The following is a 72,089-nucleotide window of genomic DNA, read 5'->3' as shown; positions in this document are numbered from 1 at the left end:
AATGCCCGAGGTTTGTGCGCTGCAGACTCAGGTGCATGCGGTGGCGACTGGAGCTTGAGGCTCGCGTCACGTCTGCCAAAGCAACACAAAGCCAGCTCTGGCACAGCGATCGGAACAGAGGCCTCTTGACTCCAGGGTACGCCAAGTCCTCCGCTTTAATGCGTTTGCGTTCACACTATGACGCGTTTTCGCTATCAAAACGGTGTCTTCCATTCGGGAATATTTTTTCGCGGGGCGCGCGGCGTTATAAAGCGGTTTCTGAGCAGCCTACAACGAACTACTTTTTGTGCTGTGCAACTGAGCGGAGTGATACTGTGTGCGGAATGATACCATTTCACGGTGGTGTGTGGGTCCATCGTATCTCGCCAAACGTTATCTCGTTACATCATTTATGGGTAAACAGTTTTCTCGGAACGCGTTACTTCTCAGAACCGCATCTACCGCGTTAAACGAGCACTTACCTGTTTCCCGAGTGAGGATGAATACACACCTCACCAGGTACTCATTTGAGGCTGAGTCGACCTAGGGAAGGCCCAGGACCGGTTCAGATAATCGTCACTGGGTGTTGGCCGTGAGCGGGGATCGACCTCGGGTCGCCGGGTTCGTAGCGCAGCGCTGTGACCGCTACACCACCGCTCCACACACACAATGACACACACACAGTGACACACACAAGCACAGTGACACACACACACAGTGACACACGCAGCGACACACACAGTGACACACACACAGTGACACACACGCAGCGACACACACACACAGTGACACACACACAATGACACAACAACAACAACCGCTATTCGCCACTAAGTGGCGGTGACGTCACCACGATGCTTGTGCCAGGCCAAGTGCACCTTGAGGCCACGTGAAGTGTCGAACGCCCGCTGGCAGGAGGTCACAATTACACACACACAGTGACACACACACACAGTGACACACACACAATGACACACACACAGTGACACACACATAGTGACACACACACAGTGACACACACGCAGCGACACACACACAGTGACACACACACATAGTGACACACACACACAGTGACACACACACACAGTGACACACACACGTACACACGCGCGCGCCAGTCTATGCACGCACAGACATCGGTGCGTGTGATTGTGGATAGACATTAATTTGTTTTTTAGAAAACAAACGAACGTCCTCTCTCTCTGTGTTCGTGTGCGTGCTCACGTGGTTTTTGTTCCTCCGCACGCGGGGATAATTTGTGCCGCACGCGCTGTGAGTGCCATCGCGAGGCTGAGATGCAGATGGGGACAATCGTCTCAAAGGGCCCTCACTTGTTTCCAGCCAAAATTATTCTAATGATGATGGTGATTTGGAGACACACACGCACGCACACACGCGCGCGCGCGCACCAGGCAATGGGTCATCTTAACCTGTGAGGGAACTCAGTGCCCCCCCCCCCCCCGCTAGCAATTTTCAAATTGGAGCAAACACGTGGCCCATTGTTCGCGGCTTGTTGCTGAAGCTCCGCGGTTCGTACCCTCGGCAGGCAGTCCCGGTTAACACTGCGGTCCGTGTGTTTAATTTATTTTCCAAAAAAAACACGCGCCGGCTGCTTCTCGGATGGACGTTGAAGAGACCCACCCCCGTGACGTCGTCCGAAATGAGTAGGCCACGGTCCAAACTTGGCAACAAATTTCGAACAAAGTTAGACCGCAAATTTGACTTCGCTTGGATTACACACGGCAGCAAAAAAAGAACACCGTCACTTCATATACTGGAAGACAACTGGGGCCCCCCTTCGTCAGAGCGGTGCTGAGTCGCCTTGCGCCCACACAGGGACGCCTTGCTAGCTGGACGGGGTGGCCCTTTAAATGTGCGAGGTGAGATGTACGGCATACTCCGAGGTACTTCTGGGAGATTCGAGTGCTGGCTACAGAGTACCCCAGTCTTATTCTTAGGTGTTTTCGGTAAAGTCACGTAGGTAAAACATCAAAATTAATAAAAATAATAAAATAATTTTTATTAATTTTGATGTTTTACCTACGTGACTTTACCGAAAACACCTAAGAATATGATTCCTTGCAGTCACGAAAGCTTCAAGTCTAGAATTACCCCAGTCTTGTTGTCGTTCACAGCGCTCGCCCCAACAATCGGTGTACAAGAACCTACACGTGGGCTCTTCGTCTCTGTGGCAATTACCGTCACGTTGTTTATCGCCGAAATTAAATGATGAATGTGCACATCGATGCCATATTTGAAGGTATGGTTGTTTCACACTTTTGATCTCAATACATACATTATTCATACGCGTGTAGTAAAACACCAATAAAAAGAGGGATGAATATTGCCAGTCGCATTAAAAGTGGCTCTGAGTCAACAGTGAAAATCCCATTCTGCCGTGGCAGGGACATTATTGAGGATGTCTTGACTACATAGCAAGAGGAAGACCTCAAGCCAAGTGGTGGTGGTGGTGATGACAATAATTTTAAACTTGTAACGCGCCGCTGCACAGTAGTATTTGCTCGCACTCGTAGAGCGAGAGAGAGAGAGTGGGAAACTCAGAGGCGCCAGGAACCACAGACGAAGAGTGGGAAGGCAGCACTAGCAGCCACGCGGTGAACCGACACCAAATTATCTCTCCAAGCTCTGTGATCCTCTACATATGGAGATATTTTCATCCGATGAATTCGTATTCTTTGGGTCTTTCGGTAAAGTCACGTAGATAGGTTCAAAGAAAATTTAAAAAAACTACGACCGCTTGTGTTGCGATCGAAACGTAGTTTTTTGCTATTTTCTTTGAACGTATCTACGTGACTTTACAGAATGACCCAAAGAATATGAATTCCTGCAGTCACGAAAGCTTTAAGTCAAGATTCAATTAATTCGTGTTTAGATATGGGCAGGAAACCGCACTAAAGGCCACCAGGGACCGTTAGAGGCCTGCGGGCCTTGCAATGAAGACCCACTGCTCTGTCCCATACACGTGGAACAGACGGAGTCCAATCTTGATTTGGAGCTTTCGTGACTGCAGGAATCCATACTCTTTGGTTATTTCGGTAAAGTAACGTAGGTAGAAAATAAAATAAATCACGACGTTTCGATTGCAACACAAGCAATCATCATCAGGTGGGAAAACCACAGCAAGAATTATGTTTTTCCCCACTTAAAAAAAAGGGCACCACGGGGTGACCAGCCCCTCCCCACCCAGCCCCACCCCTCCCACCCCCCACCCAGCCCCACCCTCCCCACCCAGCCCCTCCCCACCCTCCCCACCCAGCCCCTCCCTACCCTCCCCACCCAGCCCTTCCCCACCCTCCCTACCCAGCCCTTCCCCACCCTCCCCACCCAGCCCCTCCCCACCCTCCCGTCCCCACCCAGCCCCTCCCTCCCCACTCAGCCCCTCCCTGCACGACGGACGGACGGACACAATAATCCCTTGTGGGCCGGTGTAACCAGGAGGTTCCTTCCAGTATGATGATGATGATGCAACGCGCCGTCTGCTACACAACGATCGTTAAAAATCCGCTGACGTCATTTGCAAGAGTGGGCGGAATCAATGTCCAGATTTGCCAATTCCGAAAAATTACCGGATTGCATTTTCTATTTTTGTTTGGTTTTATTTCACCAGACAAGGCCCCCTAAGCTATATAGAGTTTTTTTTTTTTTATTAGAAGCGACCTGGCCACAACAGATAGCTCAACGAAGTGGCTTATCATCGTTTGGAAATGTATAGCAGGCAAATACTCTAAACGCATTTTGGCGTCCTCTGGTCTAACACCGTTTGAGACGAGGCACAAAAGAAAGCTGTCTCTGGTGTGAACCAATCAGTTTCAATGACAATGCATATATTATCAGATTATGTTTTTGTTTGCATTCTGATCACAAGCATTGTGGTTACTGCAGACATGATTCCTTGTAAAATGTTTCAATTTGGTGTTTTAACATCTTAACACCTGTTATTTTTTTGCCAAAAAAAGGGGAAAACCCTATTATCAACGACATTGCATGTATAGCAATCATCGCCTCCTCTCCACTGGCAGACCCGTGCCCCAGGTAAGTCTTGCAAATTAGACACATTCATGGTCTCTTGGCTTCCCACTTGGTTCAACAAAATGAACTTGAAACGTTCTATCCAAGCGAGTGTGGGACGGCGCTCATCTCCCCTAGCGGCCCTGAGCCAGTGGTGGACATTGCACGTTCCTATGGCGGGAGCCAGAGTGTCCACAGGGCAACCGCTGCCTATTGATTTTCCACACAAGTGGAGTTGATTGTATCGAGCTGGCTGAGTGGCGCGCCGCGGCCTCGGCGATTGACTCACAATTGAAAGGTCACAAGTTCAATTCCCAGTCAGGGTCACAAGTTTAATTCCCAGTTAGGGTTGACCCAGACCCGTCATCATCCGGGGTCGTGAGACGAACACTGCCAGGGACAACGCTGGATTTCTTAAAGGCAGAGACCAGCATCACAATGTAGAATTTCACTCCGGGCATTGGACCAAATATATTATTTTAACAAACCGAGCTTATCTATTTAAGCAACTGATAAACGTGTAAGACAAAGACAAAGATCCCCTCCCCGTACAGCCTACACATGCTGTTGGGGCAAGTGCTGTTAGCGGGCGCCTGTGAAGGCCCGCACGGTACACGAGGGGGTGGGTGGTCAGCACCACGCCCGGCCGTCGTTGTATCCCTACCAGGTACTCATTTGAGGCTGAGTCGACGTAGGGGACCGGTTCAAATAATTGTCACTGGTGTTGGCCGTGAGCGGGAATCGAACCCGAGTCGCCGGGTTCGTAGCGCAACCAGTGCCGGATTATCCTAGTAGCAAAAGTAGTTACATATGCTATGGGCCCCGCACTTTCAAGTGCTCCACGCTAAATGCTTTCAAGCTATCAATTCCTTTTCAGTGATTCTGCACTTGCTCTATTACTATAGTATTATACCGTCTTCAACTTTTATGAACGACTGGGTGTTTAAGGTTAGCGATTTGTCGTATTATTTGGCTGTATAGCAAATGAAAAAATACAATTACTTTACTATGCAAGTTAAACATTTCGTGTGTTTTAATATTTATGTTTTTGTATATTTTATTTAGCGCCCCTTTATAACATATGCTACAGGCCCCGCACTAGCTTAATCCGGCACTGAGCGCACCGCGCGCTCTCCGCTACACCAGGGCTTGGCAACCAAAACAACAACATTCGAATTCGGAGAAAGAAGGAAAAAAAACCGCTCAATATTTAAAAAGAGGAGCCGCAATGACGCACTGTGGTGCATACGAGACGGCGGTGGTCCTTAATAAATAGCGGCGCGAAGCTGGTCCTTAAAGAGCCGATTAGCACGGTTGGCTATGCACGCTGTGGCGTCATCTGGTCCAACACCATGTGAGACTAGGCTCTAAGGAAAGCTGTCTCGGGTGTGGACCAATCAACTTCAAGGACAGTGCATATATGATCAGAGTTATGTTTTTAGTTTGCATTATGGCTGCAGGTATTGTTGTCTATGCAAACATGACTCCTTGTAAAAAATGTGTCAGTTTTGTTGCTAGATAGAAGGGTAAAAAACCAATAATAAATAAAATAATGAGAATTATTTTATTATGTTTTATTTTTATTATTTCCCTTCTACGTGACTTTACCGAAAGAACCAAGAAGATGTAGACTCTTGTTGCAGCAGCTCTTTCTCCTGTGTCAGCAGTCCTCCTGCTGTATCTGTTCCACCTGATGACGGCCGCTTGTGTTGCGATCGAAACGTCGTGATTTATTTCATTCTATACCTACGTGACTTTTCCGAAATAACCAAAAAGTATGGATTCCTGCAGTCACGAACGCTTCGAATCTAGAATCCCACATTCCTCTGGCAGGAGGCTAATATGAGATTGTTTAGCTTGTACACAGGAACTTAAGGTCCCCGCTGCCGAACTTTGGGCGACAAACACAAAAACAAAACCGCACGCGAATATCCACCAGGCCCCGTTGTGTCTGATGTGTCCTCCTGATTGATGGGGGTAGGGGGGGTGACAGACAATCCGGGATTGGTCTCATTTACATGGAAAAAATCGTGCCGGTAGAACATTCGATTGTTTTGTTACATAAGGGGGAGAGGTATGAATTTAAGTCCGGGTCGACCTAGGGGAGACCCACGCCAGACGTTGTGCATGACTGTAAATTGAACACGGGCCGCTAAGATCGCAGTGCAGTGTGCGAGCCATCACACTGCTGCATCTTACAAAAACAAAGAAAAAAGATCCCCCGTGTAGCCTGTTCAGAGTGTAGGGGCATGTGCTGTTAGCGAGCACCTATGAAGGCCGGCACGGTACGAGAGAGGGTGGATGGCCAGCACCACGCCCGACCGCCTTTGTCTCCCCAGCGGCGATGTTTACACACCGCACCAGCTACTCATGTGAGGCTAAGTCGAACCTAGGGGGAGGCCCAGGACCGGTTCAGATAATCGTCGCTGGTGTTAGCCGTGAGCGGGAATCGAACTCGGTTCGTCGGGTTCATAGCGCAGCGCGCTAACCACTACACTACCGCTCCCCACGCACGCACCCACGTGCAGAAGCAGTATATAAAGTATATCGTCGGTGTCTACGAAGCTTCATATCGTTGCACGAAGAATTATGTGGTCAGTACCACATGGTGTTTTCATCAAAATGTCTTATCTCACAACACCACTGGCTCCGCTTTAAAGGCGTATTTTACACGCTTCACGCTTTTCAATCGTCCAAAGCGGATTATAGAGAGAGAGAGAGGAGGGGAAGAGAGAGAGAGATGGACTCGGAGCTTCAGGAAGCAGATGACCAAGGAGTGAAACATCGGCTATGTGGCCGTCGGGAGGTTGTTGGGCCAGCGTCTAGTGGATATCCTGGGTTTTGATTCCTGAACTGCAGGCACCCCGAGCCCCCGGAGTCGAAAAAGCTTTCAAATAATAAGAAGAAGGAGGAAGAGGAGGAGAAGAAGAGGCAATTTTTGTTTTTCTGCCTTTGACCAAAATAGTTTTGGGAGCCGCATCGCACGGGCAGAACCACGTGTACACGAACTCAGCAGCAGCAGCAGCTATACAGCAGATGACACACAGGTTTCTGACCTAGATTAACAAAACAGGTGATGGAGATTAACTGCTTCTGTTAAGCGTATCCCTCCCCCGTCCCCCTTAGTTATTCTGTAACAATACATTGTGTTGTCGCCAAAACATTCCATTGTGAACCCTTACCCTGCCGTATTTAATACATCATCTTCACGTTAAATCACGTTTAAGATTTGTTTTATTGAAAATAAACTGCTGCCCGCAAAGGGGCAGCCAAAGAGCCAAAGAGCCGCAAGGGTGAAGCCCAAAGAGCCACCGCATGTGGCTCTGGAGCTGCGGGTTTCCGACGCCTGCCCTAGCCAAGAAGTCAAATCCAAAGTCAGAGAGCGGACCTCTCTTTCTCTCTCACCGCTCACGAGAGCACGCGGGGCCATATGCCATGGCGGGGATCCGTCTGTCATCACGACGGCCACTGCTGGACTTCCCACGACAGTGGTGGACACTCTGTGCACCCACGAGAGTGGTGGACACTCTGTGCACCCACGAGAGTGGTGGACACTCTGTGCACCTACGAGAGTGGTGGACACTCTGTGCACCCACGAGAGTGGTGGACACTCTGTGCACCCACGAGAGTGGTGGACACTCTGTGCACTCACGACAGTGGTGGACACTCTGTGCACCCACGAGAGTGGTGGACACTCTGTGCACCCACGAGAGTGGTGGACACTCTGTGCACTCACGACAGTGGTGGACACTCTGTGCACCCACGAGAGTGGTGGACACTCTGTGCATCCACGACAGTGGTGGACACTCTGTGCACCCACGAGAGTGGTGGACACTCTGTGCACCCACGAGAGTGGTGGACACTCTGTGCATCCACGACAGTGGTGGACACTCTGTGCACTCACGACAGTGGTGGACACTCTGTGCATCCACGAGAGTGGTGGACACTCTGTGCATCCACGACAGTGGTGGACACTCTGTGCACCCACGAGAGTGGTGGACACTCTGTGCATCCACGAGAGTTGGAGCCACTCTGTGCACCCACGTTGGCAACGGTGAATGTCTACGGTGAACCACTCCAATTGAGATACGAACTCGTGACCATTCTACACGATTTCGCATCATCACGTGACATCGTTGCTTTTTGGCTCCGATGTGTATTCGCTTCGTTGCTGTACTTAATTTATTTTCGTCATTTTTTTTCGTGTGACCCAGCAGATCACTCTTTTTTGTTGTTGTTGCAAACTCATCCCCCTGGTCGACTCGAGTTCTCACCTGGTTGGACAAAATAAACTGAACGCGACCCCCGTGATGGCGATGACGATGATGATGACGGTGATCTCACCCATTCTATGAACTCATGGATTCTCTGATTGCCATGGATTTTCGCGAGCCCGGACATGGTTGCAACCCAACGGGCCACGGTAATTGCCTCGCCTCGCCGCGCGCTCGAGTCAAGCGTCGCCTGAGCTAAGGTTAAGGAAATTGCGCGAAGAACAAATAACAGAAAATAATAAGACAAAGCCCGTCCTTTGCCAATTCTCACGGGGGCAGGCGAGAGGGACCGGAGATGTAATTAATTTCCTCTCGCCCTCTCGGTTTAAGGCTGAGCTGCTCGCCTAACAGTAATAAGCGTTTGTCTGGAGATTACTCACCAACAGAGGGTAATGGTCTTGAGACGAGGTTGGGGGCGGTGGGGGTCGCGCAGGCAATCTCCGTGTAGACACGAGCCCCAATTATTCCTCTAAACGCGCGCAAAGACCCAGATAGCCACGCGAGATCCGTGGGGTAGCACGGGGCCGGTAGCAGCGGCAGTGACAGCAGCAGCCGTGGCAGCAGTGGCAGCAGCAGTGGCAGCAGTGGCAGCAGCAGCAGTGGCAGCAGCAGTGGCAGCAGCAGCAGCAGTGGCAGCAGCAGTGGCAGCAGCAGCGGTGGCAGCAGTGGCAGCAGCAGCAGCAGCGGTGGCAGCAGCAGTGGCAGCAGCAGCGGTGGCAGCAGCAGCGGTGGCAGCAGTGGCAGCAGCAGCAGCAGTGGCAGCAGCAGCGGTGGCAGCAGCAGTGGCAGCAGCAGCAGTGGCAGCAGTGGCGGTTGCAGCAGCGGCGGTGGTAGCAGCAGTGGCAGCAGCGGCGGTGGTAGCAGCGGTGGCAGCAGCAGCGGTGGTAGCAGCAGCAGTGGCAGCAGTGGCAGCAGCAGTTTCGGAAGAAGTGGCAGCAGGAAGAGTGGCATCGGTGGCAGCTCGGTGTGGGTGTTTGAAAGCTGTTGTGCTATGTCACAAAGAATAGAGGGAAATAATCATCTTGAAGTATTCGTGTATGATTCTTCCGGCTCCTCTCTAGCAAAAAGGAGAGGCCCTTTTTTGGGCCCTTCTGTCGAGAGGATTGGTCGATGTTTAGCCCCCACCCCCACCCACACGAAAAAATTGATGTTTTCGGATGAAGCACATTTTCAAAACTTGCGACTTGATAAGGAGATGGTAAGTGAGGTTCATGAACGGGTCTGTGCATCACAGTTCCATAATTTCTCTCGGGATGACGTAAACTATAAAACTAAACCAAACTATTTTTTTTATTTTCCCAGGTGAGGCCCACTAGGCTATACAGCTGTTTAAGAAGCGATCTGGTCATAAATTATAGCTCAACGAAGTGGCTTAGCATGTGGAAATGTAGAGCAGACAAATACTCTAAACGCGTGTTTCTAGATGTGAAGAGGAAAGGCGAAGGACCTTCAGGAATAAAACCCACGCCACCACGGGGAGACAGACAAGCAAACTCCAAATATACAGACTTCAGGGTCAGACTTGGATGAGACTGGCCCTCGTTAGGGGCCGTCCATAAATGACGTCACGCGATTTTGGACGATTTTTGACATCCCCACCCCCACGTCACAAGGCGTCACAAAAAGTCAGACCCCTCCTCTCAAATATGACGTCACAAAGCTCTGCCCCCACCTCATCCCAAAAATAAAACATGCTTCAAGTCGCTTTAGACTATTGTCATCGTAGTGCGTATTTAATGTGCCGCTGCACTCTGATGTTGTAGGAGAAAACATTTATTAAAAAGTAGATTTAATTAAGTAGAACGGGTTGTCTATATTTATTTAAAGTTGCGCATTTTGATGTGACGTCACACATCTTCACAAATGTCTGACCCCCCCCCCAGGTGCTTGACGTCATTTATGGACGGCCCCTTATAAGAATGTGGAATCTCCGCCACTGACATTTTTTCCGTCACCAACGTAATTGAGCGGGGGGACGCTATAGCTAATATTACTCAAACGCAAACCATGATTGCCACTTCGCATCTAACTCGGACAGTATTACTATTATCATCAGTGGGAGGTTGCTCATTCTCCTTTGCTGCCCCTACGGTCTGGAACTCCCTTCTCCCAGCAATCGGTGCTGTTGACTCCCTGCCCCCATTCTAATCCAGGCGCAACACTTTATTTGTTTCTGCTGCCTATGACCGACTTGCCTCTCTCTATTAAATGAATATCGGGTGGCGGTGGCTGCGCTACACGTGACCTGTGACCCAGAACTGTGGAGGCATCAGCGAGTCTTGGTGGATCTCACACACACACGCGCGCGCACATGTTGTGAAACGCCCTTCCCGTGGGCGTTAAGGAATAACCCGTACCCCTGGCACGCCAGGAGCAGAGCCGGCCCTAGACCTTTGGGGGCCCTAACCAAAATTTGGTTGGAGGCCCCTTTGATGTATGATTTTTTTCACCCACTCGCTAGCAGTGACTCTAGGGGGCCCTCTGCTGGCCACGGGGCCCTTTGCAATTGCAAGGGTCGCTTAGCGGCTGGGCCGGCTCTGGCCAGGAGAAAATGACTTTTACACTTATTTAAACATTTTATCTACAAAATAACACCTTGCCATATTTACAACATGTTACCCTATTTGTATTTTTGTATTTTAAGTTGTATATTACAGCTAGTTTACATTTATATTGTATACTTATTCCAAAAAATTACATACTTTAGCCCCTGAGTATTAGTTAGACTTTGTAATTTTAGTATAGTTAGACTGTATACCACTAATTTAAGTTTTAAGATTCCTACATGTTGAATGTATGCACCTTCCTGCCATAGTAAATTCCTTGTTTATGCAAACTTTCATGGCGAATAAAACCCTTTCTGATTCTGAAGGCGGTACACCAACACGGCGGACTCCACCTGTCCCGTCTGTACGGGATAGAGCGTTGCCCTCTCGTAGCGGGGGTTGGTGGGTCACCACGTCAAGAAGGAGCCGTGCCTTGGTTCGCAAGGAGAAGGCGGCCGAGAAAGCGTGTACTACAATCAGCTGTACAGGGATAGAGTGTTGCTCCCTCGCACATGCATGTGGAGTTTCTCCAAATGCTCCGGTTCCTTCCCAGATGCATGAAAGCTCATTCATTGGATAAAAACATCTTCTTCATGCAGTGTAGGACCCTCCGGTAAATGAATCCTTAGACTCAACGAGGCTTTCTCGGTAAATAAGTCATTACTATTACCATTACATCCCCACTGTTTGCACTGCATTTAGACGCCCTATACATCCAAATAATATAATGTAGCTTAGTATGCATGTATGTATGTTGAACTTTTTTCGCACCGCATGTAGCCAAACCGTGCTAATCGCAGGTGCTTCACGTGACATACGGCGGAAGAGCCATAACACTCTCCGCTGGTAAGTCCCACGTGGGCATGAGACGTCACGTGTCAGTGAGTGGACCTTGTGGATTTTATTTCTCACGACGGCATCACACTAATAGGGTTTTTCCCCTTTTTTCTGACAACAAAACTGACACCTTTTGCAAGGAATCATGTTTACATTAACCACAATACTTGCAGTCAAATGCAAACAAAATAGAATACTCTGATAATTTATGCATTGTCTTTGAAACTGATTGGTCCCCATCAGGAAAGCTGTCTCTGGTGTGGACCAATCAGTTTCAAAGACAATGCATAAATTATCAGAGTATTCTTTTTGTTTGCATTTGACTGCAAGTGTTGTGGTTAATGTAAACATGATTCCTTGCAAAAGGTGTCAGTTTTGTTGGCAGAAAAAAGGGGAAAACCCCTATTAGTATATTTTGGTACTGGCAAAGGAGGTCCCATGATGACGGCATCACACTTTCACTATATGACCATTATCGCGATAATCGTTTTTTCCATGACTTTGTCATTTTAATTCACATTTTTTAAAGTTTGCTTCGGCTGTTCTTCCGGTACGAAGGAAGATTTTATTTTAAAAGACCTTCGACTGCACTTAACTCAGCATTCGCCTGCCACGAGTGTGTCTGTTCATTAGAATCTGCCGTCAGTTACTCTGCATACCTGAATTTAATCAACTGCTACAGTGGTGACTTCATAAAAGCCATGCCAGTAGTTAATCCGTAAGACAAAATGCAAAGCCATTGCATTCATGGATAACAGCGACATATTTACACATTTATTTACTAAAAAGCACGAATTTAATTGATACAACACTATCTTAATAGCTCCGAGCACTGTTTTTTCTTAAATTGTATATATATATAGATTTGAAGTTTTCGTGACTGCAAGGATCCATACTCTTTGGTTCTTTCGGTAAAGTCACGTAGATGAAAAATTTAAATACTAATAAAAGTAATAAAATGAAAATAACTAACTTAAATCACGACGTTTCGGAGGCAACACAAGCTTCCGTCATCAGGTGGAACAGCCACAGCAAATTTACTGCCTCCGAAACGTCGTGATTTTATTTAGTTATTTTCATTTTTGTTTTCTTATCAGTATTTTTATTTTTCATCTACGTGACTTTACCGAAAGAACCAAAGAATATTATATATATTTAGGTTATTGCTTACTTCCAATATATATTTTTGTCAAGAACATTTCAGAATTATTTGTACGTTCAAAGATAATAGCGATAATGACGGCAGGTAGCAAAACGCACGATATCCCATGATAGCGGATCTTATATCGTACGATAATGATATCGCCATATCGCCGTGACCTCAGAATGCGTGCACGAGCTTCCAGCGCCCTCTGCTGGATTGGCAGCGTGGTTGATGTTGCTGATGGTAGCCAATCAGAATCAGAAACTTTATATAAATAAATACAAACTCTGTATTCATAACTGGAGAAATCCGATGAGCTATGAAGCTCTTTTTTATTGTCCAGTAGATGCCGACTGCTGAAAGGAACGTTATTTTGTGTCCCCTCCTTCTTGAACTAGCAGTTGAAGTCTTCATCTTCGTTGATAAATCTGAGCCATTGGTGTAAAATCCACACTTCCAGTGATATGGATCAGTTCAAGGGTGTATAACTCAATTGTATTGCGTGCCTATTCATGTCATTAAATTAGTGAACAAACTTCCCCTCCGCATTAAGGAAACACCCTCCCTGTCTAGTTCCATCTCTTCTCCCTGGCACATACCTCCCTCCATCTCCCTAGATACCCACCGTAATTCCCGTACCTACGAAACCTCCGATCCCCATACCCCATCCCTATTCACCGCATCACTTTTAGCTACCCTCATTGTACCACTCATAACCTTTGTAAAGCGCCTTGGATAAACGCGCTATATGAACATGAGATGAACTGTGACTAACCCCGGGATCGACAACCTGTGTCTCTTTAAGGACTCCTTGGTGACGTCATTTATTAAGGGCCTTAGTGACGTCATTTATTAACCCCACAGTGCATTGCGGCTCTTGAAACATCGAGGTGATTTTTGTTGTTTGTTTACCTTTAGCGTCGTTTCGCAAATACGTCGTCGCTCTATCATCGAAACCGCTACCCCGAGTTGCGTCGCCTCAACCCCAACGCCTACGTCGCCGACGGCATCGTCGTCCGTTCTCTCTCGTTGTCCATCGCCTCTCAGCCTTCGCCTCCACCACCACCTCCCACTACCACCACCCTGTAAAACCGATTTGATTTAACGTCGTTTCGATATGTGTCGTCACACCTTGCAGGAACAAATCCCCGACGTGAACCGGGGGTTATCGCTGTCCTACAATTGCAAATAATTATAATTGACGTTCACAGATTCTGCGCATTGATGTGTAGTGACGCATGTTGAGTCACTACAGCGTTTAGCGCCAGCTATTGACAGAAGAGTGGAAGTGTGCGTGTGAGAGCCTCTCTCTGGCACCAGAGTAGGTATGGCGTGGAAGGGGGCCCTGGCAGACGTCGCAAACGGGTTTTGATTCCTTACCCGGACCCGTACCCGGCCGCACCAGGGTCGCAAACGGGTACCCGTACCCGGGCGGGTATGGGTACCTGTACGCTACCCGTACCCGTACCCTACCCGAAATAAGTGACAAACGGTTACTCACCGGTGACTCACGGCCTACCCGTACCCGTACCCGGCTGCACCAGGGTCGCAAACGGGTTTGCGACCCTGGTGCCCGGCCGTACCCCCGTACCCGGCCGGGTACGGGGGTACGGCCGGGTACGGGTATCGGGTACCCGGTTGCGACCTCTGGGCCCTAGCGGGCGTGGTTCTGGTGACTGTCACAGAGAGGTCAAGTGAGGACGTGGCAGTCTGGGTGAATCCTAGAGGGCACGTGACCAGGACAGGATAATGAGGGGGCCCAAAAGGTGGCGAGAGGAACACGTGATGTATGGCCCAGAACCTTCTGGTAGGATCCAGAAGGGGGCGTGGCCGAGGGCGGAGCCAGGTCACGTGCTCAGGGGCATAAAAGGGAGGTCCCGAGAGCGGATCCGGGCTATCTGTTGGAATGGAACCCGTCGGTGCTACGTCTCTTCGATCCTCGGTCTTCGGTCTTTACGCTCGGCATCGTGGGTCAGGCAGTGTGTTACTGACTGACCAGGTTATGTAGTTACCCCGTTGTGGTCGAGTTAACCTGTTGTACGTTTATATAGTTACCCTGTTGGGGTGTGAGAATAAAGTGTTGCCTCCAAGTTCAAGTGTGTGCCTCAGTGGAGAACACTACAGATGCAATGGAATCCGTTTCAGATTGCAGATGTAAAGTAATCAGTCTCTCTTCATAGACGCAATCAGCTCTTGCCCCGAACTAAAAAAAAATCACATCACCACCACCACCACAGTTGGATCCTGAATTCCAGGCTGGTCCTCCTCTAGGTTAACTCAGCCTAACATGAGCGGCATCTAGTGCTGTGCTGACGATGTGGGACATCAACATCAGCAGCCAGATTGAGACAAAATTAGCCGGGTATGCGTAGCGCCCTCCTCACCAAAGACAAAGACCGCCCGTATAGCCTCAATAGACTGTTGAAGCAAGTACTCTTAGCGAATACCTACGAAGGCCGGTGCGGCCGCTTTTGTCTCCCTTGTGGCGATGTTAACCCACCGCATCATGCACTAATTTGAGGCTGAGTCGACCTATGGGAGGCCCAGGATCTGTTCAGATCATCGTCACCGGTGTTGGCCGTGAGCTTGGAATCGAACTCGGGTCGCCGAGCCCGTAGCGCTAACCGCTCACGCCACCGCTATCACATCACTCGTGCGCCGTACCGGCTTTCATATGTGCTCGTCAACACTGCAGACTATATGGCTGAATGGGGGATCTTTGGGCGGATCAATGCGTCTATCCATTGAGACGACACTCCTGACATGGCCGGTATGAATCGCGTGATAAACAAACAAACAAACGCAGTGTTGTCAACCCCGGTGCTTAGTTCCGCTGACCACCGACAGCGCGGAATATATCACGACGAAATATAAACACCACAGGGTTAGAGTTTATTGTTTTATTCCACTTGGGTTGCCCCAGCAAAGACTTCTCTTGAGCCTCAAGACTCCTTGTCAGGCGTGTCCTGCCAGGTCTTCACAATACGGGGGGCGGTGCTGCCACTTGTAATCTCGTGTAATGTTCAGAATGTGCATCTTTGGCCAATACCAGTTACCTGATATGATGATGATGTTGTTGTTGCTTTTTATGAACCTCTTCTACTTTTCGATTTAAAGCTTTCGTGACTGCAGGGATTCATATTCCTGGTTCTTTCGGTAAAGTCACGTAGAAGGGAAGTAATAACATAATAAAAATAAAACATAATAAAATAATTCTCACGACGTTTCGGCCACATCGCAAGCAGCCGTCCTCAGGTGAAGACCAGGTCTGTCGAGGCGACAGCGTCTGAATGAAACACCACCACGCTTGGAGCGTATATTTAAGCTGGGTTGGAAGGGGGGAAGGGCGCCTTGACAAAATAATTAGCATATCAAGAGGAATTTAGCATATTTATGGGAAATGCAGGTATGTGATTAGTACTACTTGTGAAATGCGTAGGAGGTTTGGCGCAACGTCGTGAGAATTATTTTATTATGTTTTATTTTTATTATTTTATTACTTCCCTTCTACGTGACTTTACCGAAAGAACCAAGAAGAAGCCTCTTCTACTGTCACTCTGGTATTGATTAAACGGCTACCACGTTGTTTGAAGGCCTAATGTAGAAACTTTAAATAGAACATAAAGCAAGTGTCATGCATTCTCATCCACGAAAGCCCGAGTCTATGAACTCCTTTTCACGAGAATCTACGAATTGGAAAGATTGGCAAATGTCAACTTCTCAGACTTGCACCACTGAAGCTGTGACCCATCCCACTACTCGCAAAGCCCATCTCTAAAGCATCGCGACTCCTAACTTACATTCACAGGGCTCTGTGCATCCACTACTGGATAGACACCTCCCCACACCACGTGATGCGGGTTGCTTGACCATACTTCACCACGCTGGTGCGTGCGGAAGATTGTGTGGTCAGGAGGGATCCGAAACTGTTTCAGAAAAAATCACTTAACTAATTTCTTTAAAAACTGCTTTTTTGCGTTTAGCTTGTTGTCTTTCCCCCGCACCTCCGATTAGCACGGTTGGCTACGTACGGTGCGAAATAAGTTCAACATACAGTACACAATATCACTCATTCATTCTAGATTTGAAGCTTTCGTGACTGCAAGGATTCATATTCTTAGGTTTTTTCGGTAAAGTCACGTAGGTAAAACATCAAAATTAATAAAAATAAAATAAAATAAAGATCACGACGTTTCGGATGTTTTACCTACGTGACTTTACCGAAAAAACCTAAGAATACAATATCACTCACCAATGATGTTCACGTGCGTCATTGTCTGTTTACATATTCGTATAACTATTGTGGATATTTACGTCTTTTTTGTCTCAATGGATAGAATTTCGATTATTTTTTTACGTTGTGTATTAACGTGATGATGGCGCTTTGAGTGGCAAATTTGTGCTGCAAATGTGCCACGTGTGTAAACAAACGTACATTTCTTGGGAATAATCATCCTATATACTGCACCGATTCTAAGTTTCTGCAACTTAATGGTAATTGTACTATGATCACTCAAAATATTACAGGGACTTCTCTCTTTATGAACGAGTTCGGTTCCAGAGGTCTGTTCGTTAGTGGATGTGTTCGTACGTCCAACTTTACTCCTGTCGATTCCAAACCCGTTGTATGGAGCGTACACACCAAACACGGGGGAATGTCTTTAAAAGTTGTATAATTTACATCATTAGTACCTCATTTGCCAGTAAAAATATGAGAATTGTTTTTTTTACCCTTATATCTGGCAACAAAACTGACACCTTTTTTACAAGGGGTCATGTTTGCATAGACCACAATACCTGCAGTCATAATGCAAACAAAAAACATAACTCTGATAATGTATGCACTGTCCTTGAAGTTGATTGGTCCACACCCGAGACAGCTTTCCTTAGAGCCTAGTCTCACATGGGTTGGACCAGATGACGCCAAAAGGTGCACAACTCAAAGACCGAGCTCTCAATACTCTGATGGTGCGTTGTCTTTGAGTTGTGCGCCTTTTGGCGTCATCTGGTCCAACCCATGTGAAACTAGGCTCTAAGGAAAGCTGTCTCGGGTGTGGACCAATCAATTTCAAGGACAGTGCATACATTATCAGAGTTATGTATTTTTTTGCATTATGACTGCAGGTATTGTGGTCTATGCAAACATGATTCCTTATAAAAAAAGGTGTCAGTTTTGTTGCCAGATTAAAGGGTAAAAAAACAATTACCAAGTTGTATAATCTCCTGTCGATGTAGATACCACCGGTTCTTCACGTTCTGCCATCTCTTGCGCGGCGGTTGAACTTACGACTCTCGGTCCAAACAGGCAACTGGACGTGCGAACATGTTTGTTCTTATATCTCTGAAAGTTCGTAAATTCAATGTTCGTAAGTAGGCGAGTCCCCGTATGATGTTTAACATCCATTTATGTTCGCGCAATATTTTTGATTACGCATTTAACGCTGTTGTCCATTTTGCTCCAATGTATATTTCCATTGCTGTAGAGTACCGCAACTTTGAATGTACTTATTTCGCTCTTACCACGTCGGTGACCCGGATAACGATTTGCAAATGAGACTCATCCCGGCCTCTTGAGTTCTCACTGCGTTACGCAGAAGCGACCTGAAGATGTCAACCTAAACCGACTTGGCTGGGGGAAAAAGGAACTCCAAGGCGCGGCGCGCTAACCCACTGCACCACCGCTCCTCCTCCGTGGGGGAGGAATAGGGGAAGAAAAACCCTGAAATAATAAAAAAAAGAAACATAATCTTGAAAGTTGAAACTTTTCTGTCGCGATGCAGGATAAAGGATGCGCATTACACAAGATGATGTATGTAGCGTGTTTCATAAATCTGTGGGACAACGCACAGCGGGACGAACATTATTCACCGTGAAATCACTCGCGGTGACAGCCACGAAGATGGGTTTTTGTAGCCGCTCCCAAAAGCGCCCCGCGGAGTGGCGGTGGCTCACGCGACATCCAGCGATCACTCCGCGGGGTTGGTGGTTCGCGCAGAGATGGCCGTGGGCCGCGAGATTCCCAACCCCTCACTGGACTTTGCGGTGGGCAGCAAGTGGAGCGCGCGGGGTTGGGGTTTTCCCGTCTGTGACGAATGTTGAGGCGCTTGATAATAATAATTCACCATTGGAACCTCATTTGCCAGTAGAAAATATGATAATTGTTTTTTTACCCTTCTATCTGGCAACAAAACTGACGCCTTTTTTTTGGCGTCATCTGGTCCAACCCATGTGAGACTAGGCTCTAAAGAAAGCTGTCTCGGGTGTGGACCAATCAACTTCAAGGACAGTGCACATTATCAGAGTTATGTTTTTTGTTTGCATTATGACTGCAGGTATTGTGGTCTATGCAAACATGACTCCTTGTAAAAAAGGTGTCAGTTTTGTTGCCAGATAGAAGGGTAAAAAACAAATTATCAATAATAATTCAATTTATAACGCGCGCAAATTTGCAGACGTAATGGCCGCAACTCAGATGCGCGGAGCCAAGCTCAGAGTTGCTCGAAAGCACGTGGCTATAGAGGCGAGTTTTTAAGTGTCTCTTGAAGGAGGCGATTGAGGTGATGCTGCGAATGTGCAGAGGGATATCGTTCCAGACTGTTGGGGCTACCACCGAGAAGCGGCGCATAGACATGACCATCCTGGATCTTGGTATCAAGAGGTCGTGAGTCGCGCTGCGCAGGCATCTGCCGTTTGCTGCGCTGCAAGTTGTCAATAATCAAGAAAGGTACGGCGGGAAGGCGGATATGAAGGCATTGTGGCAGAGGCAGGCGGTCTTGTATGTGACCCTACTGGCGATGGGTAGCCAGTTGAGGGCACGGAGACAAGCTAGTGAGTCGAGACGGGGATGAGTGTGGCCAATGACGACGCGTGCTAGGAGGTTGTTTTGTAGTCTTTGAAGTTTCTTTAGGTTGCCAGCGGAGGTCCGGACTAGGACGGAGTTGCAATAGTCAAGGCGAGACCCAACAATGCAACATGCCAATGTGTTGGCAATTTCAGTGGAGTTGAGAGGACGTAGGTGTCTGAGAGCCTTCAGGTAAAAGTTACATGAACTGATGATATGGTTGGTTTGACGGTCGAAGGATAAAGTTGATGCGGTGCGTAAGTTGGGTTTGTGCCGTGTACACCCCCCTTCCCACCCCGGTCTCCCTCTCTCACACACACACACGAAGCCAGACAGACACTCATTACAGAGGGAAACATCCTAACGTAGTGCGTGGCAGGGTGGTGGTGGTGGCACAGTGGTTTAACACCTGTGCCTTGCAGCAAGAAAGCCCTCTGTTCGATTCCCAGATTCGGCCGCCTTCCCGTGTGGAGTTTGTAATGTCCTCTCTCTCTCTCCCAGTTCTGCATGGGTTTCCTCCCATAGTTACATAACAACAACAGTTACACAATGGAGCTGGTATTGGCCAAACATATCCGAATGACGAAACTAAATTACCGGCAATTTTACTAAATTGTGATTTCACACCACAGTCGTTGCTTAACCGCTGGCAGACTATATCGGCCACCTGCTCAGTAAAAACGTTACTGAGTACGAATGAAGTTCAACGTACATATACATTGATTATGGATACATACATACGTGGAACAGGGATGACCGCCACTGGGAGTAGTAATCCCTATACAATCGCATGAGATGTGATTGTGTGTAGGGGCGCTTTGATACAATGTTGGTATTAAAGCGCCATATAAATGCAAATAATGCATTATTGTTGGCCAAATATAATCGGTGGAAAACAAACATCATCACAAACCGGCTTCCGTTCCTCCCTGACAACTATCACTTCTCCCCAAGCCCATAATCATCCTGCTGCTGATACTGCCTGTCCCATCCCCCAGCTACAACCAGGCCTACCCCAACCCCTGTCACTACCCCAACCCCTATCACTACCCCAACCCCGATCACTACCCCAACCCCTATCACTACCCCTATCACTACCCCAACCCCTATCACTACCCCAACCACTATCACTACCCCAACCCCTATCACTACCCTTATAACTACCCCCACCCCTATCACTACCCCTATCACTATCACTACCCCTATCACTACCCCAGCCCCTGTCACTACCCCAACCCCTATCACTACCCCAACCCCTATCACTACCCCAACCCCTATCACTACCCCTATCCCTACCCCTATCACTACCCCTATCATTACCCCAACCCCTGTCACTACCCCAACCCCTATCACTACCCCAACCCCTATCACTACCCCAACCCCTATCACTACCCCTATCACTACCCCAACCCCTATCACTACCCCAACCCCTATCACTACCCTATCACTACCCCAACCCCTATCACTACCCCTATAACTACTCCAACCCCTATCACTACCCCTATCACTACCCCTTTCACTACCCCTCCCCCATCACTATCCCTACCCTCTCACTACCCCAACCCCTATCACTACCCCTATCACTACCCCTATCCCTACCCTTATCACTACCCCTATCACTACCCCTATCCCTACCCTTATCACTACCCCTATCACTACCCTTATCACTACCCCTATCACTACCCCTATCACTACCCCTATCCCTACCCTTATCACTACCCCTATCACTACCCCTATCACTACCCCTATCCCTACCCTCTTACTACCCCAACCCCTATCGCTACTCCCATGGTAAACTGGACTCCCATGCTAAACCGGACTTCCATGGTAAACTGGACTCCCATGGTAAACTGGACTTCCATGGTAAACTGGACTCCCATGGTAAACTGGACTTCCATGGTAAACTGGACTCCCATGGTAAACTGGACTTCCATGGTAAACTGGACTCCCATGGTAAACCGGACTTCCATGGTAAACCGGACTCCCATGGTAAACTGGACTACCATGGTAAACCGGACTCCCATGGTAAACTGGACTACCATGGTAAACCGGACTTCCATGGTAAACCGGACTCCCATGGTAAACTGGACTACCATGGTAAACTTGACTTCCATGGTAAACTGGACTCCCATGGTAAACTGGACTCCCATGGTAAACAGGACTCCCATGGTAAACTGGACTACCATGATAAACAGGACTCCCATGGTAAACTGGACTCCCATGGTAAACTGGACTTCCATGGTAAACTGGACTACCATGGTATACTGGACTCCCATGGTAAACTGGACTCCCATGGTCATGGGTCGGCAAGAAAAACAACTAGCACCTGTGGAACGAATAACCTCCGGCGAGCACGGTTACCTACGTACGGTGCAAAACAAGTTCTACATGCACCACATACAGTACACACAAAGCTTTCTCCGTCTTGCAAGACGCACTAACCCTGTCCCTCCCACCACCTCCCTCTGTTTGGGGAGCGGTGGCGCAGTGGTTAACGAACGCATTTCGCTACGAAGCCAGGGGCCCGAGTTCAGTTCCCGCTCACGGCCAACATCAGTGGCTCTGATGACACCTCACCCCACCCCCCTAGGTCGACTCAGTCTCAAATGAGTACCTGGCACGGCGTGTAAACAGCAGTACTTGGGGAGACAAAGGCGTCCGGGCGGGGTTGCTATTCACACCATCCCTGCCAGCCTTCATAGGTGCTCGCTCACAGCACTTGCCCCAACTGTCCGTTAAAGGCTACACGGGGGCACCTTTGTCTTTGCATGCGAGACCACATTTGTGCGTTATCGATCAAACAGGGCACCGAAAGCCCCTTTGGCTTTCGTTCCGTGAAGCAGCCTATGCGATGTGTGAAATGTAAATGCGCGTGTGTCCGTGCGCGCTGGGGAATACAATGCGAGCTGGGGGGTGGTGTGGGGGGTGTGTCGGGGGCTCGGCGCTAGGACGCCTGCCATTGGCTGGCGCCGGTGAAGTTTCGGGGGGTGGTGAAAGTTGCACCACAACTCGGTCGACTACACCACGACGCCTTCTGGAAGTAATACTGAAATGTGTGCGCGCGCAACGCATTCTGTTTAAAGATGATTTTGCTGTTGTTGTTTGTAATGCTCCAAATGAGCGTTCAAGGTCGTGACCAGCTCACGTTTATAGCCCTGATAGGTAAAAATTCCACGTTTTATTTATATTATTAATTTATTATTTATTTTTATTATCTATTTTTACCTACGTGACTTTACCGAAAAAACCTAAGAGTATGAATCATTGCAGTCACGAAAGCTTCAAATCTAGAATCCCACATTCCTCTGGCAGGAGGCTAATATATTAATTGGACCATATTTAAACAACATTGAGTTTAACACGTAGGTAGAAAAATAATTTAAAAAAATATCACCTGAAGACGATTGCTTGTGTTGCGATCGAAACGTCGTGATATTTTTATTTATTATTTTTCTATCTTCGTGGTTTTAGCGAAAGACCCATAGAATATGTAACCCTGCAGTCACGAAAGCTTTAATCAAGGTTTACGCGCAATATCTTCCATAATAGAGGGTTTTTTGTGGGGTTAGATCGCGTAAATATATAAATGTGTCGTTAAACCCGCCACCACCCGACACAGCCAACTAGTAAGGGCTGTCACGTAAACAGAACGTGGCCAATTCGTCACTAGTACAGCACACCGGTGTGTTGGGAGAGCAAATCCACAACATTTACAATCTGAGAACGACGTTTCACCAGTAATTACAACTAGCTTCATCAGGTTGACAGCTATTAGACCATTACTGTTGACTCACCCACAAAGTGGTAGTCGTTTTATCGACCCCCGAAGTGCTGATGGGCTGTAAGCACGTTGAACTTCTTTCGCACCGTACGGAGCCAACCGTGCGAATCGGAGGTGCGGGGAAAGGACAACAAACTCAACACAAAACGCAGTTTTAAAAGAATGAGTTTTCAATTGAGATTTAAAAGTGCATAGCTCCAATAGCTTCCGAATAAAAATCAATCTACCACGTATCAAGGCTACTTACTCCCTAATACAGCACCTACCTTGCCTGAATTTGATCAATACCTCGGCGCTTATAAATTACATCTTTGTCGGGTGGTGGAGGGGTTAGATGATACTAATTTTGACCATTAAAGTACCACGTGGTCTAACCCACAAGTTTGGTTTATTGCACTAGCTACGAAAACGTACATTAATTGAAGTAAAAAGAATATATAAATGGTGTTGCGTGTGTGAAAAAATATCTTTACAGCCAATCCGATTCCTCCAGGATAAATAGATTCTGCTGCTGTACATTTCCAGATTTTAAGCCACTTTGGTGAACTATCATATGAGGCCAGGTCGCTTCTGAAAAACAAGTTAATAGCTCAGTCAGCTTTACCTGCTAAGAAAAACATAATTTAGCTTAATTTGTTTTTAAATTTGATCTAACCCCAAAAAACCTGATAAGCCCCCCCCCCCCTCTCCTCCCCCTTAACTTGTATTTAAGAGCTTGCATCTTGAATCCCTGCCTCACTTAATGCAGCAAATCTGGCTGTGACGGTTCCACCTGATGACGGAGACTTGTGTTGCCTCCGAAACGTCGTGATTTTTATTTCATTTTTATTAATTTTAATTTCATTTTTTACCTACGTGACTTAACCGAAAGAACTAAGAGTTTGTGGATGCTTTATTTACCTTTGCACTGCATATCGTGTGTTTTGCATCGTTTGTTCTAAGTTTCTGATACCGCCCCTTAGTGGACATGATGTGTCAAAAAGAGCTTCACCGCTCATCGGATTCCTCCGCGAGAAAGATTCCATCGGTGAGCGCGAGCACCTCTTCCAGAACGCGTGGCACGACGACCAATCAAATAAAACGCACCCACATCTACCCCGGAAGACCAAATCGATCCCAGCGGATTCGAGCCTCGTAATCGTGGATCGATCCCTCCCTCCCCTCGCTGGCGTGGCAACGAAGGAATCGACGAGAGGGGGTCATTCATAAAATCGACGCGGCAGAGGAGAGTCGCGAAACGATGGCGGCTCTGGCGCTCGCGTTGCGGTCATCGGGGAGTCTCTGCGGGGCTGCGCGCCGCGGAGCCGCCGCCGCTGCTGCCGTCTCGGCATCGTGCGGGTCGCGCAGAGGCGCCGCTCACTTCACGTTCGTGGCGGACCCTGCGCCCACGCAGTACGGTGAGCGCACGGCGGGTTCGGGGGTGTCTCGGTGCCGCGTCTCGCTGCTGCGCTGTGGAGCAAACGCGGGCTGGCCGCCTGTTGTTGCTGCACCCCCCCCACGAACCCCCCCCACGCGCACCCTCCCCCCACGCACTCCCCCCCCACGTACCCCCCCCACGCACCCCCCCCACGCACCCCCCCCCACGCACCCCCCCCCACGCACCCCCCCACGTACCCCCCACGCACCCCCTCCCACGCACCCCCCTCCCACGCACCCCCCCCTCACGCACCTCCCCCCCACGCACCCCCCCCCACGCACCCTCCCCACGCACCCTCCCCCCACGCACCCCCCCACGCACCCCCCCACGCACCCTCCCCACGCACCCTCCCCCCCACGCACCCCCCCACGCACCCCCCCCACGCACCCTCCCCACGCACCCTCCCCCCCACGCACCCCCCACCCACGCACCCCCCCCCACGCACCCCCCCACGTACCCCCCCACGCACCCCCCCACGCACCCCCCCCCCCACGCACCCTCCCCACGCACCCCCCCCACGCACCCTCCCCCCCACGCACCCCCCACCCACGCACCCCGCAACTCTCCTTCGACTCGAAAGGGGAGGGTGCGTGGGGGGGGTGCGTGGGGGGGTGCGTGGGGGGAGGGTGCGTGGGGAGGGTGCGTGGGGGGGGGTGCGTGGGGGGGAGGTGCGTGGGGGGGAGGTGCGTGAGGGGGGGTGCGTGACGTCACGGCGCGGCACGGGTTGACAGGTGCGTTGTGACGTCATCGGGATGTTTTTAATTGCGCGCGGGGGGGTGGTGGTTGGGGGCGTTTTGACGTCACGTAACCTTCGCGGCGTCAAAACGCTTCAAGTCGATAGGCGATGAGACGGATCAGAATCTGGTACCGACGCTGATGTAAGCGACACTGTCACAGACAGCAGTGCCGGATTATCCCAGTAGCAAAAGTAACAAATATGTAGCTACGGGGCCCGCACTTTCAAGGGCCCCGCGCTAAATGCCTTCAAGCTATCAATTTCGGTTCAGTGATTCTGCACTTGCTCTATTACTATAGTACTATACTGCCTTCAATTTTTATGAACGACTGGGCGTTTAAGGTTATCGATTTGTCGTATTAAATGGCTGTATAGCAAATGAATAAATACAATTATTTTACTATGCAAGTAAAATAATTGTGCTTGAATATTTATTTGTGTTTTTTTTTATTTAGGTCCCTTTTATAACATATTCTGCAGGCCCCGCACTAGCTTAATCAGGCACTGTATCCCAGTGTTCTTCACTCATTTTTCGATGGGGGGGGGGGGGGGCACACTTTCGCCAATAAGACATCATCCATATCCCTGAACTCATACACTTTATTTAACACTGGATTCTTGTACAGGGGAATTGAGTTTTCAGGTGCGTACGGCATACAGCCGTTTAAATACGTGCCAAAAAATGTCTTTGTGTTTCTCCCTTGTGATGGGACTTTATAGGATGAACGTTGAGATTTATAAGGGGCACGGGGTGACCAGTAAGGCCTGAATTGGTCTGTAATAAGGTAGGGCACTGATAAGGGGTTGACAGGATAGGCGTCGTCAGTGTGAGGGCCTGCCACAGATGTTAAACCATTAGGGGGTTTTGACAGCAGCACGATAATGGAGTGCGTCATGGGGCCGCACTAAAGGCCAACCCAGGGACCGTCAGTGGCCCGCGGGCTTTGCATTCAAGAGCACCGTTTTCGGGAGATCGGGCGAGGGGAAATGGGTGAGGTGCAGCGGAGAGAGGAATTGAGAAACGGACAGAGCGAGACATCGACATACGTTGTGTTATACGGTACAGAGAAGGCAAGAGGAAGGTGGAGAGAGACAGGGCTGTATTTTTCGATTTAAAGCTTTCGTGACTGCAGGGATTCATCTTCTTGGTTCTTTCGGTAAAGTCACGTAGAAGGGAAGTAATAAAATAATAAAAATAAAACATAATAAAACAATTCTCACGACGTTTCGGCCACAACGCAAGCAGCCGTCCTCAGGTGAAAACCAGGTCCGTCGAGGCGACAGAGTCTGAATGAAACAGCACACGAGCTTGGAGCATATATATAAGCTGGGCGCATTGACAAAGGAATTTGCATATCAACAGGAATTTAGCATATTTATGGGAAATGCAGGAATGTAATTAGTACTGCATATGCATGTGCATTATGCAGGATTAACAGCATCAAAGGGAGCTGCAGTTACTGCTGCTGCAGCAGTTGCTGCTGCTGCTGCAGTTTCTGCTGCTGCAGTTGCTGCTGCTGCTGCAGTTGCTGCTGCTGCTGCAGTTGCTGCTGCTGCTGCACTGTATTTAAGGATACAAGTTTTGCTGGCTGGCTGGGAGGAATGGATGGACGGTCACGTCACGTGCGCGTGGCTCGTGAAATGTGCCCCTCTGTCGGCATGTGCACAAGCGAGCTAACGTCACGGTCAACTACAATGAAGAAATACATCCTAAATAATACACGTGGGTGTCATTTTGAAGGTAATTATAGTTTTAGTAAACATGGCTGGTTTATGGAGTAGGCCACTGGTTTGGAAAAATAATTAAATCGTTCGCCCCATCACTGTCCCAGCATCGGTGAAAAAGTCAGTTTTGAGTACGATATTTCGCGAGCGTTTCTCCCGTATCAGAAAAGGTGAACAAAGCCAATTATAAGAATAGGTTTTACCCTTTCTGGCAATAAAACAGCTGTGTTAAGATGTTCAAACACCAAACAGAAACATTTTGCAAGGAATCATGTCTGTATTAACCAAACTTACTTTTGTGGTGAACTTGCAAACCAAAAACATGCTCTGGTAGTATATGATGGCATTGCCTTTGAAACTGATTGGTCCACACCAGAGACAGCCTTCTTTCGGGCCTAGTCTCAACCAGTGTCAGACCAGAGAACGCAAAAATGCGAACAGTTTAAAGGCGATGCACGTATCAGAGCATTATAGTCTCTGTTTCATTGGCAAAAAGGGTAAAACCTATTCGTATACGATTTGTATCTGCATCACGGCGCTAATTGGTTGCCCCAGTAAACATCCTCTTCGAGATCATGCTAACGGTTGCTGGTGTCTTTAATTTGTACGAACCGTGCAGTCCAACTATGTGAAACCGCCACCGTGGTATTTTTATTTTTCTGCTGCATTTCACGATGGGCTGCTGACCTTGACGGGACAAATTGACCGCGTGCCTTGTTTGTTTCCATCGCTGCCAGCCAAAGGTTCGCTTCTCTGTGTAAACATTTCCAGCAGCTACGGCCGCCCCTTTTTTCCTTTACCAGATGCTCTCTGCTCGATCGGAGCAGAGGGCAGGATGATGTATATACTACAAAACTAAACCAATCTATTTTTTATTTTACCAGCTAAGACCCGCTGAGCTATATAGCTCTTTTTTAGAAGTGACCTGGCGATAACAAATGATGGCTCAACGAAGTGGCTTGTCACGTGGAAGTTTATAGCAGCCAAATACTCTAAACGCACGTTTACAAATGTGGAGGAAAAACCCGGAGAACCCGGAGAAAAATCTACGCAACCATGGGGGAAGAGACATGCGAACTCCAAATATACAGGCTTCGGGGTAAGGATCTAACCCACGACCTCCTGTATACTAGGCGAGGGAGTTAACATCTCGCCACTGCGAAACCCACACGCTGGCGCGGAACAACTGTGATGTGATGGCACCATGCATTCCTTGCCACCTGTGTCTCTCACTTTATGTACCTCTCTGTTTTGCAGGAGAAACTCAGAAGATGAATCTTTTCCAATCCATAAACAGTGCCATCGATGACTCTCTTGCCAACGATGCATCTGCCGGTAAGCACTCCGCAGCGGTGCAGTGCAGCAAGTAGGTTTCAGGTGGGGTTGTGCAGCCCTGGGCTTGCTGGTGGCGCACCCCCTCGCAGCCACGAGATGCCACTGCGGCAAGTAGGTTTGCGAACCTATTTCTGTGGATTTTGGGAGTTATGTTAAACCATAAATACCATTTGCCATGCAACTTTTGTCTCATGTCGTGGGAGAACGGTGGCAGAGGGCTGCACTACGAGCCCAGCGATTCCCGCTCACGGCCAACACCAGTGGCGATTAGCTGAATTGCTCCCAAGCCCCCCTAGATCGACTCAGCCTTAAATGAGTACCTGGTGCGGTGTGTGAACATCATCACTACTCGGGAGACGAAGGCTGCCGGGCGCGGTGCTGGCCACCCACCCCCTTCGTGTGCCGTGTTGGCCTTCATAGGTGCTACTGGCCAACAGCACTTTTGCCAAGATTCTGTTCAGACGATGCGGGGGATCTTTGTCTTTGTCCGTGCTCCTAGTGGTGTTTGGAGAGGACGTCTCGTTTGGAGGAGTGTTCCGCTGCACAGTCGGGCTTCTCGACAAATACGGTGAGGGTTTGGCCCCGCCCCCAACTCCGCAGCTGCCCTCGACCCCGCCTCCAACCCTGACCCCACCCTCGACCCTGACCCTGCCCTCGACCCCGCCCTCAACCCTGACCCTGCCCTCGACCCCACCCTCGACCACACGGCCAACCCCACCCCTAACCCCGACCCCACCCTCGACCCACCCCCAACACTGACCCCGCCCTCGACCCCAACCCCGACCCCACCCTCGACTACACTCACAACCCCACCCTCGACCCCACCCTCAACCCTGACTCCGCCCTCGACCCCACCCCCAACCCCACCCTCGACCCTGACCCCGCCCTCAACCCCGCCTAAAACCCTGATCCCGCCCCACCACTCTTGGAGTCGTACGCGCGTCATCACTTAGACGCTCCCGCTCAAGAGATCCTCCAGGTGGAATATTTCGATACAGAAATACATATTCGGCGCTCCTGCGTTGGCAGTGGTGCACAAGCACAGCTAACAAGAGCACCAGCCGAGCGACAGAAATCGGCCGTGACGTGGTCCAGCCGACTGTTGAACACAACACGTTCCTCAATAACACTGTGTGGCCTTAAATGATGAAAACGATATATAAATAGATGACGTTTCGGCCAATGGCCCTTCTTCATAACACATAGAAACAAAATCACGTGCTCCGAAATAGGGCCATTGCCCGAAACGTCGCCTCTTATATGAAGATTTCTTCTTCCAAAGCCACAAACACGGTGTCACTGAGCGATACGTTGAGTCTATTTCAATTAAAGAGTTTATATATTTTGTATGAAGTCTTCGCGGCGCTTTGCAGGCAAGGACCGCGTCTTCAACACGCCGCTGTGTGAGCAAGGCATCGTGGGCTTCGCCATCGGCATGGCCGTCACCGGAGCTACCGCCATCGCCGAAATCCAGTTTGCCGACTACATCTACCCGGCGTTTGACCAGGCGAGCATGGGCACGGCTCTCGCAGCATTTGTGTGCGCGCGTGTGTTCGTGGCGAATGGTGGTTGTTGTTGCGGTAGGTGGCCGAGCGTGGTGTCGGCCACCCACTCCGTCGTTTGCCGTGCCGGCCTTCATAGGCGCTGCTCGCTAACAGCACTTGTCCCAACAGTCTGTTAAGGCTATATGGGGGGGGGGGGGGGTTGTCGTGGTGGTGGCGCATGCACGGGATCCGGCCAGTAGCGTAACGAGCGTGGGGGCAGGCCTGGTGGCCAAAGCTACGAGTTGGGGCCCCTTGACAACCCCCATGAGATGAATGGGAGCCTGCCGGAGTTGGGGAACATCTCTCACGGTCACGCGATGCAACAATCCGCCTGCCTCCGATTGGCGACGATGTAAACGGATGACGGCGGGTGTTGAGAGGGATGTGAGCGATGATGACGACGACGACGGCGATGATTGATTTACCCCCCGCCCTCCCCGCACCCCCCGCCGAAGATCGTGAACGAGGCCGCCAAGTACCGCTACCGCTCGGGGAACATGTTCAACTGCGGGGGGCTCACGGTGCGTGCGCCGTGGGGGTGCGTGGGCCACGGCGCGCTCTACCACTCGCAGAGCCCCGAGGCCTTCTTCGCTCACGTGCCCGGGATCAAGGTCGCCCGCACGCCCACCCGCACACCTATCCACTCGGCTGCCCTCTCAGCTACACGTGCACTCGGCTGCACGGCCTCTCGTCTGCACGCACACTTGCGTACATGCCCACCCGTACGCCTACCCACTGACTAACCTCTCAGCTACACACCCACTCGGCTACCCTCTCAACTACACACCCACTCGGCTACCCTCTCAGCTACACACCCACTCGGCTACCCTCTCAGCTGCACACCCACTTGGGTACATGGCCACCCGCACGCCTACCCACTCGGCGACCCTCTCAGCTACATGCCCACTCGGCTACCCTCTCGGCTGCATGCCCTCTCAGCTGCACGCCCACTTGGCTACATGCCCACCCGCATGCCTACCCACTGACTACCCTCTCAGCTACACACCCACTCGCCTACCCTCTCGGCTGTACCCCCACCTGCACCCCAGCCTACCCTCTCGGATGCATACCAACTCGGCTGCCCTTCCAGCGACACACCCACTCGGCTACCCTCTCGATTCCACGCCCACTTGGCTGCATGACCACCCACCCGCCTACCCACTCGGCTACCCTCTCAGAGACACACCCACTCGGCTACCCTCTCAGCTGCATGCCCACCTGCACGCCAGCCTATCCTCTGGGATGCACACCCACTCGGCTGCCCTCTCAGCTACACGCCCACTTGGCTGCATGCACACCCACCCGCCTACCCACTCGGCTACCCTCTCAGCGATGCACCCACTCGGCTGCCCTCCCAGCTACACACCCACTCGGCTACCCTCTCGGCTGCTCGCCCACCTGCACGCCAGCCTATCCTCTGGGATGCACACCCACTCAGCTGCCCTCTCAGCTACACGCCCACTCGGCTGCCCTCTCAGCTACATGCCCACTCGGCTGCCCTCTCAGTTACACGCCTACCCAGTCGACTGCCCTCTCAGCTGCCCTCTCAGCTACACGTCCACGAGGCTGCACACCCTCTCAGTTGCCGATCCTGCTCTCGGATTCCTCGGCTACATGTTCACTTTGATACATACCCAGATAACTCCGCACTCTGCTACCAACATACCCACCCAGCTACGTGTGTTATGTGACGATGTCTGCGTGCTTGTTTTGTTTGTTTTGCAGCAGCAGCAGTTCGAATCCCGCTCACGGCCAACACCAGTGACGATTATCCAAACCGGTCACGGGCCTGCCCTAGGTTGACTCGGCCTCATACGAGGACCCGATGCGGTGTGTAAAACATCGGCACTAGGAAGACAAAGGTGGCGGGGTGTGGTGCTGGCCAACCACCCCCTCGTGTGCCCTGCCTGCATTAATAGGTGCTACTCGCTAACAGTAATTGGCCCAAAAGTCTGGTAAGGCTATTCAGGGGATCTTTGTCTTTGTCTTCAACAGGTGGTTATTCCGAGGGGGCCCATTCAAGCCAAGGGGCTGCTGCTATCCTGCATCAACGACCAGAACCCGTGCATCTTCTTTGAGCCGAAGGTTCTGTACCGAGCCGCAGGTGAGTGGCCCGGCTCCCGGGAGAGTGAGAGAGAGAGAGACACAGAGGCTTACCACGCCCCCCATCCCTCCCCACCCCCCTCCCCGTACTTGTAAGCCATGTAGACCGAGTGTCATCGGAGGTGCGGGTGAAGGGCAACAAACTAAATACCAGAAATTCGTTTTAAAGAAAAGGTGCGGTGTGCATTAACATCGCCGCTAGAGAGACAAAGATTTGCCAGGCTTGGAGCTCACCACCCACCCACTCGCCTCGTGTGCCGTTGCCGGCCTTCGTAGGTGCTCGCTAACAGCACTTGCCCCAACAGTCTGTTAAGGCTACCCGGGGGATTTTTGTCTTTGTATATATAAATAATTCCGAAAGGAATTGGTCGAACGCCACAATGCGGGACCCTCCTGAGAACGAGTCTTGAGGCTCAATGAGGCTTTTCTGAATGAATAAATAACATCACCCCCCCCCCATCACCAGCTCCGTCACCACCATCATCTGTACCAACAGGGACCTGCAGGCGTTTGTACCCCTTTTCCCAGCAGCAAGCCGCCAGCGGGATCGTTGCCTATACATGGGATCTGTGTCTTTGTCTTTGATAATGTTGTTGTTGTTGCCGTGGGCAGTGGAGCAGGTGCCGGTGGGGCACTACGAGCTGCCGCTGTCCCAGGCCGAGGTGCTGCAGGAGGGCAGCGACATCACGCTGCTCGGCTGGGGCACGCAGGTGAGCGGCGTGAGCGGGGCGCGCGGGAGAAGCGGGAGAAGTGGGCGAGTCGCCCGCGCGGAACGACGCGCCGCCACCGCCTTCAGCACAGCGCCGCGTGCGTGCATGCGTGAGCGCGTAGTCCCAAGGGTGACCCGTGCGTCGTCGTGCAGGTGCACGTGCTGCGGGAGGTGGCTGCCCTGGCCCAGGAGAAGCTCGGCGTGTCGTGTGAACTCATCGACCTGCAGACCATCCTGCCCTGGGACATGGTCACCGTGTGCAAGGTAGGGGACCTCGCTGAGACGGGGGGAGGGGGGGGGACGCACCGAGCTAAGCGGTGGGTGACCGCGGCGGACGGACCGCTTGCCGCAGGCTGCCGCTGGTCGGCCGCGTGCTTGGCAGCAGCGTGGCAGAGTCCGTTGCGCTCGACTGCTACGCTGCCGCGCCCGCCTGCCTGCCGTCACCAACACGCACTGGGCAGCGTGGTGAAGTATGGTCAAAATGGTCAAACCAGCCTCGCGAGCGGCATCGGCATGGGAGGTGCCGTCATCTGCCAGTGGATTGAACAACAGCGCCGTGCATTTGACACGTGTGAAACGTCGCGATCAAGGGCCAGACCCCCAGCCTGGCGGTGGCGGCGGCGGCGGTGGTGGTGGCGGCAGTGAGATTTTGAGAGATGCTGCTCGCCAGCCCTCACGGTAGCGAGAGAGCGGTAGCGATGGCGGCACGGTGTGGTGAGGGCGCGCCGCGTGTCCCCGCAGTCCGTGGTGAAGACGGGCCGGCTTCTCGTGGCGCACGAGGCTCCGTACACCAGCGGATTCGCGGCGGAGATCGCCACCACGGTGCAGGTGAGCGGTGCCACCCGTGCCCCCCCTCCCCCCCCCACGCCATCCCCGCGTTCCTCCACGGTGACGAGTGGGTGACATCATCGCTAGACTCGGGCTTCGTTATGTCAGCTGGCAAAGGCCCCCCCCCCCCCGTTGAGACGAGCAGCTCCGTCACAGTGGCGGCAGTCACTGGGAGATCACAGACACGCACGGAGCTGCGTAGAGATCCACAGGAGTTGCGTAGAGACCCATAGACCACAGCGCGGGACCGGAAACTGGACCCGCATAGAGCGAGCGAAACCTGTATTGTATAAAGTTCCACACAGATGTTCCAGATGCATGTTCATGAATTTCTACACGCGTACATGTTCATATTCCACGTACACACACACGGAAGAAATTTCGCATACCTTGGTGGTGGCCACGAGGTGGCAGAGCAGCACCGCGATCGACGGCAGCTACCGCGCAGACCACAGCCCACCACCGGACCTTCCTGAGCCTGTACCGGACATTCCACGTTCCCGTGGTGGGGACCCGTCTCCCTGTAGGATGACCGCTGCTGAGATGAGAGGAGATAGGTAGGGGAGTGCGTAGATGATAGTGGAGGGATGTACGCGTGGAAGAGGTAGTGGAGTGCATGGAGTGAGATGATAGTTGTGGGGGGGGAGGGGCTGGAGGGGGCGAGGGGGGAGGTGGGGGGTGAGCTCACGATCCGCCGTTAATAAGTTAACTGTGAATGAGATCGAGTCACACGCGTTAACATCACCCTCGTTCAGAAACGGTGTTATTTTAATTTTAAAAGGGTTAACACGGTGTTTTATTTTAGCTCGCATGCGCTGAGTTGGCGGGCGTTTCTAACGGTGGTGCGGGGGGAACGGTGGCACAGCGGTTCGCTCACTGCGCTGCCAAGGGCCGGCGACCCGGATTCGATTCCTACCTAGGGATGCAGCAGTGGCGACTGACGTCCGAACCATTCCTAGGCCTCGCCCACCCATAGGTTGACTCAGCCTTAGTACCTGGTGCGGTGTGTAAACATCACTACTGGGGAGACAAAGGCGGCCGGGCGTGGTGTTGGTCACCCACACCCTCGTGTGCCGTGCCGGCCTTCATAGGTGCTCGCTTAACAGCACTTGCCCCTACAGTCTATTCAGGCTATACGGGGATCTTTGTCTATGGAATCGGTGTGTGTGCTGGCTTACTTATTAATAATTAACGCTATAGTGTTAATTAAAAACCTGCTTTATCGAGCAGAAGGTGGATCTTACTGAACAGGAATTTTACTGGGTTAGAAACAAAATAGTTTTCGAAAACGTAAAACTTTGTCCCGTCCCCCCCAACTCCCCGAATCCCTAAAGTAACCTAAATGTTGTCATAGTTGGTATAGATACTTAACGAGTCCCCAAGTGATCGGTACGGCAGCCAGCACTTGCTGTGGTGGTCGCGTCGTTGTGACGAGGTGAGAATGAGGAGGAGTTGTTGGGGGGCGCAGTGTGTCTGACACGGCCATTTTGAACCCCCTGAGAGACAGACAGAAACCCAGACCCAGGGCTCAAACACAGGTCCTCAGCTGTACTAGCTCAGTGTGTCTGACACGGCCTTTTTGAACCCCCTGAGAGACAGAGAGACAGCCAGACCCAGGGCTCAAACCCAGGTCCTCAGTTGTCCTAGCTCAGTGTGTCTGACACGGCCATTGTGAACCCCCTGAGAGACAGAGAGACACCCAGACCCAGGGCTCAAATCCAGGTCCTCAGCTGTGCTAGCTCAGTGTGTCTGACACGGCCATTATGAACCCCCTGAGAGACAGAGAGACACCCAGACCCAGGGCTCAAACCCAGGACCTGAGTTGTCCTGGCTTTGCGTGTCTGACATGGACATTGTGAACCGCCTGAGACACCCAGACCCAGCGCTCAAACCCAAGATCCCAATCTTTGCTGGCTCAGTGTGTCCGACAACGGCCATGACATAGCCCACTTGAGTGACCCGGCCTGCCGTTCACCGTGATTAACGCTGAGAGTGAAAGAAACGCGGGCGGCGAGCGACGAGTCGGGTGCCCCACTTTCAGTGCCCTCCGCCGCACGCTCGGGCCGCCGAGCAATCGACGAGAGACGCGAAAGTCGCCGTTGGGAGGGGGGGGGGGCGGGGGAGTCCTTGGCGGAGGGAGCGGACGAGGCCGGGGAATGGGCGCCGTTGGTAGCTGACGAGGAAGTGGCACGTGGTCCCCTTGGGCCCAGCAGGATGCGGTCAAAGGGACGACGCGGGCTGCACACGAGGCCGTGCGAGATCGTGACACGCTCATTCCGTTTATGGGGAATTTGTAAACAATAGACGTTTTTTTGTCGGGGGGTTAGATCGCGTAAACGTAAGCTCGTCGTTAACCCACCTCCACCCGACACAACCAGTTAGTCAAGGTTGGCCACGTCAAGAAAACGTGGCAATTGGTTACTGCTTCAGCACACCGGTGTGTTGCAGAGTAAACCGACGCCATTTACAATTTGACAACGACGTTTCTCTGGGTGATTGCAACCGGCTCCATCAGGCGATTTGCCATAATTATTGTTGTGGAAGCACAATTATCGCCGATGCCCGTCTGTGCCGCTTTTGGAATATTTGGCGCCGTATCGAGTTAGGCGGCTCCCGCCAGCACGAGATGGTTGGGGTGGGGGGGCGACCCCCACCTCCCCCCCCTCTCCTTCCCCCCTCCATTCTCCCTCCACTCTCATGGAGGACCACAGAGTCTGAACATCTGTGACAAAGAGCTTTACAGCTCATCGGATTTCTCCACTATAAATAAATATTCTGCAAGTCGTGTGTTTGCTACCACCCAAGGATGGACGTTGAAGTTAAAAGTTCCGTTTTCAACAAGGGTGACCAATTGTCTTCATGCTAGATTAACTCCCGTGTCGTTTTACTGAGCGCCCTGGTTGTTTACGAAGCGCTGGGGAAAACGTGAAGACACGCGGCACGAGCGTGCGCGGTGACATCACGGACTGGCGGCTGCTGTGCGGAGGGAGCCGGTAGCAGTCAGCGGTCAGCGCGCTGCGCTACGAACCCAGCGACCCGAGTTCGATTCCCGCTCACGGCCACAAACACCGGTGACGATTATTTGAACGGGTCCTCGGCCTCCCCTAGGTCGACTCGGTCTTAAATGAGTACCTGGTGCAGTGTAGTCATCATCGCCACGAGGGAGACAAAGGCAGTCGGGCGTGGAGCTGGCTATCCGCCCCTTCATGTGCCGTGCCGGCTATTAGAGGTGCTACTCGCTACCAGCACTTACGCCAACTGTCTGTTCATGCTATATGGGGGATCTTTGTCTTTTCTTTGTGTGTGCGTGCGTACACGTGCGCACGTGTGTACGTGTCTGCGTTTGTGAACGTGTGTGTGTGCTTGTCTGCGCATGTGTGTGTGTGTGTCTGCGCGTGTACGTGTGCACGTCTCTGCGCATGTGCGTGTCTCTGCTTGTGTGTATGTGTGTGCGCGTGTCATTGCGTGTCTCTGCGCGCATGTGTGTGCGTGTCTCTGCGTGCGTGTGCGTGCGTGTGCGTGGCTCTGCGTGCGTGTACGTGCGTGTCGGTGCGCGTGTGTGCATGTCTCTGCTCGCGTATGTGTCTGTGCGTGCGTGCGTGCGTGTGCGTGTCTCTGCTCGCGTATGTGTCTCTGCGTGCGTGTGCGTGTCTCTGCGTGCGTGTGCGTGTCTCTGCGTGCGTGTGCGTGCGTGTGCGTGGCTCTGCGTGCGTGTGCCTGTGTGTCTGTGCGTGCGTGTGTGCGTGTCTCTGCGTGCGTGTGTGTGCGTGCGTGTGCGTGTCTCTGCTTGCGTGTGCGTGTCTCTGCGTGCATGTGTGTGCGTGTCTCTGCGTGCGTGTGTGTGCGTGCGTGTCTCTGCGCGCGTGTGCGCCCGTGTGCAGGAGCAATGCTTCCTGAACATGGAGGCGCCCGTGCACCGCGTGTGTGGCTTCGACACGCCCTTCTCCCACATCCACGAGGTCTTCTACATCCCCGACAAGTGGCGCTGCTTCGAAGGAGTCCGCAAGCTCATGGCCTATTGAGCGACCGGGATGCGGGAGGGGTGGAGGGGGGTTGTCGGGGCAAAGCCCTCGGATCCCCGCCGTTCTCAGGATCGTGGGGGGGGGCGGGGGGTGGGGGGGGCGTCTCGCCCGCCTAAGTCCGACCCTTTCACGCTGCGCTCAACGGTCACGCAAAGCAGGAGGCTGGGTTCCGAGGCCTCCGTGGTGCAGGTTGAACGATTTTAATTTATCATTGCTCTGAGCAGTGTTAGGAGGGGGGTGACTTCTTGCGGGGGAAGGGAAAACAGACAAAACATCTTAAATACGCGGGACTTTGTTTTTGAAGTTACGTGAATTTCGCGATTTCACGCAAGCTGCTTCATTTCAGTGACTTTTACGATCGCTTCAAACGAACTCGCGTTGCGCCCATTCGTTGAACCCGGGGAAAATAACCGTGACGTGCAATGACCTGCCGCTCCGTGCCCCGTGTCGTCGGTACCATGCGACCGCATCGCGAAGGCGCTGCACGCGGAGGATGGTGAGGCTGAGTTGAGAGGCAGGGAGAGAGGCAGTCGGTCACGGGCAGAGAGACGACCGCTGTAAGCCTGGACTTGAACAGGGGGGCGGGCAGTCGACAGCGCGGACCGCTGGGGTGAAGGGGTTCCAATCCGCGAATGTCGGGCCGATGCTTCGCTGCTTCAGCCCCCAAGCTGCTAACTCCCATCACTTCCCCATTCGAATCGTCGAATTGTTTCGCACTGTTATTTGTGAAAAGTAATCGTGAAACTTAGTGACGCAATGACAGTGGAGCGATGGTTAACCGAACCTCCCAGCTCTTGGTTAATCCGATCGCGGTCACGCATTTTGCATGTCCAGCGCCGATTGCGAGCCCTGTTCATATTTCGCGATGCCGTAGCAGCGACGACTTTCTGCTCCCCGCTCGGCTATTTGCAGCCCCGTGATTGGCTGCGGTCATAGCTCGCCACTCGCCCTTGTAGAGTGGGCCAGGTCAGGCTCCAGCGCTGGGTATTGATGCAGTCCATCATCATCATCATCTCAAATCCAGGGTCGGTAAAATAGATTACCACGTTGTTGGGAGGAAAGGGCTTCAAGGTTCAGTCTTCGCGCCAAAGGTCTCTTCCTCTCTTTAATTCACAGTCACCTCCGATTAGCACGGTTGGATACGTACGGTGTGAAAGAAGTTCTACATTCATACATCACCATCGTAGTTCTGCTGCTGCTGCTGCTGCACATTCACAGCAGGAGCAGCAGCGTTCAATCTACATGCGTACATTCAATGCCGTGCAGCATCATTTCCCATGATTCCTGATTTTTTGCTGATTTAAAAAAGATTAAACACAAATGTATTCATCTTCTTGGTTCTTTCGGTAAAGCCTGAGGACGGCTGCTTGCGTTGTGGCCGAAACGTCGTGAGAATTATTTTATTGTGTTTTATTTTTATTATTTTATTATTTCCATTCTACGTGACTTTACCGAAAGAACCAAGAAGATGAATCCCTGCAGTCACGAAAGCTTTACATCGAAACACAAATGTATTGTTTTACTTTAAGTTCTCTGTTTCACTCTCACATCCCAGTTGTGCCTTTTGGCATTTTCTAACGCTCTTCCAGGCCACGTTACCACAATTTAGAAATGTGTTTTGGGGGTAACGTCTGAAGAACCCCAAAAAGATGTTCGGGAGTTCGGTGAAATGTCCCCGAGACTCGGGAGGGCTTTCTTGCCGAACATCCTAGGCAACAAAAACGGCACCCGTAAGGATTCTTAGGATTTCTGTGACATTGCCGAAGGCTCTGGAGCCACGGGTATACATCGAGTCTTGTCTTGTGCACCACTGTGTCCTGTTAACGTTTCTCCCTTCCACGTGTGTGCAATACCTTCCTCCGTTTGATCATTTCCCGCGATGATTCCTCGGGTCGCGGCGGTGAACGGCGTGGAAGTGTCCGTGCGAGTTTCCCTATGGTGGTATAAAATGTGGTTTTTGTTGTTGTTACTACCGGGTAAAAAAAATAAAATAAAAACAATAACAAAGAAAAAAAAAGGTTCTCGCTTATACGCGCCGCTTGCCGCGTTGTGCTGTTCGTCTTTTTGGCGTTGTTCTCCGGTCTGACACTGGTGGTTGAGACGAGGCCATGAAGAAGGCTGCCGTCTCTCGTGTGGGCCAAGCAGTGTCACAGTAGAGGTCGACCGAAACTGAATTTCTGGTGTCGGCCGAAGGAACCTGTTGAGTGGCTTGGCACATTCTTGCTGACGAAGGGGGAGGGGTGGGTGTTGGTGAGATTTCGCAGAGCGTGTCCGTGATGTTGCAAAGAGATCAGAACACGTTACGCCCTCGGTGTGCAGTACACGAGCACAGAGTGTTGTGACGTCACAAAGAGCAGTCCTGTGACGTCAGAGACAGCGAAAAATATTCAAAGGCACAGAGCACGCGGTGATGTCATGAGAATAGAGGAGATCACTATAGGAATAGGAGTTATTTTATGATTATTTTGGAGTTTTGCTTTCAACTCGGACCCATATCGAACAGAGAGGGCTCTTAAATTTCGATTTAAAGCTTTTGTAACTGCAGGGATTCATCTTCGTGGTTCTTTCGGTAAAGTCACGTAGAAGGGAAGTAATAAAATAATAAAAATAAAATAATTCTCACGACGTTTCGGCCACAACACAATAGCCGTCTTCTTCACCTGAAGACGGCTGCTTGCGTTGTGGCCGAAATGTGAGAATTATTTTATTATGTTTTATTTTATTACTTCCCTTCTACGTGACTTTACCGAAAGAACCAAGAAGAGAGAGGGCTCTGTTCTACATACCGTGGTGGCGAGATGTTAACTACCTCGCCTGGTATGCAGGAGGTCATGAGTTCGATGCAGACCCCGACGCCTGCTGTTGTATATTTGGAGTTTGCGTGTCTCTCTCTTATCATGATCACAGTGGCTAGGAGATGTTAACTACCTCGCCTGGTATGCAGGAGATCGTGGGTTCGATCCCGACCCTGACGCCTGCTGCTGTATATTTGGAGTTTGCGTGTCTCTCTCCCGGAGTGGATTTTTCTCCGGGTCCTCCAGTTTTTCCCCTCCACATTTGGCAGTAATCTACTACGTGTGTTTATAGACTCTGGCTGCTGTAAATCTCCACGCAAAAAGCACCTTCATTCGGCTACCATTTGTGGCCAGGTCACTTCTAACAAAGAACTCTATGGCTCAGTGGGCCTTACCTGGTAAAATAAAAAAATGTTTCTCACTTTATTTTTAAAAAGTTTTAGATTAACCATCTGATAATTCACCAGCATTGATGCAAGCAAGCCAGACACTAAATGTCTCTTGTACTGAATCGACGCTGCGTCCCAGAAGGCCATATAGCTGATGGGATCTGTAAACATTTAAGTTTGTTAATTTCGTTATTAACATTCTCCACAACGAGGACTAATGATTATTTGGCGCTTTGTATATACAATGTCGTTAAAACTCATAGCTTCTGAATACTTTACAAAGCTCTGCTTAAAACTACATTAAGCAGAAAAATACCGCGTGAAATAAAAAAAACCCGTCTACATTTATTCTACATTAATACAATCAAGGACAGCTTTAAAAAACTACATTAATGCAAGAAACTATGTAAAATAAAACCCACGGATTAAGTGGTTAAAATAACAAAACCACAGTAATCGTGATTGGACCACTTTTAATCCACACAATGGGACGGTAGCTCCATCTCGCCTGGATCTACGACCCACACCATACCTCTCATCATACCACCCCCCCCATACCACCCCACATCCCCCCTACCATCATACCGCCCCCCCCCCCCCCCCAATCATATCCCCCACGCTAAATCACCCCTTCTATCATACCCCCCCCCATACCACACCCCTCCCCTGTGCGCTTCGCGTCCCGGGTTAACCCGCTCGTCATCTGCGCGCCCTTGAACCGCGGCCTGCTCCACGTCCACGCGTGTATTTAAAGTGCCCTGCACCGCCCCACCAACCCGACTCTACTGCCAAACCATAAACACTGCTAATGCTGGATGCCTTCGTACAGCCCTGCCCAGGACCCGTTATGGATGTCACTGACACGTTCCGCACGCAGAGGAATGCTGCTGCTGTTGCTGCTGTAGTCGGTAGTGCATGGGGGGGGGGGGGGGTGTCTCTGTGTGTGTTGTCTCTACTTAACACGTAGGCTTTCGCGACTAATATTATTCATAATATAGGTTTTTGGGTCAGATCGCGTTATTTATAAATGTGTCGTAACCCTCCACCACCCGACACGGCCAAACAGTAAAAAATGTGTCACGTTTTGAAAGGACAAATTAATTGACTTCTTTTAGCCCACCGGTGTGCTGAAAAGAGAATCAACTCACATTTTAAAATGCTGTTGATTCTCTCTTCAGCACACCGGTGGGTTAAAGAAGTCAATTAATTTGTCCTTTGAAAACGTGACACATTTTTTACTGTGTGGCCGTGCCGGGTGGTGGAGGGTTACGACACATTTATAAATAACGCGATCTGACCCAAAAACCTATATTATGTGTTGTCTCTGTCTGTCTGTGGTCGGTTAGCGCGCTGCGCTCCGAACCCGGCGCCCCGATTGCCCGCTCACGTCGTATACCGGTGACGATGATCTGAACCGGTCCTGGGGCCTCCCCTAGGTCGACTCAGCCTCAAGTGAGTACCTGATGCGATGTGTGAGCATTGCCACTCGGGAGACTAAGGCGGTCGGGCGTGGTGCTGGCCACCCACCCCTCCGTGTGCCGTGCCGGCCTTCATAGGTGCTTTTCTAACAGCACTTGCCCCAAACATTTGTTGAGGCTATACGGATGATCTTTGCCTTTGTTGCATTGTGTATTGGACAAAACGCAGCAGCAGCAATGCCCGGAGCGTCTCCTTCAGTGGTGTGACACTCCCCTCCATTAGTGACCTCGAGCCAGTTGTGGAAATTCCACATTCTCGTGGTAGAGACCAGTCCATCCACAGACGGGGACTCAAGAGTGGACCGACTCAAAGTGTCTCACTCTTCAAACGCGCAGTGAGTCGGAATTTATTTTCTTTTCAAGTTGTGGAAATTCCACATTCTCGTGGCAGAGACCGGTCCATCCACAGACGGGGACTGAAATTGCACCGACTCAAAGTGTCTCACTCATCGAATGCACAGAGAGGCGGCGCCTTTTTTTTCCAAGATGTAGAAATCCCACATTCCCATGACAGGGACTATTATGATGCAGTAATTTTAGCTGTGACAGTCCCACCTAATGACGGAGACTTGTGTTGTCTCCGAAACGTCGTGATTTATTATTTTATTACTATTATTACTTTTATTAATTTTATTTGTATTTTTTACCTACGTGACTTTACCGAAAAAGCCTAAGAGTATGAATCCTTGCAGTCACGAAAGCTTCAAATCTAGGGACTATTATTTACATGCGGAGATATCCGTTGTTGACGTTCCACTGAGTGGTTCTAATTTTACTAAGCCACGTTTTCTCTAACTTAGAGGTGCCAATCCTAGCTGCTGATGATGACGCTGCTGCGATTGCTGATTCTTCTGGTGCAAATGGTGATGATGCTGCTGATCATAATTTGTTTCTATTATCACCGAGTCTCAAAACTTTTTTTCAGGAGGATCCTGCCAGGCTTATTGCAGGAGGGGGCGATGTTGCTGCTGCTGCTTCTACTACTGTGTGATCCCAATTAAGTATGGCTATGACAGGACAACGGAGAGCCCGGAGGAAACCCGTGCAGAACAGAGGGAGAACATACCAAAGACAAAGATCCCCGTATAGCCTTAACATACTGTTGGGTCAAGTGATGTAGGCAGGCGCCTATGAAGGCCAGCACGAGGTGGGTGGGTGGACAGCACAACACCCGGCTGCCATTGTATCCCGAGTGGCGATGTTTATACATCACGCCAGGCACTCTGCCACCCTACCACCCTACTACCCTGCCACCCTGCCACCCTACCACCCTGCCACCCTACCACCCTGCCACCCTACCATCCTACCACCCTGCCACCCTACCACCCTACCACCCTTCCACCCTACCACCCTACCACCCTACCACCCTGCCACCCTACCACCCTACCACCCTGCCACCCTGCCACCCTGCCACCCTACCACCCTGCCACTCTGCCACCCTACCACCCTACCACCCTACCACCCTGCCACCCTACCACCCTACCACTCTACCACCCTACCACCCTGCCACCCTGCCACCCTACCACCCTGCCACCCTACCACTCTACCACCCTGCCACCCTACCACTCTACCACCCTACCACCCTACCACCCTGCCACCCTGCCACCCTACCACCCTGCCACCCTACTACTCTACCACCCTACCACCCTGCCACCCTACCACCCTACCACTCTACCACCCTGCCACCCTACCACCCTGCCACCCTACCAGCCTGCCACCCTACCACCCTGCCACCCTACCACTCTACCACCCTACCACTCTACCACCCTACCACCCTGCCACTCTGCCACCCTACCACCCTGCCACCCTACCATCCTACCACCCTGCCACCCTACCACCCTACCACCCTTCCACCCTACCACCCTGCCACCCTACCACCCTACCACCCTGCCACCCTACCACCCTGCCACCCTGCCACCCTACCACCCTACCACCCTACCACCCTACCACTCTGCCACCCTACCACCCTACCACCCTACCACCCTGCCACCCTGACACCCTACCACCCTGCCACCCTGCCACCCTACCACCCTGCCACCCTGACACCCTACCACCCTTCCACCCTACCACCCTGCCACCCTGCCACCCTACCACCCTGCCACCCTACCACTCTGCCACCCTGCCACCCTACCACCCTACCACCCTACCACCCTACCACCCTGCCACCCTGACACCTTGCCACCCTGCCACCCTGACACCCTACCACCCTGCCACCCTGCCACCCTACCCCCCTGCCACCCTGCCACCCTACCACCCTGCCACCCTACCACCCTGCCACCCTACCACCCTGCCACGCTGCCACGCGACCACGCGACCACCCTGCTCGCCCTCGAGCTGCCCCGGGTGGAGGCCGTGCGGAGTCGGGCGACAAGGAGGAGGCGTTGTTGTGATGTCGTTCTAATCATAGCCGCCCAGCGTGCTCTTGAGCCCTCGCACGAATTCCAGCCTCAAAGAGCATTTCGCTGCCCGTGTTCCAAAGCAACGCCCCCCACTCTCCGTTCCTGGCCTGGCAACGCGCGTGGAACATATCTCTCGGGGCTGGTGCCGACTTCACGCTCGCGTAACGCAAAGCGTTGAGCGCCCGGGGGAGAGAACAAACCAAACACACGTTGGCGGGCGCGTTAAACAAAACACAGGAGAAGAAGAAGAAGGAAACGCCGCCGCGGTTATCTGTGAACAGGTGCTTGTCTCGTGTCACCTTGTCACGCTGCGCCACGGACAGAGAGAGAGACGGGACACAGAGAGAGAGAAATGACGAGGACATAGCGCTGCGGCTGTGTGAGTGTGTTGGCCAGAGACCAACGCGGCTGCCGGGGACGTGCCCTACAAAGTGAGGCTGATGGCTTTCAAAACTAAAATTAGTAACTATTTTGTTTTTTTATTCTTAGGTTTTTTCGGTAAAGTCACGTAGGTAAAAATAATTTCAATTAATAAAAGTAAAATAAAAATAAAATAAAAATCACGACGTTTCGGAGGCAACACAAGCTTCCGTCTTCAGGTGGAACAGTCACACCTGAAGACGGAAGCTTGTGTTGCCTCCGAAACGTCGTGATTTTTATTTTTATTTTACTTTTATTAATTTTTATTTTTTACCTACGTGACTTTACCGAAAAAACCTAAGATTATGAATCCTTGCAGTCACGAAAGCTTCAAATCTAGAATTATTTTGGTTTTATTTTACCAGGTAAGGTCCACTGAGCGAAATACTTGAGCTCTTTTTCAGAAGCGACCTGGCCCCAAATAATAGCTCAACGAAGTGGCTTGTCACGCGGAAATTTTTTTTAGCAGCTAAATACTCAAAATGTGCGTTCATAAAAGTGGAGGGAATAGCCAGAGGACACGGAAGAAAATCCACGCGGCCACGGAGAGAGAGAGAGACAGGCAAAATCCAAATATACAGGCGTTGTCAGGGTCGGGATCGTACCCACGACCTCCTGTATACCAGGCGAGGTAGTTAACATCTCAGAGCCACCGCGGCGCCCGGCTGTGAGCCAGGTGCCACATTTCCCCCTCCAAGCTCTGCGGTCCTCTACATATGAAGGTGTTGTCGGGCCAACGATCGAGTGTTTACACTGGGAGGAAAGCGGAGCGCCTGGAGAAAACTCACGCAGTGCGAGAGGGTAACGCTCTATCCCAAACAGATGGAACAGGCGAGCGTCGCTCCACATTTGCTGCACTGGCGATGCATTGGGTATGGCAACTTCCTCGACGCGTACGGGAAGGGAATTTTTCGACATTCCTCTGGGCGATTCACCAACTCTCACCACTGCTATGCATTTCCATATAATCTACTTCGTTGAGCTCTCATTTGTGGCCAGTTATTTTCTGAAAAAGAAGCTAATAGCTCAGTGGGCTTTACCTGGCAAAACAAAATAGTTTAGTTTTATTTGTATATTTTTGGAGTATTTCGCGTAACTTTCCTAGAAGTGGCATTCCTATCGGGTCTTTTGTTTGTTGTTGTAACGTTCTGACTAACGAAAATCACCCGTATAGCCTTTAACAGACTCTTGGGGCAAGTGCTGTTAGCGAGTAGCACCTATGAAGGCCGGAACCACACATGAGGGGGTGGGTGGCCAGCACAACGCCCGGCCGCCTTTGTCTCCTTCGCTGAGATGTTTACACACCGCACCAGGTACACATTTACGTTCCACATTTTATTTTAATTCAATGTCAATTAAATATCGCTTCCCCTGAGTGATCATTATCATTTACTACCTGATGATGATTGCTTGTATTGCAATCGAAACGTCGTGATTTATTTAATTTTATACCTACGTGACTTTACCGAAAGAACCAAAGAGTATGTTTGTACGGAGGTTAAACTTCTTTCGCACCGTACGTAGCCAGTCGTGCTGATCGGACGCATTTCCCATCGCGTCATTTGCCTGCGTCGGTCAACTCCTCACAATTAACGACGAACAAAACATGTCCGCGCAGAAAGCACAGCAAGTAGGTTGATAATACATCTCAGCACGCAACGGCGCTATGTTTCCCGGCTAAGAGTGTGTACTTTTAAACCACGTAAAGCGAGTTTCAAAGGTCACGGGACAAACCCTGGTGTTATAGGTGGGACACTTTGGGTAAGAATAGGTAGATGCACCACTTATCCCTGCCGAGCGAGGTGTCATTACGTTGGTCGTTCCCATTTCATGATGCGGGCCATTAATAGTGAATTGTGCGATAGGCAATTGAACACGAGTGGGTTATGAAATAGTTCGCTGCTATTCCGCCAAAACAATTAAGATAAATAACAAATGAAAATGTGCAAAACCCGCAGTAGGTCCGGGGGACTGTGCAACCTCGGACCCAGGCTCCCAGAAGGCCACACGGTGGCCCACACTTACCCCGTGGTCGCATTTAGCGAGCGCTGGGGGAGTTTGTGTGGAGCGGAGGAGTGACCGTGGGGACCTGAGTGTTCAGAGCTGAGTGGGGAGCCGGGGAAGCTGTGGGGAGGTGGCGGGTGGGATTTGTTTGGGATGGAGGGAGGGGCTGGGGGGAGGGAGGGAGGGGCTGGAGGGGGGTCACACCAAGGTCACGAGAAAGGTTTAAATGATGGGAGCGCTGCTCAGAAGGAATGCCCCCCCCCCCCCTCGACTCTGCTGAGGTTCTGCTGCGGAACGATTGCGTTGGCGTCGCTGTTGCAACGGTCGCTGCTGTCGCTGCTGCTGTTGCTGCTGCTGCTGCTGCCTGTCGGCGCTAATTACTTTGCTCAGAAAGACTCTGCCGCTCTTAGCTGGCTTCGGCATTGGCAGTCTTCCAGCTGACGGATTCCTGCTGGGAAAAAGGTACAAGCGCCTCCAGGTCTGTGTTCGTGCGGTTGATGTTGTTAATGGGGGGGTGGTGTTGGGCGGGCGGAGGTGTTATTTATTCATTCGGAAAAGCATCATTGAGGCTCAAGACTCGTTCACAGGAGGGCTCTGCATTGTGGTGTTTTGGCCAATTCCTTTCGGATTTTTGTTTATAAAGACATGTAGCCTTGACAGACTTTTGGGGCAAGTGCTGTTGGCGAGCACGTATAAAGGCCGGCACAGCGCACAATGGGGTGGGTGGCCAACACCACGCCCGGCCGCCTTTGTTTCCCCAATGGCGATGTTCACACACCACACCAGGTGCTCATTTGAGGCTGAGTTGACTTGTCCTTGAGAGGCCCAGGAACGGTTCAGATAATCGTCACTGGTGTTGGCCGTGAGCCGGAGTCGAACTCGGGTTGCCGGGTTTGTAGTGCAGCCCGCTAACCGCGATGCTATCGCTCCCCACATACGTATATACACACACACACACATCTGTTATCGTCAAGCTGTACGCTTATATTGTGTGTCCCAATCTTGATTTGAATCTTGCTTTGAAGCTTTCGTGACTGCAGGAATCCATACTCTTTGGTTCTTTCGGTAAAGTGACGTAGGTAGAAAAATAAAATGTGTGTGTCCCAGTCTGGTGCATGCCATTCGATTCTGAAACTTTGGCCAATGATTAAAAAAACACACAACTTTAAATTTGACTTGGGCACACGTGGTAAGTGCACTGGACGCTGCGTGACGTCACTGAGGCCTCTGTGACGGAGTCCCAGAACCCCCCTCGGTGTGCCACAGGCACAGACACTCAGCCTTGGTGGACAGCTACGAGATAAGAGATGTTTGCTAATTGCAATGTGCCCTCGTGTTATCTGGTTACCCCATGCCTCTGGATATCCCACGGCTACTTTTGCCGTTTTAATACGCACTAATACGCACTATTTTTAAAATTGGTTGTGCGTCTTGTAATTCGGTAATTATTTTTTTACGCATCCCATCAGCACAGCGACCTTTTGCGAGTGTATCTCATCGGCTGCATTCGTTCAAATAGAAGCACGAAAAAAAAACGCTGGACCAGTTTCGACATTCGATATCTCATCAGCAGTCAGGTTGTTTGCTTGAATCAATGATGGGAAAACCGGCAGATGTTTATAGGCAAGGACCCTCTCTTTAAGTAATGGTTATCATCTGGTAGGCGTGTCTGTGAAAATTACTATAATTATTGAAATTGTTATATTAATGAAATGTTACATATTTACAATAAAATATTAAATATTGCATATTTTATTATAAATCATATTTTATTTTATTTCTAGATAGTTTGCTCAAAATATAATTGCTAAGAGTCACTCGCACCCACAACACAATATCCACAACACAACAGCCACAACCTAACATACACAACATAACAAAGATGAACAAAGATCCCCCGTATAGCCTTAACAAACTGTAGGGGCAAGTGCTGTTAGCGAGCACCTACGCAAGACGACACGACATTCACAACACCCACAACACAGCGTAAACAACACAACACAACATTTACCACAGAACACACACAACACCCACCACACAACACCCACAACATAAACAACACAGGATACACAACACAACATACACGACACGACATTGACTTAAGCGCCACGCCTCACTGATGAGTAGCAATGCAATCAAAGCCCTAACGCCAAGGCACACCATAGAATTGGTTGAAGGGTTCACGGGTTACTGATAAGGACAGTGACATTGAAACCGCTCAGAGGTGACATCGTTAAGGGCAGTGGGAAACGTGAAGAAGTTAAAATATTCTTTGATAGTAACGACAATGATAGTGATGATTCTACTACAGCTGATGGTGATAGTGTTGATTATGATGCTGATAATGATGATTATGATAAAGAGTGGTTGTGATGTTATTATGATAATAGTGGTTGTGATAATGGTTATTATGATGATGATGGTTTTGATAGTGATAATGACAATGATGATGATGGTGGTGATTATATTTTTACGGTAATTATGATGATGATGCCAACAATGATGATGGTGGTAGATCTTTTAATAGTACTAATGATGGCAGTTGTAATAATGATGATGATGGTGGTGGTTGTGATAGTGGTGATGATGGTGATTATAGTGTTATGGTGGGAATACGAATGATGATGATTATGACCTCTCCCCAGAATCCGGAATAAACGACATATCCAGCAGAAAAAAAAATCATACATTTAAATCTTCTGGCATCTTCTGCACAAGACATCAGGACGCAGACACACTCAAGTGGACACCCAATCTTGGTGGAAGACACCTCGCGGAGGAGAAGATATAGGAAGAGGAGGAAGCAATACGAGACGCACGTGGCACACACTGCCGCTGAGACGACGTCACAATGGATAAGGACAAGCGTGACTTCGGATCTCATGCCGCCAAGAACATGCAGGAGCTGTTCGTCAACTTCGCGCTCATCCTCATCTGCCTGCTGCTCATGTACATCATCGTGAAGCTCATGTAGCCAGCCGCCTGCCTCTCTCTCTGTCTCTCTTCTCGTTGTATTGTTGGCCACGTGGTCGTCGTTTGTCGTCGTCGTCACAGCTGTCATTGTGACGTTTAACTTTCATATTCGGAAGCCACGTGCTTCTCTGAGGTTAAACACACGGCAGCAACGACAGCAGATTTGAGACTGTCTGCGGAAATGTGTTCACACTTTGGTAAGCACGTGATTGTGGCTGCTTGGATTAGAATGCTGATGAGCCGTTACATCTGGAGTCCTGGTCTGAGTGGCTCTGTCGCGCTCTCTCTGTTTCCTTCTTAGGGGGTTCATATTGGCCACGTTAAGATTACTAAGCTAGCACTGCCAGAGGCTCTTAACTCAAGCCCTGCATCTGGTGTCTTTATGAAGAGATTCATAATAGCTGTGCCAGGGTAATGAACCCAGTATCTCTCACCTGATGGGTGCAAGCCATTGGTCTGGCTGTCTCGCAAGATGCTCGAAATGTATGTGTTATGATTCTAGATTTGAAGCTTTCGTGACTGCAAGGATTCATATTCTTAGGTTGTTTCGGTAAAGTCACGTAGATAAAAATAAAATGATAAAAGTAAAATAAAAATAAAAATCACGACGTTTCGGAAGCAACAAAAGCTTCCGTCTTCAGGTGGAACCGTCACAGCGCGATAGCTGTATCAAGTGAGAGAGATTCCAAGAAAACAGTCCTTGTACATATACTGGTTATTTTACTTTTATTAATTTTATTAATTTTAAATTTTACGTGACTTTACCGAAAAAACCTAAGAATATGTGTTATCGGTTTAGTGTTCAGCTGACATCTATTGAGGCGCTGTGTTGAAGCCATAGGTCTGGATCTCTCTCTCCATAGGTTCATAACAGCTCTGTCAGAGCACGTCTGGGATCCGTGGATCACGTGTCCTGAACTTGGTTGATAATGGCCGTGTCAACATCACCAGGCCACCATCTCTCAAGTGAAGGCCAGGGTCTGGGGGCTATTAATTGCCGTGTTCGATGCACTAAGCCAGTACCACAGATAACCTCGGTTTGAATCCGGATTCAGTCACCTAAAATTAAATTGATTAACTACGCAGCCAATTTGCCTCCTTCCCAACATAAACACAAATAGTATTTTGTTACAAGTCTCATTGGCCACACAGCCTCATGGGAGTGATTTGTGTGTTTTTTTCCAGCAAGATAGGTTTAACACAAAGCAAAATCTGGACAGGATTTGACATTCAGTTTCTCATCAGCAATCGGCAGAGTCAGGCTCGTCTGAATCAATGCTGGCGAACTGTCAGATGTTCGAGGGAAGGACCTTCTATTTTAGATATGGGTCCTAGTTCCACGCCAACATTATATAACACGCAGTAATAACCGTTTCAGTTTTAAATAATGCGAATTGAATCTCAACGATGTACAATAATAACATGCAACAAAAATCACAAGAAGCGCTTCATTCTATTTACGAAACATTTTAGTAAGTAAATGAAACCCCTCGTGAAATGACAACAATTCATAAAGCGGCCAAGAAACGGTATTTAAGCTGAAGGTATAAACAAAACAAAGGTTATCACAACAAAGGAATCTAAAATTGTGGTGTGGTACAAAGGGCTCCCGCTTAGTATCCTGAACGCCAGCCACAGAGATTAGTGCACTGCGGTGACATCCCAGAGTGCACGAGGCAACATCGTGAGCGTGCATCACATCACTTGTGACGGCTCAGGCCATTGTATTCAGTCATGCGATAAGGGGCCGTCCATGAATGACGTCACGCACCTAGGGGGGGTCAGACATTTGTGACGATGTGTGACGAGGGGGATGGGGGGGTTGAGAAATGTGACGTCACGTAAAAATGCGCAACTTTTAATAAATATAGACAACACGTTCTACTTAGTTAAATTGACTTTTTGATGTTTTCTCCTACAACATCAGAGTGCAGAGCCACATTAAATACGCACTACAATGACAATAGTTGAAAGTGATTTGAAGCATGTTCTATTTTTTTGGGGGGGGGGGGGGGCAGAGCTTTGTGACGTCATATTTGAGGGGGGGTCTGACTTTTTGTGACGCCGTGTGACGAAGGGGGGAGGGGGTCAAAAATCGTCAAACCTTACTAATTTGCTGTGGCGGGTGGTGGCGGGTTTAACGACACATTTATTCTGACGCCATCTAGCCCAAATAAAACCGATATTATGGAGCAATACCCCTGCACACATGGTTATGGCTCAACAAGTTTAACATTAAGTAGGCTTTCGCGACCGATATCGTCAATAATAGAGGGTTTCTTGGGTTCGATCGCATGAATATTATTGCATCGTTAAAGCCGCCACTACCCCCGACACAGCCAATTAGTAAGGTTTGTCACGTGAACGAAAACACGTCAATTCGTTACGAGTACAGCACACCGGCTGTGATGGAGAGTACACCCACAACATTTACAATTCGTGGACGATGTTTCGCCAGTAATCACTCCGCTGCCTCCTCCCCGCCAGACGAGAGAATATCCCGTGATGATCTACTCGTCAAAAGGAAACCGCTTCCAAAACACCCAAAAAGTCAAAGTGATTTTCTGCTCGCAAAACGAGCCACACGGAGGCCATTCATTGGTGGTCATCTGCTTACAGCCCTGAGCCAGTTGGTGGAAATTACCCATTCCTATGGCGGGGACGAGTATGTACGTGGAACTTCTTTCGTACCATACGTAGCCAACCGTGCTAATCGTAGGTGCGGAGTCTCTCCATAGAACAACCACTGTTGATTCCCCCACGAAGCAGTACCTATTTTACCGACCCCCAGAGGGATGATGGGCCGAGTTCAACGCCGCACCAGCCAGTATTTGAAGCGGCAAGCTTCCGCTCGCACCTTTCCAAAAATAACTGTCCTTGATAATAACTCATGTCACTGCCAAACACGTGTCCCGGTTTAGTTTTTATATGAGTGCCCTAATGCCTGTTGCGTGGGGTTTCTGGCCAGGTATGTGGCTACAAGTGAGACTGATTACAGTTGCACTCGATTGTCCGTGAAAAACAATGTCCAGGCGGTGGAATAACCGTGTTTGCGCGAAAAGAAAACGAAATAAAAGTCTTTAGTGGGCACCAATCCTTGTACTCTACTCTCGTGGAATCCGTCTGTCTGTATTTGTCTACCTTCACACCCGGGCGAGTGTGGTGACGTCACCGCGCACACCTGCGTGATGACGTCACGTTGACGACACAGCTCCCCTACATATACACACACGCCATGCACCTTGTGCGGGAAACGCTATCATATAACTATGTTGTAAAAAGTTTTGCTCCCTGGCTGGCTGCCTGGAGGGAGGGAGCATCAGGCTGCAAATTTTATGCAGCTATTCAGTGCTCATTTGACCGCACACAGGGCGGCAGGTAAACCGATAATTGTAAGAAACAATTAAAAAAACATAATCAGACGACGCATTCTACATCTTCAACCTCATTCTGCGTAGCCACAGAGCATCTTATCGAAAATCGCAAATAATGGTAGTGAGAATGCATTTGCTGTTTGCGCTGTTCGCACAGCACGGAGTCTTTCGTGCACGTGCAGTGGCTGTATGCCTCGTCCACCACACGAGTCGTCCTCCTAGGGGACCTTTATTGTTCCGTTCAACACCAACAGGAACACTTGTAGGGCACAAACACTGCTGTTGACTTCAGGATTTCCCCCCTCCCCAGAGCTCCGAGCCCTTGTCTCACACCTCTCTCCCTATAAACAATCTCTCTCCTCTCATCTCATTTACCAGCCAATGTGTACAATGAAGTCTTCATATATTGCTGATACGGAAAAAAAATTACGCTGTTGGGAACGCATACGTACAATGGTGCAATGACCCCTTTTAGTGCTGATTCCATTAGCGCTCTTTTCTCCAGGAACACATCTTAAGCGCTAAGCGAGGTGTACCTGTATCTTGTTGGGGGTTTTCTCCCCAGTGTCCTCTTATCCTCGCTTTCCCGCCTTCCATTGCCAGCGCTCTCGTTTAATCATTCCTCTGGGTATGGTCCCTTGACCCTTGCGTGACCCCGACTCTAAAGTCTGACCGTGTGCCCACATGAACTGTAAACTAAACACACAAAGTTCCTGCCTTGAGTCTGCTGCCAATCGGCTGCAGGTTGCGAGATGTTAACTACCTCGCCCGGTATGGAGGATGTTGTGGGTTTGATCCCGACCCTGACGCCTGCTGTATATTTAGAGTTTGCGTGTCTCTGTCCCCGTGGTCACGAGGATTTTTCTCCAGGTCCTCCGCTGTTCCCCCCTCCACATTTAGAATCAACGTGCGTTTAGAGTATTTGGCTGCTATACATTTCAACGTGATTAGCCACTTCGTTGAGCTATCATTTGTGGCCAGCTCGCTTCTGAAAATGAGCTCGACAGCTCAGTGGGACCTTACCTGGTAAAACAAAAAGTGAATTTAAGATCTGGCTGATTGAACAGACTCTGGTGGTGGTGACGCTTGTGTTTCACAGCAACGAGGGGCCGAGTTTGATGCCCGAATCAGGTGCCTCTCTCCGTGTGGAGTTTGTATATTCTCCTCCTGTTCTACACGGAGCTATTTCGGATTTCCGGTGTCCCCTCATAGATAATTACGACTCAATTGGTCTCGCGCAATTGGAAACAGGCCCCAGGATCCTCCTCAAAAAGATATTTGAGGCTCACCTGTGTGAACAGGTAAAGTAATACTTAGAAATAATATTAACGCGACAGATCTCAGTTACCAGCAGTGAGTTCCATGTACATGGTCCGTACACTGCAAACGTGGGTGGGTGGGTAGGTGGGTGGATGAGTGGATAGGTGGGCGAGTGAATAGGTTATTGAGTGGGTGAGTGGATGGGTGCATGAGTGTGTGAAACAGTAACTGGTAGGCGAGTGAATAGGTTATTGAGTGGGTGAGTGGATGGGTGCATGAGTGTGTGAAACAGTAACTGGTAGGTGAGTGAATGGGTCGGTGGGTGAGTTCGTGGATGAGTGGGTGAGCGAGCCTCCCCTAGGTCGACGCAGCCTCAAACCTGGTGCGGTGTGTAAACATCGCCACTGAGGAGACAAAGGCGGCCGGGCGTGGTGCTGGCCACCCACTCGCTCGCGTGCCGTGCCGGCCATCGTAGGTGCTACTCGCTAACAGCACTTGCCCCAACATGCTTCAAATCGCTTTAAACTATTATCATTGTAGTGCGTATTTAATGTGGCGCTGCACTCTGATGTTGTAGGAGAAAACATTTATTTTTAAAAAGTCGATTTAATTAAGTAAAACGTGTTGTCTATATTTATTTAAAGTTGTGCATTTTGATGTGACGTCACGTTTCTCAAACACCCCCCCCCCCATCGTCACACATCGTCACAAATGTCTGACCACCCCCCCCCCCCCCCCCCTAGGTGCGTCACGTCAATTTTGGACGGCCCCAAAGGCTACACGGAGGATCTTTGTCTTTGCGGGTGAGAGTGAGTAGATGGACCGGACACAACACACCACTGCGTGGGACAGTCGAGTGACCGTGCGCTGTTTCGCGTAATCCGTGTGTTTCATGTATCGGGACCACCCTGTTACTCCTGTACAATCGAGGGTGGACTACCAGTTTTGGTTAGACACGCAAAAAAATCAACAGGGCACTTTTGTTGTTTTGGCCAGTGATGTCACTGACCAAACAATATTAAAAAAATTTAGGAGTGCTTTGTGTGTTCAGCTACAAAATGGGACATTTTTTGCCAGTATCAAAGTATGAAAAAATAAGGTTTCTATTTGGTGTTTGAACATCTCAGCACCTGCTTTATTGCCAGAAAGGGTACAAAATATTCTTATTAGCACGGTTGGTTACGTACGGTGCGAAAGAAGTTCATCTGTGAAAACAAGTGGACATGTGTGAAAAAGAAAATGCCAAAACTCATCGGATTTCTCGAGTGTAAATAAATATTATGACATACATGCACATGGAGCAGGAATTGCAGGCCGGGAGAGGACTCCGACTCACTCGGTTTCCCTTCGGAGTTCGTTCAAGTTCAAGTTTCAAGTTCATTTATTGGGTATTGCCTTGTGAGCCATTCGGCTCTTGAATCGGGTGCAACCGCAACAAAAAAAAACATGAACAAAAAAACATCTTAAAGTGACTATGTGACTGAGTGCAAACAGAAAAGCCAAGAAAAGACAGCAAAATATTGCAGAAAAAACACCGTACACCAACGCTGTGTGCAAAAATCCCAGTGGGATGCAAGTCAAACAACCAACAACAACCACAAGACAACTTAGATTACGGCCATCAGTCTAACTCTGCACTACAACAAACAAACATGGCTAAACCAATACACTCTTTCGAAATCACCAAAATAAATCCACAAAACGAACGATTTGGCAGCATCGGTGCGTTGGCACAACGTGAAAGGTGGCCCAAGCCTCCAGATTTCTGCTTAAGAGAAACATGCTAAGAATTTTTGTACAGTACATTGTTGTTTGGAGCGTTCAACACGTCGTACATACATGCACCTACTCAGTGCCGCCCCACGGCCCTACTTTATCTTGGAGCTTATGAATGAGGAGCTGACGTGACATCGTTCTGCCAGGAGCCTCTGGATACCTCTGGGCGGCCCTGGCTGGACAGATCGTGAAAGCACTAATGTCAGCCGTGCCACGAACGCGTGCTTTTGAAAGTCGACAAAAATGTCTCTTCTTGTTATTTTGGCTGCCGACCTTTGACCATGGAAGTCCAGTTTACTCTGGAAGTCCAGTATACCATGGAAGTCCAGTTCACCATGGAAGTCCAGTTTACCATGGAAGCCCAGTTTACCATGGATGTCCAGTTCACCATGGAAGTCCAGTTGACCATGGAAGTCCAGTTCACTATGGAAGTCCATATTCTTAGGTTTTTTCGGTTAAGTCACGTAAGTAAAACATCAAAATAAAAATAAAATGACAAAAAAATCACTTGATGCAGCTAATTCGGCTGTGACGGTCCCACCTGATGACGGAGACTTGTGTTGCCTCCGAAACGTCGTGATTTTTATTTTCATTTTATTTTTATTTTTATTTTGATGTTTTACTTACGTGACTTAACCGAAAAAAACCTAAGAATATGAATCTTTGCAGTCACGAAAGCTTCAAATCTAGAATTATGGAAGTCCAGTTTACCATGGAAGTCCAGTTCACTATGTAAGTCCTGTTTACCATTGAAGTCCAGTTCACCATGGTGTTAATCGGAGGTGTGCGGAAGGACAACAAATTAAACACAAAAATATAATAAGAAATGAGTTTCCAATGTAGATGAATTAAAAAGTGCATAGTTCCAGCGGCTTCCTAATTTTGGAAGGAAGAGCATTCCAGACGGCCGCAGAAGCGCATCTGAAAGCATCACGCGATGCGGTGATCACCGTCTCAGTTCGATGGTGTTGAACCAAAGATGCCGGGATGATGGGATGGGTAAAACATATTTTCGGTTTTTTTTTTACGTGGAGGGACAGATAAGGTGAAGTGGATCGTTTGCTCGTTCAGCATGGAGAGACGACGATGATGATGAAGGATCGAGGGTGAAGGGAGACCATGGCACGGGTTGTGACTCTGTAACGATGACGGAAACTTACCACCACCTAGTGGCGACTGATTTCTCTGCTCAGTGAAATAACATCACGGTCAACTCCAACTGGGATCATCGTTGTGCTTGTATTAGCCATACCAGGTAAAACCCACAGAGCTACAGTGATACCTCGGTTTACGTCGGGGATGCGTTCCTAAACGGTGCGACAACGAATATCGAAACGACGTTCAATCAATGCTTGATAAAGGTGGTTGGGTTAGATCGCGTGTCTCGTACAGAGCCACTGACAACAGGGAGTTCAACACATCCATCAATGACACTGTGGCGTGGAAAGTAAAAACATATATACAATTGTGGACGACGTTTCGGGAAATTGCCCTTCTTCAAAGCACAATTGCCCTACTTAATGTGCTATGATGTAGGACCGTTGCTTGACACGTCACCTGTTATATGTTTTTTTCATTTTAAGGCCACACACACATAGTGAGTGTTGTTGTTGACGAACGTGTAGAGATGTTTGTTGTTGTTGACGAACGTGTAGAGTTGTTTGTTGTTTGTTGTTGTTTGTACATCACTGCCAACGCAGGAGCAGCAACGCGAGCAGGCAGCTGGTTAACTAACAACAGGGGGCAGTGTTAGCACAGGTCGCACTGAAGCACAGCACACCACCATTGTCACAATCAGAATCTTTATTCAGATTGGTGAGCTATTACGCTCTTTTTCACAAATGTCCAGGAAGGGACATCTAAAGGAGGCAGGACAGGGCCTCCTTTAGATGGAGACAGGGCCTCCTTTAAAATTAAGCGAGTGTCCAAAACTAATTTAACAAAAATATAACTTATGGACGGTTTGTTTAAATGTTGTTCACATTTAATTTTATTAGGATGGCGGGGCCTCCTTTAAAATTAAACGAGTGTCCAAAGCTAATTTAACAAATAAATAACGTATGCACTGTTTGTTTAAATGTTGTTCACATTTTATTTTATTAGGAGGCAGGGCCTCCTTTAAAATTAAGCGAGTGTCCAAAGCTAATTTAACTAAAATATAGCGTAGGCACGATTTGTTTAAATGTTGCTCACATTTTATTTTATTTACAATTGACGTTTACGGCATTGATGTTAAAGCCGTTCGGTCGTCGTAGTAACATCTTAGCCTGTGGTGGTGACGAGTCATAGTCGTACAGTTAATTGGCTGGTTTCACTCAAGAAATAAACAAAATTACTCATTCTTTTTTACCAGGTAAAGCCCACTGAGCTACACAGATCTTTTTCAGAAGCGACCTGGAACACAAATGATAGCTCAACGAAGTGGCTTATCACGTGGGAAATGTAAAGCATTCAAATCCTATAAACGCGCGATGTCGATTCTAAATGTGGAGGGGAAAAACCGGAGGACCCGAAGAAAAATCCACGCGACCACGGGGAGAGGGACACGCAAATTCCAAATACACAGCAGGCGTCAGGGTCGGGATGGAACCCACAACCACCTGTATACTAAGCGATGCAGTTAACATCTCGCCACTGATGTCTGTGTAAGATGCGTCCGTCTCGCCTGCTTATTGCGTCAATGATATTTCTGCACAACTACGCTAATAATGATGTTGTGTTTTAAAGAGGTCATGCGCCGAGCTAGGACCCACACCAAACAGAGAAAAGTGGGGGGGGGGGGGCCTTGCCTACAATAAACATCTGGCAGTTCAGCAGCATTGATTGGCTCAAGCAAGCGAGCGAGCGAGCCCGACTTTGCTGACGAGGCACTGAATGTCCAAACCGGTCGGTCCACAGTTTGCTCGCGTTGATGCAACGCTGCAGAAATGATGCGCACACACACAGAGAGAGGGCCGCATGGCCGACGAGATGTGTAAATAAGTATAACCCATAAAAACAAAGTTTTTCACTCTAAATCCTTTATATGCGTGGCGGCTAGAGTCGTCTCGTCCTCTGGCTTGAGATGGCTGCCACCTATGGGTCAGATGATTGTCTGCAGTATTAAACAATTGGTAATTAAATATTTAATTTGTTTTCCCTAAACAGTGTAAAATTTTGGAGAAAAAAAATTTCACGAACATTAATTGTCACGCACAACGAGTCTGTGTGGAAAATGTCAACTCGAATGGATCATGGGATGTGGGTTAAAAAACGACCGAAAGATGTACACGGTCGTAAGCAAGCAAGCAAGCACGCAAGCACGCAAGCAAGCAAGCACGCAAGCAAGCAAGCGAACTTAATATAAAAGATTTTAAAAAAAACATGTCATCGTTTTTAAATTTTGTCGCGAATTTAAAAACGATGAAAAACCGTGGAATTTCTTTGGTTAGTTATATTCTTTCACGAGAACGCTCGTGATATAGAGTGTTAAAAATAATGTCGCGGCAATATAATTTGTATATCATGATAATAATTGAAAAAATGTTACGCCGGTTTACTCAGAGACGCCTCCATCGTGTCTGACGACTCTTTTCTACGAGGGTCTGCCAATAGTTTGCAGTAAGGGGGGCGGTGGGGGGGGGGGGTCCATGATTGCTGCCGTGTAAGATTCCTAACTGGGCAATGTTGCGCCGTCAATGTTTCAAATTCACGGGGTCTTTAACGTCCGATGTGAAACAGGCGGCACTCTTTGTCAGCTACAGAGACCCCTGCGCAGTGTGAACCAGGTCGGTGCTCACAAAGCAAACTTCCTTGTGCTGTGAAAGACCCAACGCAGAAGATCCCCTGGGGTGTCGTCTTCCACGAAGCTCATTGGTGCACCCCAACCCGCATATCCATTGTACAAACCCATGACAGCAGATGCACAAATTGAGAATAATTTTTTTTATCCAGGAGTGGATGCGACTGTGGTCATCCAAGAACAGACCGTGACAATGCAATGCCCCGGGTCTACGCATGCGAAGGAGGCATCACAGCGATGATAAACTCCACTGCTCCTGACGCGGTTGTCTGGCTCGAACACCTGAATTTAAAATTGTAGCTGTTGTTGTGCGTCTACGTGAGCAGCCGTACTAAAGAATAAAAAATGAGGCCGGGCTGGCAGGATTGGAACCGCGAACCTCTGCAATAAGTGCCAGGTCACCGCCCAATATAAGTGAGTGTAGTCTTTAAAATGACACCGGGAATTTGGTGGCGAAACAATTGACAATGTTGTGATAATGACGTGCTGTGAAAACGGGCCATTGCCTGAAACGTCGCCTGTTGTAGTTGTCTCCTTTTAAGGACGTGTTATTGACGCATGTGTTGCATTTGATGTCTAGATTTAGTTAAACTCTGCAGCTTTGTCCGTTAAGTGTCACCAATTTCCCTGCACTTTTCGTGTCCAGCGGTTGTCGTGATAACTATGATGTCAGCAAGGCACAGGCGGTTAATCCTATCTCCATCTATCTTCATGCGTTTCCTTCTCCCGTCCATTTGCAAAATATCTTCCATTACCCCCCCACGGAAAACCTTGGTGAGGGCGTATCTTCTTGCCTGAGTCATCATCTTCTGATTTGCAATGTTATTTTAGTCACGCAATATCAGTGCAACTGTCGCACCTCCATGTATGTATTATGTATGTTGAACTTTTTTCGCACCGTGCGTAGCCAACCGTGCGAATCAGAGGTGCGGGAAATATGATTGTCCTATTAAACGGTTGCACCTCTATAAAAAAAAAGACAAGATAGATAACACTGGTAAAAAAACAACATTTTTTTCTGGCCTGGACTTTTGCAGCTGTTTTAGACTAATATCAGGGTGCTGATTCAAAATCTGATCTCAGATTTGCTCTATCACATCTCATTTTTATGCTATCGGCATACCCCATTTCATTGATTTTACCCGAAATTAACTCTGTCACTTATGATTGCAAGTTGTTGCGAGTCAGTAACTGTTTTAGTGTTAAAACATGGTGCTGTATTTTTAGGATAGTGTGTTTATAATATAATTTTATGTAGATATCCACATTTATTTAATATTTTTCTTCTGCAGTTTTTATTGAAAATGCAAAATTTGATATCTCAAAAACCTGATGTGATAGACAAAAACAGATTTGGAATCAGCACCCCAAAATTACCTTAAAACCGTTGGAATACCTTATGCCAGAAAAAGTGTGTTGACCAGTGTAACGTTTTATTGTGAAGTAAAGTGAGCTTGTGCAGGACACATCGTGAGAAGGGATGGTAAGCCAGTGGACGAGATTGGTGACGGAATGACAGCCCAAGGGGAGGATGTGCCCGACGGAACCAACGTTGCAGAGACGGAGTGATCAGATCGTCGCACGCGCTGTGGCGCAGAGGGACCGGGAGGGAAGGCGACAGATTAGGGAGACCTTCATCCGTAAGTGGATAGACTATTTAAAGCTTTCGTGACTGCAGGGATTCATCTTTTTGGTTTTTTCGGTAAAAACGTCGTGAGAATTATTTTATCATGTTTTATTATTTTGTTATTTCCCTTCTACGTGACTTTACCGAAAGAACCAAGAAGATGGATAGACCATGGTTGCTGCTGACGACGACTGTATACATCTCATGCAGTGTTCTTCATTGCAAGGCCAGCGAGGCGACTGGTGGCCCCTGGTGACCTTCAGTGCGGCCCCTGAAGTGCGGCCGCCTGACAATAAGCAACTGTGAAAACACCCCCATCTTGCTGCTGTCAAACATCCCATGATTTCAAATGTGTGGCGGCCCTCACACTGATGATGTCTTCTTATCGGTGAAAGTGGCCCCCCTCTGAAAATGAATGAAGAACATTGCTCTAGTGTGGTGGGCACACCAACAGTCTTAAACAGAGAACAGCCCCCACCATCGACAGAGATGACGGCCCTCTGCTAAAACTGAACTATATATTTTTTTTTAACCAGGTAAGGCTCACTGAGTTGTGTAGATCTTTTTCAGGAAACTACCTGGCCACAAATGATAGCTCAATAAAGTGGCTTATCGTGTGGAAATGGATAGCAGACAAATGCTCTATGAAAGCATGTTGGTTCTAACTGTAGAGGGAAAACCCAGAGGACCCGGAGAAAAATCCACGCGAACACAGGGAGAACATGCAAACTTCAAATATACAGCAGGCGTCAGGGTCGGGATCGAACCCAATACCTGCATGTATACCAGGCGAGGTAGTTAACATCTCGGCACCCTTGATCAGTGGGACACTTTAGCTTTCGGTTGAAATAAGAATAGTCAAGGTACCTTCATATGGCTCTATGAGTATACGGCATCAACATCGAACCCTGACAATCTCTAATACGATGGCAATACCTAAGCTTAGAGCAATACCATTGAAACCTTACAATAACATGCAGCATGGAGTCTGGCTGAGCCTGGGACATTAGCAAAGGACCAAACAATCATAAAGTGTAGTATTCGTATGAATAGGTGTTCCCTAATAATACACAACTATGTCATATATAATAGACTGTAGTAGGCCCACGCTCCTTTCCTGGACGCCCTGCCCGATTTGAGTGAGTTTTGTTGGCTGGGCTGTCCAGGCAAGGGTATAGGGCCGGAGACTGACTCGAGCTGGGCCTCTGTGGGTTTCTCCAGGCCATCACAACAGGATGGTCAAGTTCACCGCATAGCTTACACAGCCACATGGGGTTAATATTTCCACATCTGCAAACATAGTTTTAAAAGACATAGACACCACTTACACAGTATTAATAATATTAACCGTGCATAATTTGCCTCGGTGAATGCGTCTTAAAGGAACACTGAATTATGTATACATATGTTTTTTTTAATAAATATAATTTAATGAATAATTAATGGGGGGAAAGGTACGCTACTTAAAAGTCTTAGTTGGAGGCAATGAAAGCGTGGTGGGGTTTTTTGTGTATGTGTAATACCCATTTACACGTCCCGTTTTAATTTTGAAGACGATAATGAGTGAGGAAATTATGAAGAGGATGGCGCGAAACGTGCCCAGTGACAGCGGGTCGTGATATTCCGTACCTTGTGTGTCTTTACAGTCGTCACATTTCAAATGTGTGACTTTATAAATTGTAATTATACCGTACACACGGTTGTTTTTTGGGGACGTGACGAAGAACCGGCGCAGTCCTGCACTGCGTGGTCAAACCAAGTTCGACTCCGGACCATAGATGTTTGATGGGACTCAGGGTGAGGAGACATTGGGATGAGTGACTGATGGGACTGAGGGTGAGGGGACATTGGGGTGAGTTGAGCGATGGGAATTAGGATGAGGGGACATTGGGGTGAGTTAGCGATGGGACTGAGGGTGAGGGCACATTGGGGTGAGTGAGCGATGGGACTGAGGGTGAGGGGACATTGGGGTGAGTGAGCGATGGGACTCAGGGTGAGGGGACATTGGGGTGAGTGAGCGATGGGACTGAGAGTGAGGGGACATTGGGGTGAGTGAGCGATGGGACTGAGGGTGAGGGGACATTGGGGTGAGTGAGCGATGGGACTGAGGGTGAGGGGACATTGGGGTGAGTGAGCGATGGGACTGAGGGTGAGGAGACATTGGGATGAGTGAGCGATGGGACTGAGGGTGAGGGGACATTGGGGTGAGTGAGCGATGGGACTGAGGGTGAGGGGACATTGGGGTGAGTGAGCGATGGGACTGAGGGTGAGGGCACATTGGGATGAGTGAGCGATGGGACTGAGAGTGAGGGGAAATTGGGGTGAGTGAGCGATGGGACTGAGGGTGAGGGGACATTGGGGTGAGTGAGCGATGGGACTGAGGGTGAGGGGACATTGTGGTGAGTGAGCGATGGGACTGAGGGGGAGGGGACATTGGGGTGAGTGAGCGATGGGACTGAGGGTGAGAGGACATTGGGGTGAGTGAGCGATGGGACTGAGGGTGAGGGGACATTGGGGTGAGTGAGCGATGGAACTGAGGGTGAGAGGACATTGGGGTGAGTGAGCGATGGGACTGAGGGTGAGGGGACATTGGGGTGAGTGAGCGATGGGACTCAGAGTGAGGGGACATTGGGGTGAGTGAGCGATGGGACTGAGGGTGAGGGGACATTGGGGTGAGTTGAGCGATGGGACTGAGGGTGAGGAAACATTGGGGTGAGTGAGCGATGGGACTGAGGGTGAGGGGCCATTGGGGTGAGTGAGCGATGGGACTCAGGGTGAGGAGACATTGGGGTGAGTGAGCGATGGGACTGAGGGTGAGGGGCCATTGGGGTGAGTGAGCGATGGGACTCAGGGTGAGGGGACATTGGGGTGAGTGAGCGATGGGACTGAGGGTGAGGGGACATTGGGGTGAGTGAGTGATGGGACTGAGGGTGAGGGGACATTGGGGTGAGTTAGCGATGGGACTGAGGGTGAGGGGACATTGGGGTGAGTGAGTGATGGGACTCAGAGTGAGGGGACATTGGGGTGAGTGAGCGATGGGACTCAGGGTGAGGGGACATTGGGGTGAGTGAGCGATGGGACTCAGGGTGAGGGGACATTGGTGCCTGCGAAGGATTCTAGGAATGTTAGTGGCAATGCAGAATTCGGGAAGATAACGTGGCAGGTTCAGAGTTGCATGATGTAAATAGGCGAAACATGTACTGGTGTGCAGGATGGATGAGGGCAGATTGCCGAGGTAGGCGTTGGAGTGGTCTTCAAGGGTCCAGCGACCAAGGGGAAGACCTAAGAGCAGATGGTGTACGTGTGTATGTTGAACTTCTTACGCACCGTACGTAGCCAACCGTGCTAATCGAAGGAGGTGCGGGGGAAAGACAACAACCTAAACACAAAAAGCAGTTCTTAGGAATTTAGTTTCCAATCTAGATTAATTAAAAAGTGCATAGCTCCAGTGGCTTCCTAGTATCGGAAGGAAGAGCGTTCCAGACGGCCGCAGAAGCGCATCTGGTGGGACACTGGTCAGGCAGATCTTGGAGGTCACGTGTTTGACCATGATGGTATCTTCATCTTGTACACTACAGAACAATGAGCGTTCACTTATCTTTTTCAAGATCCAACGACTTACTCTATGTATGGATAAGTTGCTAATTGCTAACGAACCTTTCCTGGACATCCCCTAAGATCAACTTGGCCTAAATTGAGTATGAACAAGTGCAGTAGCGGTGGTGGTGGTGATTTGAATGGGTCACGAACAGCAGCACTGCGAGAAAGACAAAAGTGGCTGGGTATATGCGTGACGCTGGTTTCCACCATGACCCAGTAACAGCCGTGCCGCGCCGGTCTAAATAGGCGCTCGCAAACAGCAATTCTCCCAGACAATCAGTTCCTGCTAAACGGAGGTTGTTTGCTCAGAGCTCCGACTAAACACAAGAAATGCTGTCGCTGTCAGAGAAAGTTAAAAAAAGAAATCCCACCTCATAACCCTCTAACCCTTCGCCACGCGTGAACAGTTTTGCCAATTATTGGAAAGGAAATGGGGGCTGCTGTTCGTGATAGTGATTATACATGCCCGAGTAGCGCACCAAAAAAATGCTCCAAAGTGTTTGCTCAAACAAGGCATTTCATTTTGTTACACAAACAAGCGACTGGGAACGGAGCGCCTTCGCCCGGGCCTGTAAACACGTTCGACCTTTTTTTTTTTGGGGGGGGGGGGGGTTCTTCATAAATTTAAATGCGACTCGTGTTTGAAGTTGAGCTAAATTCGTTTTCTTTTTCGTTCTGCTCTATGGTGTTGAGGATTTTTTCCCCTCTCCCCGCTTTTATTTCTTTTTGTTTGTTTTGAATCGAAAGGTGCGCTGAAAGCAAGCGGTGAGTACAGTGCATGGACATATTTGGGTAATGTTTATTCTTACTTTTTGGTTCTTTCGGTAAAATCACGTAGGTGAAAAAATAAAAAATAATTAACAAAAATAGAATTAATCAAATTAAATCACGACGTTTCGGAAGTAACACATCAGGTGTTTTTTTTTGCTGTGGTTGTCCCGCCTGATGACAGAAGCTTGTGTTGCTTCCGAAACGTCGTGATTTAATTAGCTTATTTCTATTTTTATTAATTATTATTTTCACCTACGTGACTTTACCGAAAAAACCAAAGAGTATGGATCCTTGCAGTCACGAAAACTTCAAATCTAGAATGTTGATTCTTGTAGTGGTAGTAGTAATGGTTACTAATCACAGCACTGGAGCGGTGGCGCAGCGGTGAGCACACTGCGCTGTCAATGTGGCGACCTGAGTTCGATTCATGGCCACGGCTGCGAACATCAGTGACAAGTGGTATCTTGAATCGCCCCTGCTCCCCATCTCACCCCCAACCTCCCACTTAACCGACCCCGCGGCGCTAACCATCGTGGTGAAGTATGCTCAAACAATCCCGACAGGCATGATGGCATGGGGAAAGCCTTCATTCAGCAGCGGATTGCCAAAGACCTGTCAATGATTAATGCTATGGCACGGTGCTCTTATAAATGTCCACGCAGCTCGTGTTTTATTAAGCTGGCCTGTGACAGCTTCAGAGCTGCGTGGACCGGCTCGCAATTAATATTGTTTTGTTATTTATATATTATCCATGATTATTTATTTAAAGTGGCACGCTTAACAATTTCTCAATTTTTGCTATCTATGTCGCTAACCTTCTGACCCTACTAGACATCTGTTTAGAAAAGATCTTCATAGCTCATCAGATTCAACTCCCTCCAGTCTAAATAGAGATTCTGATTTCGGGACGATGGGCGTTATTTCGCGTTGTGGTCTGGTTCCTTTATGCATCACGAGGCTAACCCAAAGACGAAACTAAGCAATTTATTCTTATTTTACCAAGTAAGGCCCACTGAGCCCACAACCATTGTCATAATCAGAATATTTAGACTGGAGGAATCCGATGTCCAAGTAGGGGCATCTAAAGGAGACAGGGCCTACTTTAAAATTAAGCGCGTGTCCAAAGCTATTTTCACAAAAAATATCACTTATGAACGGTTTGTTTCAATGTTGTTCACATTTTATTTTACTTACAATTTACGTTTAAGGCGTTGCTATTTAAGCCGTTCCGTAGTGGTAGTAACTGATTTGCTTGTGGCCATGAAGTGCCTTAGACGTGCAATTAGTTGACTGAATTTACTTAAGAAAAAACTAGACTACTAAACTTGTTTTTACTTTTTCATGAGGGACCTGACCATCACAAATAATAGCTCAACGAAGTGGCTTATCATCAGGTTGAAATGCATAGCAGCCAAATACTCTAAACGCGTGATGCTGATGCTAAAAGTGGAGTGAAAAGCCGGGTGGACCCGGAGAAAAATCCACGCGACCACGGAGAGAGAGAGAGAGACACCGCAAACTACAAATATTCAACAGGATCGGGATTGAACCCACGACCTCCCATAAACCCGGCGAGGTAGTTAACATCTCCTAGCCACCACAGTTGAGGTGACTGGACGCCCTCGCGAAGAGGGGATGCGAGCGGCGTGGTCACGTTACGGCGACGTTTTGTTCGCGAGTGCTCCTCTGGGTGGTGTTCGTATCTCTGCAGCACAAGGACACACGGCACTACCACTACCACCCCGCTGGTCAATACCCCAGGAGACGGAATTGAGCAGACCAGTGTTTGACTCCTCTAAGCACCCCCCACGCCGACCCAAATTTCCACAGCTATTTTATACATTACATTTAATTATGAAAGAAAAAAAATAACTTAACATCAAATTTAACTGTAAATATATTTAGTATCGCTATCCAGTAATTCAACGATCAAATTGACATGTATGTAAAACGAATTAGAAGTGAACGATAATATGAGTACAGGCGTGTTTCACTTAACGAGCATTATTTCTAATCGCCTTCGCTATAGCGAGACATTTTTATTTAGACCCATTTGTTCGCAAAACGAGCAAACGTTTGCTTAGCGAGCGGAAACTGATCGATAAATATGCGTCACGTGGCGGCAGGGAGCGCACGGTGCCCGCAGCTGTTTCTTTACCAACTCTCCTGCCCTGTGCCCACGTGATCCGTCGTGTGGGGGGAGGGGGAATAGTGGTAGCAATGTAATGGATAGATGGGGGGAGGGGAGGGTGGGGGGAGGTGTGGGGAGGGGTGTGGGGAGGGGTGGGGGGATGAAATGGGTGGGTTGCGGGGAGGGATGGGGAGACGCGGGGTGGGAGTGGGAGAGGAGTGGGGGCGCTAATTAATTGCAGACGCTGAGGACACGAAGTCGCGTTTCGTCTCGTATCGCGGCTATGAACCCAGCAACCCTGGTTCGATTCCGAGCCACGGCGAACATCATTGGCGAGTGATATTTGAACCAGCGGTCTTTCATTGCTGCTCCCTCATCCCACATATGTCTACCCTTCAAGCAACAAATGGCAGACACCTGCAAACACTGTGGTTCTTCACGTGTGAAAAAGTGTTACATTTGATGTTTTCTTACTTTATTTTTTAAAATAATAATTTGTATTTTTCACGTTAAAAAAAAAAAACGTTGTTCAAGAGTGGGACATTATGGGGCTGAAACGTATGTCAGCGTTTAGCATGGCAAGAGTCAATGAGAAAGCGATGATCATTGTTTAACGGGATTTCCACTTACCGAGCAAATTTTCGCGAACCCCATCCAACTCATCTTCTTGTTTCTTTCGGTAAAGTCACGTAGAAGGGAAATAATAAAATAATAAAAATAAAACATAATAAAATCATTCTCACGACGTTTCGGCCACAACGCAAGCAGCCGTCCTCAGGTGAAGAACAGGTCTGTCTGAATTCAGACGCTGTCTTTCCGACAGACCTGTTCTTCACCTGAGGACGGCTGCTTGCGTTGTGGCCGAAACGTCGTGAGAATTATTCTATTATGTTTTATTTTTATTATTTGATTATTTCCCTTCTACGTGACTTTACCGAAAGAACCAAGAAGATCAATCCCTGCAGTCACGAAAGCTTTAAATCGAACCCCATCCAGCTCGTTAGGCCGAGAGGCGCCTTATACGATACAAGTCCAGAGTTCGCGCGGGGACACGGCCAGGATTGAGTGTGAGGGTAACGCAAGGGTCAAGGGATGACACCCAGAGAATTATTAAACAGGGGCGCTGGCAAAGGAAGGTGGGGGGGGGGGGAAGGCCGAGACGCGCCTTGTACAAGTGTAGAGGCTTGGCGCGGGGTGGGTGGCAGCCCAACAAGATACAGATTTACGGGAAAAGAGATGAGAGACGGTTGGTTTATCGAGAGGTGTGAAGAAAGAAGCTCCCGTAGAAGAAAATTCTGAAGTCAACAACAGTGTTACAGGTGCTCGGGTTGAATCAGATACATTTCCACGTGATAAGATGCTTTACTGAGCTATCATTTTGATTTAGAGCTTTCGTGACTGCAAGGATTCATATTCTTGGTTCTTTCGGTAAAGTCACGTAGAGGGGAAATAATACAATACAAAAAATATAAAACAATAAAAAAAATCTCACTACGTTTCGACTGCAACACAAGCAATCATCATCAGGTGTGTCGCTGCCGAGGTATTCTCGCACGGGACAACGGGCACGGATGTTTCGTCATGTTCGAGAAGCCGCCAATGTGCCAAATTAAATAACAAAGGCAAATGTATCGCGATTGGAATGTTGTTCATTCAATGGTGACCCATCAACTCTCGCCACACTTGAGAGGGCGGTTTAATCGCGGGGGGGGGGGGCATGCAAGAAGGTTTTTGCAAACACCGTTTTTGTCTTTTTTCCCAACAGTGCCAGCTCAAGTTGGCTCGGTTCCTCGGGCACAGCCGTAATGGGACGCCACGGTGGCCGATATGTGAACTCCCTCACCTGCTATGCAGGAGGAGGTTCGTGGGTTCGATCCCGATCGCCACCCTGACGATGCCTGTTGTATACTTGGAGTTTGCATGTTGTATGTTCTCCCACCGTGGATTCTTCCGCTCCGGTTTTTCCGTCCACATTTAGAATCAACGTCACGCGTTCACAGTATTTGGCTGCTGTACATTTCCACGTGATGATGAGCCACTTCGTTGAGCTATCATTTGTGGCCAGGCCGCTTCCGAACAAGAGCTGCATAACTCAGTGAGCCTTACCTGGAAAAAGAAAAAGAATGAAACAATAAGAATAGGTTTTACCCTTTCTGGCAATAAAACGGGAGGTATTTAGACGTTCAAACACCAAATAGAAACCTTTTGCAAGGCATAAAGTCTGCATTAACCACACGTGCTTGTGGCACAACATTCAAACATGCTCTTAGTTCTTTCGGTAAAGTCACGTAGGTAAAAAATGAAATTAAAATTAATAAAAAATAAAATAATCAAAATCACGACGTTTCGGAGGCAACACAAGTCTCCGTCATTAGGTGGGACCGTCACAGCTAGATGTGCTGCATCAAGTGAGGCAGGGATTCAAGATGCAAGCTCTTAACATGCCCTGGCAATATATGCATTTCGATTTCAAGCTTTCGTGACTGCAGGGATTCATATTCTTCGTTCTTTCGGTGAAGTCACGTAGAAGGGGAAAAAATACAATAATAATGATGATTGCTTGTGTTGCAATCGAAACGTCGTGAGAATTTTATTGTTTTATTTTTATTATTTTATTATTGTTTTTTCCCCTTCTACGTGACTTTACCGAAAGATCCAAGAATATAATATATGCATTGTCTTTAAATCTGATTGGCCTACCCCAGAGTTAGCCAATTCTTCTCACCTCTTCTTCTTATTTCATCATTTTGATATTGGGATTAAAGGTCTCCTTATACATATATAACTGCTCAAACCGAGCTACAAATGCTCTAATACGCGCATCGTCTGTGTACTGTTCGCCTTTTGGCGTTCTTTAGTCGAACACTGCTGGTGAGACTAGGCCATAAAGAAGGCTGTCTGGTGTAGGCCAATCAGTTTAAAAGACGACACATAAATTGCCAGAAAAGTTTCAACATTCGTATTGCTTCATCGTTTTGATACTGGCAAAAAGGGGCCCCGAGATGAAATACGTTTGTTCATGTGCCATTCCATTGAGCCACCTGCCCACTGGAGGATGAAAACAAATACCTTGTGTCCTGAATTCGGGCATTCGAAGGCAAGTTGGAGGGTATTATAACGGGAGCTCACGAAAGCATTTTAATTAAACAGCCGTTCGTGCAAGAGTTATTTAATAACCAGGGGCTGAGTGCGCAGAGCGGCCGTGTGTGGGATTTGCTGGGTGGCTGATAACTCGGAAACAATGATGTTTCCACCGAAAAGAACAGTTGACTCAGTGACTTACACGGTGTTCTTTCACTCCGCGTGATACCTGCACTAGGTAAGGCCTATACGTGCGTGTGCCTCTACGTACGTAGAGGCACACGCACGTATAGGCCTTAAAGATGTGCAGCTTCTCGTCGCAAAAACAATGAAGTTCCACCTCCCTCACTAAATATGTATTTATTCTAGATTTTAAGCTT

General features: G+C 49.2%; 1 protein-coding gene and 1 long non-coding RNA gene across 2 annotated transcripts; both read left to right on the top strand.

Moving 5' to 3' along the window:
- Positions 1 to 24,632: 24,632 nt before the first annotated feature.
- On the top strand, positions 24,633 to 39,891 carry BCKDHB (branched chain keto acid dehydrogenase E1 subunit beta). Its single transcript, XM_061571152.1, has 10 exons — positions 24,633 to 24,828; positions 28,567 to 28,644; positions 29,144 to 29,212; positions 30,018 to 30,151; positions 30,644 to 30,799; positions 32,184 to 32,292; positions 32,904 to 33,001; positions 33,154 to 33,264; positions 33,742 to 33,828; positions 37,710 to 39,891. The coding sequence occupies exons 1-10, from the start codon at positions 24,672 to 24,674 to the stop codon at positions 37,848 to 37,850; spliced, it is 1,140 nt and encodes a 379-aa protein (XP_061427136.1). The 5' UTR covers positions 24,633 to 24,671; the 3' UTR covers positions 37,851 to 39,891.
- A 7,687-nt stretch (positions 39,892 to 47,578) lies between these two features.
- Positions 47,579 to 53,402, top strand: LOC133354361 (uncharacterized). The gene is made up of 2 exons (XR_009756575.1): positions 47,579 to 47,813; positions 49,981 to 53,402. It is a non-coding gene; the product is annotated as an uncharacterized LOC133354361 (long non-coding RNA).
- The last annotated feature ends 18,687 nt before the right edge of the window (positions 53,403 to 72,089 follow it).

Source organism: Lethenteron reissneri, chromosome 6, assembly GCF_015708825.2.
Source record: "Lethenteron reissneri isolate LAM-NWPU_2019-01 chromosome 6, ASM1570882v1, whole genome shotgun sequence".
Taxonomy (NCBI): domain Eukaryota; kingdom Metazoa; phylum Chordata; class Hyperoartia; order Petromyzontiformes; family Petromyzontidae; genus Lethenteron; species Lethenteron reissneri.
Note: the sequence above shows the minus strand (reverse complement) of the source record. Positions and strands in the feature narration are given on the sequence as shown.

Excerpts from the sequence above, each read along its gene's own strand:
- BCKDHB (XM_061571152.1), top strand. The coding sequence starts at position 24,672 with ATGGCGGCTCTGGCGCTCGCGTTGCGGTCATCGGGGAGTCTCTGCGGG. Across the intron at positions 28,645-29,143 it reads TGCCAACGATGCATCTGCCG|TGGTGTTTGGAGAGGACGTC; the intron begins GTAAGCACTCCG and ends CCGTGCTCCTAG. Across the intron at positions 30,800-32,183 it reads CTCACGTGCCCGGGATCAAG|GTGGTTATTCCGAGGGGGCC; the intron begins GTCGCCCGCACG and ends TGTCTTCAACAG.